The sequence below is a fragment of the Neltuma alba genome, unplaced genomic scaffold (assembly GCF_004799145.2).
Source record: "Neltuma alba isolate B1F8T4 unplaced genomic scaffold, ASM479914v2 tig00006310_pilon, whole genome shotgun sequence".
Classification (NCBI taxonomy): Eukaryota; Viridiplantae; Streptophyta; class Magnoliopsida; order Fabales; family Fabaceae; genus Neltuma; species Neltuma alba.
The window spans coordinates 1-66,539 of record NW_021634417.1 but is presented as its reverse complement, the minus strand read 5'-3'; the positions used below and the strand labels follow the sequence as shown (position 1 = coordinate 66,539).

Here is a 66,539-nt window from a genome sequence, read left to right as displayed (position 1 = left end):
AACTCCTACCAGGTCAATCTTATGCATAATAATAGAGCTGTTTCTTGCCTCCTGTTTTAGTTGCCTTATGTACAAAATGGAAAGCATGAATTTGTTAGCCTGTATGGATCTTAAACGGGAGTACGCTACATTTTCAAGATTCACCATATTTTATTCTGGAAGATTCCCCTAAGAATTTGCTTATACTCTTTTCTAAAACCATTTTTTTATGAAATCAATAGATCGTCAATCTGTCATTATGAAATCCTTGTCTTTTCTTTTACATGTAGCACATAATACGTCGTCTTGAATGGATCATATTTGAGATTCAATATGGATTGTTGTTAAAATTTCTGGGTTAGCCCTCAAGATTTCTTTCTCTCCTTCCTTGATCAAACAGTGCCGCACTGTGATTTCATATGTTCATTTTAGTTATATTCATATAATGTTGCTGCTTTGAATTTTTTAGGTGAATGCCAGACACAGATTCCTTTTCATTATGACATCTGATGACACACATGCACGTACCTTAGAACTCTTGGAATCAAATTCTTATTTTGGCATGCAATCCACACAAGTGAAACTTTTGAAGCAGGTATGACTTTTGATGCCCTAGGGGAAGTTCAATTTAGCTTTAAAATGCTTTCGTCAGCCTGTTAAATTTTGTACATATCAGGAAAAAGTCGCATGTTTGGATGATAATGATGCCAGGCTAGCAGTGGATCCACATAACAAATACAAAATTCAGGTATTGTGTAGCGAGTGACGGAGTTTATAATTGTATGGCTGACAATTTTACTTAGCAAAATTGAATCCAGAGAATTTCATTTCAATTTATGAAGTGCAATAACAATATCTCTTTTTACAGACAAAACCTCATGGACATGGTGATGTGCATGCACTTCTTTATTCCAGTGGTCTTCTGAAAGTATGGTACGGCTCACAGATTAGAAAGATTTTTCTGTTCATGATATTAATATAAACTTAAACAGATATGTCTTTGTCTTCTTTTATATTTTCCTGCTTCTAGTGTTATATTGATCATGTTCATATCAAAACTTTTAATTTACTTGTTAAAAATTAAAGGATATCGTATCTGAATGTCTTGGTAATTTTCAGAATCTTGTAAATATTAGGGCACATTATCGCCAAAATATATATACATATATAGATAGATATAAGGGCTGTAAGATTAGAAATCTTGGTTGACATAGTCTCTAGATTGATGGGTTTACATTCACAAATTACTAGAAATGGAAGGGAAAATGTGGGCACCTAGAATGGGTGTTAAAAAAAATGTTGATTTCCAGCGTCCCTAAAATTAATTGAATGGTGTTCCAGAGTTTTAGAAAACAATATCTAGACGATATTTCTTTCCTTTGATAAACGGTTTGATCATAGGTTCAATGCTATCTGCATTTGGCAGGCTTGTTGCTGGTTTGAAATGGGTGCTCTTTTTTCAAGATACAAATGGACTTCTATTCAGGGTCAGTTGTTTTCACATGTCATATCTCCTGTTACTATCTCTTGGACTGCTCATTCATGTAATGCAAATATTCATTGCCTAGTAATTTCGAGTGTACAGGCAGTTCCTGCAGCACTTGGTGTCAGTGCCACCAAACAGTACCATGTTAACTCTGTTGCTGTGCCTCGGAAAGCAAAAGAAGCTATAGGAGGGATTACCAGACTCACTCACTCTGATAGTAATTCCATCTGTTTCCCTAATAGACACAGAAAAGCATCTGTGATATGCAATCTCAATTGCTACCGTGTTTTAGTGGAGTTTGTTGACATCACTGTTTTGGTTCTGAAGTGGATAAGCAATAAATTGTACTCCTCCAATCCTTCATGTAATACTACTTCCAGTCTTAATTATAAGACTTCGTTTGTAGATTACAAACGAGTTTTTATAATTAGGACCGGAGGTGGTATCTATTTAACTAATATGATTAAATTAAGGAAGTTAGGTAAGTTAATTAATTATAAAAAATATGATATATTTTTCCTAAAACACCATAATCATCTTCCTTAGTATCCTTCCTCCCTCTCCTACTTGATTATGGTTGAGGAAGTATCAATAGGGATAATTTAGGAAAAATTGATAAATATGAGAAATAAGTCTTACATTTAGGACTAGTAGCAACTCAACAATTAGGTCCTATGTTAAGGATCGGAGCAGTATTTTTTATGCTTGATCTTTTAAGGATAGGTCCTGACCTAATATTATTCATATTGTTGGGCTCTGATAGGTAAATGTAATATAGATTTCCTGCTCATGCTACTGACCATCTAGCACTGGTTAAAATCTTAGTCACAGGACTACAAGTTGTGTTAAAATGGATGAAGTTCTATAGAAAAAAAATGTGAAGAAAGTATGAATGTTAGTTTACCTAATGAAAATCAAAGTATTAGTTCAAATTGTTTAAATGAATGTTAGTTTACCTAAAGAAAATCAAACTATTAGTTCAAAACGTTTAGCGTTGCTGACTAGCAACAGCTCATAAGACAACAGAACCAAAAATCAGTGTCCATCGGACCATCAATCCTTGCCAACCTGGGACAGAAAATGCTATGATATTTCTTGCTGCTTGATGGACTGCTGCTGCTGCTTCTCTCTGAGGTGAAGTACAAAGACTGAGTGGGATTATAGTTAGAGGTTCATTAATGTTCTGTCTGTAGTGACAAGAAGAAAATCTATTGTGCTGTCATGGATTGAGGACTGAAAATGCTACCTCATTCTGACTGGGGCCAATTATCTCCTTTGTTAAAAAGGGATTTAGTGAGTTTATAAGTTTGAAATCTTGTGGCAATGTTTGCCTCTGCTGAAACTAGCAAGTTTTTTGTTTGACCCCATTGATACCTTGGACTAAGAGGTTTAGAGATTTAACTCTAAAGCCCTATACGCATGCTATTTAACATGCTTGATTTTTCTCTTGACTTCATTATTTCAGTTCAATGAGTTTTGCAAATATGCTTGCGATTCAAATGGCATATTAATACCCTATTTCTATCATTTGAATATCTACCTGAAAGACAAATCATCCCAGGGAGGGCAATGGTGATAAATGTGGAATACAATCAACTAGATCCTCTCCTCAAGGCAACTGGACACCCTGAAGGTGATGCCAATTGTGAGACTGGCTACTCACCTTATCCAGGAAATATAAACCAAGTAATTGTGAATCTCAATATTCTGTTTATGCCCCTTCTTGGAATGAGCTTTTATTCAATTATTTATTATTGCTTTCAAATAGTGTTTCTTTATCTGTATTATTTACTTAACTTTTTGCATGAGCACTCTATTTATAATTTAAGAAGTAATCAATTCAGTTTTTCTTCCCTTCATGTGAACTCCATGGCATCTTTCCAATAATCATTCTTTGTGTCAGTGATGACCAATTGCAGGTTAATACTATTACACCATATAGTTGCTATGTATCCCAATAGTGATGTATTATTTGCACTTTTGTGCGTAGAAATTCTTTAGTGTGATATGTCTCCTGAGACTCTGCCTAGTGTTAGCTGTATCTCCAAATTATCAAACAAAGAGAGTGTCCTCACCTGCCACTCCCTTTATGGTTCTCGACCTCTTTATGTACTTAAAATCAAAGGCTGAAAATGATTTTGTTATAATGATTATTTTTATTTCGTAATAGCCATCTTCTGATTTAGTTGACCTGCTTCATCTTCACATCATATTTTTTAGTGACAAATATCTTATCTTTTATTTAACAGTTGATATTAGAACTTGGTCCTTACATTGAAGAGCTCACAAAAACAGGAGGTGCTATCCAGGAGTTTGTTAACCCGAAGTAATTTTAATTAATTGTGCTCATTATATTTGATTTCCCCCCATGCATCGCTATAGCATGCTTTAATTTTATTTAGTTGCTTTCACGATCATTTTGTTGATGCACTAGAAGCTTAAATATCCTTTAGTCTTTTCTCCGGATAGAAAAAGTTTGGTGGAAACTTGTTATAGAATTACCATTTTTGTTGGAATTCTTTTGTCGATAACAGAAGCTTGACAGCAGTATTTACTTGCTGCAGGTACAAAGATGCCAGTAAAACTTCATTTAAGTCCTCTACTCGACTTGAATGTATGATGCAAGACTATCCCAAAACATTGCCCGCATCTGCAAGGGTTGGATTCACGGTAAATTAGTATTTCAAGCAAAGAAATATGGATTTCTAGATAATGAAACATGACTGGGCCTTAGGGGCATTGGTCATTGCACTTGTTATTGAAGGTTGAAATTTTGCTGGGTCCTCTATTTGAATTCAACCAGAAACTGTCATGTGATTTTCTGCAGGAAAAATATTTTGACCAAATACTTCACTTATAATGTGCTATGTGACTGAATAATAAGCCAACAAACAGCCATCAAAGTTGATGCTACTAGCGGCTGCACCCATTGACATTACTTTGGTGAATTTTGGCCCACAATACATTCATGTTTTTAATTTATATGTATTTAAGCACTTTTCCATAAACTGATCCCATTTTCTGTTTTTCCTCTCTAGCTTTCCAATTTTTATCCTCCCAACTTCACCGTAGTTTGTGAAAATTAATAAATAAATAAAGTTTGACTTTACTCACATATCACTGATGAAGTCAATCTGTAATAAAACATGCCTTCCCGTGATTCTGCAACATTTTCTATTACAAAGAAACGTACTTGCTGTTTTCACTGTTATACTCAGTGCTTCCTCTCTCAATTTATGCAATTTTGTATTGTAGACCATGGATTCATGGCTTGCTTATGCACCTGTGAAGAACAACCCGGAAGATGCTGCTAAGGTACAACTAGAATGCATAGAGCATTGGCCTGTAAAGAATGCACATGGGCTTAGGGTGCTCTATGAAAACTTGCAAAAGAAAACGATGAATTTTTTGAATGTGGGCAGCCCTGTCTTGAGTGCTTGATTTCAAAATTTATCCCTATTAAAGGCGTAGATTCAAAAGATTTCATCGAACATTTAGGTGATGCTGATTTGATTTTAAATGCTTTGGATATGAGAAAAGGTTGAGCAATATTAAAACAAATCCCTCCGCATATATTACTAAAACGTTCAGGAAAAATATTTTAATATTATTTTTGTTATTTTAACTGAAGGTACCAAAAGGAAATCCATATCATAGTGCAACTTCTGGGGAAATGGCCATTTATCGATCAAACAGCCTCATTCTAAAAAAGGTAATGTATATTATTATTACTAGTCATGATTGCTTGGATGCGATATGGTTAATAATCTTCTCCATGCTAAGAACTGGAAGGTTAAAAAGGCTGTATGCCCCTTAGTTCCATCAACAAATCAATGTGATCTTACTGCTAAAGATTCCAGTTTCTAAACAAAGCGCCTAGAGATCTGCATTATTACAGTACCCCCAATCATAACACCTTGTGATTTTAACCAAAAACTGTTCTTCCATTTCTTTCGATCAGTCAGTTGTATGAATTCCTTTGTCTTCCATCCTCGTTCTTTCTCTGAGAGTCAGCCAAAAGTCACCAAAGTATTATCAACCGAATATTAGTAGATCTCTTTTTCTCAGCAAAGGCATGCATATTCTTTCACACAGATAAGAGAAACTGATGACGGATTGGACTTGATATTTAATTGGAAGAATTGCTATAGAGTCCCAAAAAAGGGACATAATTAATAGGAAGTCCCATTGACAGCAGAGCAATCAATAATGACAAGTTCCGATGTAAGAAATGATAACTTCTCACTTGTCATTAAGACTTTTGTTTGTTACTCCCTCCGTTCCTTATTATAAGAGACATTTGATGCTTATGGCATGTTCCTATATATAAGAGACACTTAAAAGTTGTCTATACTTTTTTGTGTTGATTTCCTATTTTACCCATATTTATTGTCTCCAACTCACACTCTCTCTCCATCCTACTTCTCTTTCTTTTAATAATTTAATTATTCTATCTCATGCTCTCTCTCCTTATTAATGAGGGCATTTTTGGAAAAAAATTATATTTTTTACACATTGATTGTTCTTAACTAATTTTAACTACTTTTTTTATCAACGTAATTCGGTTATTTGTCTCTTGTAATAAGGAACGGAGGGAGTATTTCTTTCCTTGGACCTCGTAATATTTTTTCCATTTAAAATTTTGGAAAATGGTGTGATCTATATTTTCATCTTGCATGGGCAACATTGGCGGATGGATGTGATACTTTCCTCTTTAATTTCCTTTTATCTATATGGGATTAAACTTTAGAGAATGTGTTAGTTTTAAAATATATTAACTGATTGAGGGTGTAATATTTTATATGAACGTAACTATTTCCTTGGACTTCTGGGAGCAGTGTGGCATTGTCGCTCACAACGTTGCTCAATTGATGGTGTATTTGTTTGTGGCAGGCAAGCATTACTGCCTAAATGCCAGTGAACTCAATTCCAAAGTTCCAAGTTCTGATCAATTTTCCCTGCAAACTTATTTCTACCAGGCTGGTGTCGAAGTAGCAGGTCCAGAATTGCAGGTTATTAGTGGGCAAGAGGTGGAAGTGTGGCCTCGTATCACATGGAAACCAAAATGGGGTCTGACCTTCTCTCAAATTAAGAAGAGAGTTAGTGGAAGTTGCTCCATTTCTCAAAGGTCTACACTGGTCATTAAGGGTAAAAAAGTCAACCTAAAGAACCTGTCCTTGGATGGGGCTCTTGTCGTTGATGCTGTTGACGATGCAGAGGTATGGCTAGTCAATGTGGCTGTATTTTATGTTATTGAAAGTTTTTCCAAGATACCATAGCGGCTGCTTCTAAAGAATATTTGCTCTAAGTTCAAAAATATGAATGCAGATGCTACGATCATCTTGTGCTTGATTGAGTGTAAGTAATTGAGGTGGTTTATTATTCATCTTCTTATAGGTGGACGTGGTTGGTTCTGTCAAAAACAAAGGGTGGACCCTCGAAACTGTGGACTACAAAAATACCGCGGAGCCCGAGGTAGAAAGGATTAGGGGTTTTAAATTCAACAAAATTGAACAACTGGAGGGGAAATATTCTGAGCCGGGTCAATTTACCTTGAAGTATTAAAGTTACATTTCATTCATGCATCATTCCTTATTCTTTCTCCTACTGCGTCGCAACTTTTCTTCACGGGCTGAGTGCGTAACATGCTCTAAGCAGAGATATATGAGAAGTTTTTTGAGATTTGAAATTTTGTATTCATTATACGGGAGTTCCTGACTCTTTCTCTTTGCATCGGTTGAGGAGAAATGACAATTGTATGCTTCATGTTCAAAGTTTAGCTTCAAGTGGAATAAAAGGATTTTGGGCTTATTTGGAACAGTTTTATAAGTACTCTTCCAGTCCTAAATATAAGACCTTATATAGTGTATATAAGGATCTTATATTTAAAACCAGAAGAGTAGCTTATAAATAGCTTTTTAATAGCAATTTACAGAATACAAGATAAGTATGTGAAAAGAGTTTTATCTCGGTTTACGTAAAATGTGTTTATAGGAGATTTTTTAAGCTCTCCCAAACAGGTCCTTCGCTGATTGTTTGACTGGCTATATATCAAATTGATCTACACTAGTCAGTTCATGTATCTTCGTTTGTGTAACATAAATGGTGGGCTTTTATTATGCATTCAAATGTTTAAAACTGAGGAGCAGAAAATTCACCGGCGAGATGAAAGAAAGTAATGAGCGATGGAATTTATTTTCAAAAAAAAAAACCCCTGACGGAAATAAAATGAGGTCTCAATTTCAGAGCCTCTCGTCTTGACACGTGTTCCTCATGATAAGACCAAAGGAACTCACCACCACTAAACTAAATTAAACTGATGACTTAACTGAACACTTGCTTGAAATCCTTGCATTACATCATTATTACAAAAGCACGCACACGGACACACTACTCTTATCCATAGCTGGAGGAACTCACCACCACTAAACAAAGCTGAATTTAAACTCTCTTGCTCTGCGATGCTACGATAGCATCTAGCCATGGCCACAAGTTTCTCCAGCGCGCTTTCAACCAAATTACCCATGATGGGTTTCACTGGTAGCAGAAGAGACTCGAGGAACCGGAAAGCATTTTCCATTTCGGCTCAACAGCAAGCAGAAGTTGAGAAGGAAGTGGAAGTACAGCAAGAGCAAGCACAAGTAGGCAGTGGAACTCAGAATATGAACCCCAAAGGAGTGAAACCAAGGCCTGTGGAACCACAAAGGAACGTGAAGAGCAAAAACATGAGTAGGGAATACGGAGGACAATGGCTTAGCTGCGCTACCCGCCATGTGAGAATCTATGCCGCATATATCGACCCTGTCACTTGGGAGTTTGATCAGACCCAGATGGATAAGCTCACTCTTATCCTTGATCCCACCGATGAGTTTGTGTGGAATCCCGATACTTGCAACAAGGTTTTCTCTTACTTCCAGGAGCTTGTCGATCATTACGAGGTAGTTGTTCCCATCTTCTCGTAATTAAACCTCTTACCATCGATTCCATATTCTTTGTGTGGCTTTTGGTGAGGTTTGTTGCCTGCGAGTTTGTTCTTTTATAATTTCGACAATTCTTTATTTGGTCAGCAACAACGTTCTTTAGTTTTAAATCATAATGAAGTCAGTAGTTCTGGACTGGTAGTCGTATTAATAAATATTTTTGAGGCGCGTGATGTACCGTGACTAAGCATTGAGACGAATTGAATGAGCAGGGTGCTCCCTTGACGGAATACACGCTTCGCCTGATTGGTTCAGACATAGAGCACTACATAAGGAAACTACTGTACGATGGGGAAATCAAGTACAACATGAACGCAAAGGTGCTTAATTTCAGCATGGGCAAGCCTCGCATTATGTTCAATAATAATGATCTTCCACCTCAGGAGGCACTTGAGTAATCGCTTGCATAATCCTCCAGTTTCGGGGGCGACAATCTTGTGGAACCCACTCCACTGCGAAGTGCAGCTCTGATTCCCAGGAGCATGATCTGGCCGCTTACTTGTTACTTCATGATTCATTTGTTTTGTATCTGTATTCTGATTTTTCCCTTTTATAAATAGAATTGAAATGATCACGATTTGGTCGACAACTTTGATCCTCTTCTGTAAATATTGTATGCATTCGCAGTGGCTGCTAAATTTTTACATGATTAACCAATTGGAGGTGAAGCAGGGTATATTAATACTGCACTTACATTCATATTATAGTAGGCTAGTCTCGTTTCCATATGCTTCTATTGGGCGGCTTCTTCAATTGAACGGAAGTAGAGCCTATCCGGAAGAACGAAAAATATCAGGAGCCGTCAAAAAATTCTCCTGAAATAGTTTGGAATCGCACCATTTCCAGATCTGACAAGCTCTATGAACTAACGTGAGGCTCCACGGCTTCAGTGCTGCAACCCAATGTGGTTTTTAGATCATTACGAAACCAGTGTTCTCACGATTGAGTGTTTGAGAATAATACAATCCCCTCGAAGCCTGCAACGAGTCTTGCCCAACCCTTGGCGTATCCCTTGCTGTTCAGGCTGTGTCCATTTGCTTCTTCTATAATTATTAATTGGTGAGTAGATTGCCGTGAAACCTGAGACGTGGAAAAGCTCTGATTCGCCCAGCACAATGAAGTCCCCAGGGGTTAGAAACAGCTTGATTCATTACTCCTATTCTAAAAGTATGTTTGGATGAAATCAAACTATGATTTGAAGAATAGCTTCTGGAGAATAAATTCTGGAAAAAATAGATTTTGTGAAGAATAGATTTTGTGAAAAAATGATTCTAATAAATGAGAGTGTTTGGATAGTTGTTATCAGAAGAACTTTTTATATGTACAAATTTTACTAAAAAATATATAAGTTAATATGATAATTACATAAAAGATAGATTTTATAATATATTTTAATTTGAAAAAATAAAATTGTTAATAATATTTTTTTTTGCCAACATAATTAATAATATATAAAATAATATAATTAATATGTATATATATTTATAAAATATAAGATTAAATATGTTTATAAAAAAAATAATTGAGGAATGTTAAAATCATATTATTGTTGAGATCTACTCTACAAGTACAATCATACTCTCCCATTTGAGCTAGAAGCAGAATGAATTCACTTCTTCTGAAACCATGGTTTTGAGCTCCAAACCATGGTTTTGATCCAAAACCATGGTTTCTGTTTTTTCCTAGGTGTTTGGCAAGTCTGAGACCCAAACCATGGTTTGGATCCCAAAACCATGGTTTATGTGTTATCCAAACAGGGCCTGAATATAAAATAGAATACCCATTTTACACTATAAAATGAGAAGAAGTATTAATTAATTAATTGATCAAAACTTAAACTTGGGGTCTGTTTGGGTATCTCAAAACCGTGGTTTCAGAAGCACTTTTTCGCAAAACGAGATAATCTCCTCCACATATTTATTTCGTAATCCGTAAAAGCACTTCTGAAACCATAGTTTGGTTTCTATCCAAACACATCCTTGAACCTTTTTACCGTGAAATTTGAAACCCTCTCCATTCATAACCGCCTCGCTTATGTCGCCAGTCCAAATAAAAGGTTGATATAAATTTGTCTGATTTTAAGCTCTCAAATTTTAAATTAGAGGTTTTTGTTTTTCAAATTTCTTTTGATTTAAAACATATAATTCAATAAAAACTCAGATCATTTTATTATTTGAGAGACCAATACTCATAATTTAAAACTTAAAAAACCAAAATCAAAATGAGATGAGGATAAATTTAATGAACAATAATACTCTTTCGGTCCTTAATATAAAACTCAATTCTTAAGTTGGTTTTGGTTATAAATATAAGATTCATTTTTCATATTTATCAATTTTCTCTAAATTATCCCTATAGATACTCCCTCAACTATAATCAAGTAGAAGAGGGAGAGAAGGTATTAAGAAAAATGATTATGGTGTTTTGGGAAAAATGTGTCACTTTTCTTATAATTAACTAACTTACCTAACTTCCTTAATCTAATCAAACTATTTAAATGGGTCTTATATTAAGGATCGGAGGAGTATTATATTAACCCTAAATAAAGTAAAAGCAATGATCGAGAGACACGTGTTAGAATGATATGAGGGATGGAGCCACACGCAGGGAACACGTATTTGAATGCTTTTGGAAGTCTTTCGCCGAAGTACTCACGCCGCCGTCCCAAAACAAATTGAGAATCGTCCTGAAAGTGACTTTAAGCTAACCAAAACAAATTCAAGCAGAGATTGCAATCTCATGCTGTGCGAAACTCCCCCACTCAATTTTATTGTGCTTGGATATGCTGCCTCGGTGCTTGCCTAAAATCTTTAACTGTATCAAACCTAGAATCATTAATTTATGAAGAGTCCATAGTCCATACCTATCATGCCGGTCTTTTTTAAATTAAAAAAAAAAACAAAGAAATCCTAGATTATATGGGAACAAATTGTTCAAATTGTAATTTAATAGTGGTAATTTGTCATTAAAAAAAAGGTGATTAGCATCAGTAATCTGAAATAGACGTGATCCTTGAGTCCAAAAAAAAAAGAAGTAGACGTGATCCCGGGGGTAAGTGGAAGGTTGAATTGAACATGAAGAAGGAAATGGGCAAATTGGAAGAAAGCAGGATGCGAAACTTCACGCAAGCTGCGTTGAAAGGGAACGTGGCCATTGTCGTCCACACGCTTCAGGGAATAATGGTCCCGACGCTCATTGTTCGTTTTCTATTCCTCACATCATATTCCGGCACCGCTCGCTGTACCTTTCCCGTACACAACACTATCACAATTCTTAATTAATTAAATTCCTCCCCCCAGACACGTGTTGTGTTCCTACGCACTCAATTTTTTATATTTCTCTATTTTTAAATTATCAATTTTTTTACCAGAATTAACTTTATTTTAATAATATGTGGAAGATATCTAGTCCGCATGCACCTCTGCAGCAAGTGGCCGCATATATATATATATGGCGCTCTTTCTCTCAGCAAGTGGCTTGAAGTTGTGTATGCAGTATCATCATAAGCCTCTTTCCTCAGCATATAATAATAAGCTTGTGGTTGCGTCAACCCCAAAGGGCGCCGAAACCGGCGACTCTGTGTAGTATCGTGTCGTATCAAAAATTTTGCAAGTGAATATGTCTCCCCTTACATCCCGTGACTTGCAGCGAATTTTTGAGAAGCTGGACATGAACGAGGATGGGTTGGTGAGCCTTGAAGAGCTGAAATGGCTGCTGGACAAGATAGGTTATTATGAGTTTAGCCCCGACGAGCTTGAATCCTTCGTCGGCAAAAAGAACCTGGACTTGAACGGGTTCTTGTTCTTCTGGGAGTCCATATCGAAGCAGAACGATGATAACAGAGGGCCGGGGGATGACGTGGAGAGTGACCTGGCGGAGGCCTTCAAGGTGTTTGACTTGGACGGAGATGGGTTCATCACCAGCCCAGAACTGGAGTGCGTGTTGAAGAAGCTCCACTTATGGGACGACCACTATGGCAGGGACTGCTCCGCCATGATTTGCGCCTACGACACCAACTCAGATGGTCGCCTTGATTTCCAGGAGTTCAAGAACATGATGCTCCTTGCCTCTTCTTCTTGATCCTTTCTCAAGAACATGAAGCTCCCCGCCTCTTCTTCTTGATCCTTTCTTATTGCTTGTCGTACTCCATGTTCTTCTCACACTCTAAGCTAAGGCAGCCTGCTTGATGGTTTTATTGATTTTTAATATGAAAGCCAAAGACGTACTAAATCTGTCATAATCTCTGTGTGTGTGTGTGTGTCTGCAGCTGGACACTTTTTGCTTTACATGATTGTTCATAGATGTATTTGCTAGCCATTATCGTTAGTTAAAGATTGAATTTCAAAAACATATGATAGACATGGCACCCGATTTGAAATAGCATCACCACTTCAGCAAATTTATAAACGGATTGTTAAAGCAAACAAGATGCTGTTCAATATTTTAATGTATTGTTACTGCGATGCTCTGTTTTAGTGTCACTCAATTAACTAAGACACAACTATAGAAATCAGATATGACAGTAGGCAGGAGCCTTGATCATGAATACTGTTATGCATTGGGTAAATTAAGATTATTAACCAACTAAAATCTATCTTCCATTCTCCCCTTGCTTTGACGTTATATTTCAAACTTCTAGAGTCTTCCCATGCATTGCTTAGATAGAGACGGGTAGAAAGATTTGTAATATTCGTGGAGAAAAATCTCCCGGCCCGTTGTATCCAGAAAAATCTAGTATGAGCCCGTTGTATCCCGAAAAATCTAGTTTGACTTTAATATATCGGAGAAGTCGCGATGGGCACTTAATTACAAGGGCTGGTTGACATTTCTGTTAAGATATTTTTGGCATCCTAAATTATCAGGCCGTGCAATTTAGGAAACCAGTTTTGGTAATTATCATCTTGATGAGCATCATAAGTTTATCGGATCTGAACTATTTATATCTAACTTAAATGGTTAAGATTTAAAATTTTTAATTAATTATTTTTAAATAAATAATTACTTTTTGAAAAAAAATAATTAAGATATTATTTTGATTTTAGATCCTATCTATATTGAAATAATTATTTTGAATAAATAAAAATAAAAAAACAAATTTGGATCAACCAAACTGAATTATGAATGATTCAAATCAGATGAGTTTAATGTGCTTATCAAAACGATAAATACCGAAACTGATTTTGTGTAATTTGAAACGTTAAATATTACCATGTAAACTTCTCAACCATTAGTTGATTACGGAAAAAATTATAACTGAAAAATTACAAAAAAAATACTATAAGAAAATTAATATAAATTAAATTTCAAAAATCAAATATCGATGTCAATGTGGCTAAAACACCAAAATGCCATTTTGACCAACCGATCAATATACTGTAACTAGCATAGCAATGATGATTTGATGATGATCACCCAATAAATAACAGATCAAGTGGTTGGTTAAAACAGTATTTTGAGTTTGTACATAAGTATAACATGATATCGGTGCAGTTATTTGTAATTTTTGGACTCAATTAGTATTATTTTTTTATAAGATACTTACTTACAATTTTCTAGAATCTTTTCCTAATTTTCAGGTCAACTAACTATTGTTTTTTTAGACAGCGGCAACATTCCAACATTTCTAATGTTTCAGGAGCGACATTGCATCGGTTAATAATTTAGGATACTTAGTGTGCTCTAAAAAAACAGTTTAAGGGCAAAACACTATGCCAGTGTAAATAAAATTCAGAGTTATGGGGAAAAGGTCTAGCATGTTCGAATGTGAAAATTGTGGAGGAGCAAAGCTGGGGAAGGAAGTAGACTGGTGATGCCGAAAGCGATGGGGAATCACATCACCATAAATTAATGTCACTGTGAGTTTTATTTTCTAGAAAAAATAATGATTGAGTAATTTGCTTTTATGAACAGTGGGCGGCGGGGTGCTGACCGCGGCAAACGTGATCGGGGAGCTGATGATAGAAGAAACACGCATCCGATTGGAACGAGTCCGCCTCCCCTGCTCACAGGATCGATGAGCACGCATAGCGTACTTGTGAAAACGCACCGTTTGGATTAGCGAAACATCTCAACGGTCCATCTGAAAAATCCAAAGCATCGACAGGCTGACAAGTGGACGGAGGGTGTTTGGCTCATCACAATTTCCCGACGAAAAGGAAATGGCAAGAACAAAGAAGCACAGGAGCAAGGATGGACGGGAGAAACCAAGAAAGAATCGAGGAAGGAGATGACAGAGAATACCTATTTATGATTATGAAGAATGATGACATGTCGATTCTGTTCCTTCTTCATGCATAGCTAACTAATTATGGACGGAACTACGCCTGGTTGAGGAGGAAGCTAGCTGCGGATGAAAATGCAACCTTTACGAACTACGCCCTTTAGTCCCTTCATGATCTGATAGATTAATGGCGATACCATTCCTAGATTAATGGCGATACCATTCCCTCTTATTCTCCGATGATCAGTAGAGTTCAATTAATCTGTCCTGCTCATGCTTCTGCGTCCTTTGATCCTCCTATAAGATAACTAGTTATGGACGGGACGGGACGGTAGATCACAGACAAATCTGCACTTGGAAACGGGTTGCCGGAGGAAATTGAAAACACGAGTCACTCCATGAAATCGTCACTGAATCTTCAAGCATCTTCTCTATTTAGGAAGTTCAGTTTGTCTCTTCTTTCTTTGCTTTTTTCTTCCCCACCCTTTTAACCTCGCTTCTTCGGAACAAGGACATAATCCACGCTGCATTGGGCTGATATGGACATCCTCCAATCGGCGACGGTTCTCTGTTTCGCCTCGCAACAGAAACCAATGACCACGGTCCAAGTGAGACGACCTCGTAATCTCCGGTGCTGCGGCGGTCCTTTTGTGGCGCCCAGAGGTCTGACCCGCCAATTGTTCGATGAAATACCTATTTGGGACACATTCGCTTGGAATAATCTTATTCAAACCCATCTCTCAAATGGAGATTTCGACAGTGTATTATCAACTTACGATCAAATGCTACTCCGCGGAGTTCATCCTGATAGACATACTCTTCCTCGCGTGGTTGCTGCTACTCGTCTATTGGGCGATTTATCCATTGGTAGGCAGGTTCATGGGCAAGCTCTGAAACTCGGATTCTCCTCTGACCAGTACGCTATTACCGCTTTGATTGAGATGTATGGGCATCTAGATAGCGTGGAAATGGCTAAGTTGATCTTCGACAAGTCTCCCCACCGGAATTTAGTGTCTTGGACGCTACTTGCTAGATTATACATTGATCAGGGAAAACCAAGTTCGACCCTTGATTTATTCCATCAGATGGTGGACCTCGGGGTGCCTATTGATCCAGTTGCCTTAGCAACAGCAACCAGTGCCTGTGGATTGCTAAAATCTCTGCAAAAAGGAAAACTTTTACACGAGATTGCCAAGAAGTTTGGGTTAGAGTTTGATGTTTTGGTAAGTAATTCGCTCGTGAAAATGTATATAGATTGCGGCAGTTTAAAAGATGCTCGGTTGATGTTTGATCAGATGACTTTCAAGGATGTTATATCATGGACTTTAGTGATTCGTTCGTATGTGAGGATAGGAGAATTCAACGAAGGTCTCAAATTATTTCGACGGATGAACTGGAATGGTTTGAAGCCTGATTCGCTTTCAGTCGCCAGCATTCTCCCGGCTTGTGGTAGAATCGCTTCCCATAAACACGGTAAAGAAATTCATGGCTATCTGCTTAGGAGCGGCATTCAATTAAACCTGAAGCTCAAGAATGCACTTATGGACATGTATGTGAAATCAGGAGCTATCGCATGTGCTTCGAATATTTTCGCTGAACTGAATGAAAAAGATGTGATTACATGGACCGTGATGATATTGGGCTATAGCCTACACGGTCAAGGAAAGCTTGGAGTTGATGTTTTCTGCCGGATGGAGAAAAATTCAAAGGCACACTTAGATAAAACCACCTATGCTGCTGTCCTTCATGCATGTAGCACCGCACGCTTGGTTGAGGAAGGCAAGTTTTACTTCAACCGCGTAAGGTCACCCACAGTGGCTCACTATGCTTTAATGGTTGCTCTGCTAGCCCGAGCTGGGCTTTTTAATGAGGCGATGGCCTTTATTAAGGAACACAATATTGGAAAGCATGCTGAGGTGCAGAGAAAATTGCTAGAAGGGTGCCGGATTCACCGACAACATACTCTAGGGAAGCGAGTGGTTGAGCAACTTTGTGATTTGGAACCTCTAAATGCTGATAATTACGTGCTACTTCTGAATTGGTATGCTGGGAATGCAAAGTGGCACATGGTAGATAAATTAAGGGAAACGATCAGAGATATGGGTTTGAAACCCAGAAAAGCCTATTCTTGGATCGTGTTCAGGAATAAAGTTCATGTCTTTGGAACGGGGGATGTATCGCACCCCAGATCAGCGGGAATATACTCGGAATTACAGCGTTTCGTGGAGGAGATGAGTATCCAAGGAATTGAGCCCGCTTGGGATTTCAACCTCCATGACGTCGATGAAGAGCGGGAGTGCATTCCGATTGGACACAGCGAACTATTGGCAATTTCCTTTGGACTTGTCAGTTCACGAGCAGGACCCATACGTGTTACCAAAAACCTCACGGTATGCCATGGGTGCCACGATTTTGCCAAGTTCGTTTCCAAGACCACCGGAAGAGAAATCATTCTCAAGGACCCAAACCTTTTTCATCATTTTAGGGACGGATTCTGTTCGTGTGGGGACCTTTGGTAAACAATATTTTAAGCGTAATTGCTCGACCAAAATTTTCTCTTCGCTTGACATTTTTATGATTCATGCTACTTTTACTTATTCGATAATTTTAAAAAAAAAATGACTTTTGTTATTTTTCTCAAAAATTTAGGAGAAATTTATCATAGCAAGGCAATCTTTAAAACTTTTTTCCGCATTCAGTTTTATGTTGGCGCAAAACAAGTCAATCATAAGTCACTATTAAAATGATATCCTTTTTAAAATAATCTTTTTTAAAAATCAAATTCGCTGAATCTTTCCTTTCTGTTGGTAATGAAAAATTTTGAAGCTTGGTTGATTTGTGAATTTATCAAATATCAATCGAACAAGACATTAATTCATCATTAAGCTAATACTGTTCAGCAGCTGCAAATTTTCCAATGCGATCTCTTCCATGAAGGCGTATGAATACGCAATGCAAGAAAAATCCAAACATCTGGGTTTATTAAGCACAGTGCTTAACTGCATCAGTTTTAGACTCAAAATTGTTTTATTTTACCGCGAACTAACGGCAGCTGGGATTGACATTACTAATTTATTTCCGGAAAAATTACAATAAAGTCCCAGGTAAGAAAAACAATTAAGAAACAAATCTCAGAGGTTATCATTCTCACTATAGGACTTGTTATTATAAACTTTTAAGGTTGTTATTCGGATCTTTCGGTAATTATTTCTCTTCTATTAGATTTAATTGTAATTTCCCCTTTACTTTCTTCCATTTACTACAGGATTACAGGCGGGAAAAGGGAAAGGAAAGGGTTAAACTAAACCAATCAACAATCATACTACAAATTAAGCACAAACTCCTCGTGTGATGCAGTCATTCCTGTGCTCATATTAAGCTCTAAAGATTATATACTTCTTCAATCCTAAATATAGGACCCTTTTCATAGTATAAATTACACTACGATTTTACACTATAAAAAGGGTCTTATATTTAGAACCGGAAGAGTATTAGCTATTGGAATTACCGACACAAAATTCGACCCTGAAAGGAGTTCTTCTTATAGAATTTTTATTTTATCCAGATTTCAAAGGAACTTCTGGTACTGAGGGTTGTGTACGGGTCGCGACGGGGAAAAACAATCAAAGGTTGAATATCCATAACGAAGTCGGGTCATCCGCAGGCAGGAAAATGACCCGACCCAAATCGGCAGCCAAAATCTTGCGTATTTTATTATGGATCATAAAAAAATTACAAAGAAAGCAAATGACCAGCGAAAGACGAAGGACGCTCCTGTTTCAAAAATTGGATGACTCGGATAAGACCCTTGCAGAGAACCAAGTCCACCCGCGCTCGCAAACTCAGATTTACTGGGATTTCGATTGCTAGGGCTTCAACTTCCGTAGCTGTAAGCCATGTTTTTCTCTAAGCTAATCACTGTGTTTGTATTTTCGTCTCGGTAGTTTTCTCTTTGGTTTCTGACAAACCGTTGGATGTGGAGAAGGGAACGTTTTGGAGTGTTTAGTGTTCTGTAAATTTAGTAAGTTTTGTCTCTGCGAAATATTGTGGCGCAGTGACGGTGTTGGCTCTGTTCAATTCTTCCCCCCCTTGAATTGCAAGTAACATTTCGCTTAGAGCTTTAAGCTGCATTTTTTGTCATCTTTTTGGTTTCTTGTGTTCTTACGGAACTCAGCGGCCTGTCTTAACTTCTAGTCCCTTACCTCTGCTTATTTGAGTTTTTCGTGCTATCACGTTGTAAAGATGTTGAGTAATAAATCTCGAGAGATTCGGATCTTTGAAGGCTTTGTTCGTTGTGAACCCTAATTTCTTGCTGCAAAGGTAAAGGAGTTGGGTTCTTTCGCGGTGGAAGGATGGAAACTGAGGATGGAACAAGCAACGGGGACAACACAGAATGTTCTGAAGCAGTTCAGTGCCTGAAGAGTGAAGCTGTAAATAATGGGGTTGCAGATAGCAATGATATTAAGAAAGGGATTCAGCGCTTTAATTGTGAAGCTGTGAATAATGGGGTGGTTATTGCAGACAGGAATGGTGCTGCTCAAGGGGACTGTGGCGTAGTTGAAAGCTTTCGAACTTACAAGAGACGTAAGCATGTAAAGTTGAATTCAGAAAGGAAAGCTCAAGAAGTTTGCAGAACATACTCAGAAGCTGCAAGTCACATAGCTGGCCAGGTTTTATTCCCCTGCTTTTCCAACTACATTGCATCGCTTAATGCCAATCTTTCTTAATCATTATTTTGGATAACGATGTGTTATCTTTTTGCATCTTGAGGAATAGTTGGAGATGTAACCTGCAAAACTTTTTATGTGATTTGGGGAGTCACACATTAACCTTGAACGATGATCCTTAGAATATGAAAATTAAGAGATATTAAACTTGCATTGATGTTAATGCTTTATCGGAAGAAGATAAAATGCTATTGACATGTCCATGTGTGTGTGCTTTTGTGTGTTGCTCTTAATTTTTAATGCTCTATGGAGTCACTTTTTATATTCGAAGTCAATATTATACTTAATTCATGTCTTGGAAACCGTAGGTTACTATTTAGCATTGTGATTTAAGGACATAAAGTTGCTGAGAACAGGCAAACATGAAAGGATCCTGATTCCGGATCATTTATTTGCTATCACTGGTCTTTGTAAAGGATAAACCCCACATGCGCTACTCTTCAGATAAAATTCATTCTGTGCATAAATAAGTTAGTTCATCTAAGGATTTTAGTTCATCGAAGGATCTGTGTACTTAGGTGTTCAAGCACCAGGAAAAAAGGATATACTAGATTTCTGAATCCAATCAGTGGAAGTCATTCATTGTAATTTTGACAGCAAGAGAATAAACTTCATTTGCATTGGGCATGGCTAAGATCTGATCTTTCTGCATAAGTAGTGTTGCAACAAACATTTATTCTACGTTCTTATGGAGTTGAGGTGTGATGATACTTAAAACACTGAGACAGTGGTCTACTTGGATACATTGATAATGGATTATGCTGAAACTTCCATGAGAGGGGGCTAATTTGCCTGGTTCAGTTCAGGCATGCCATGATTGTGGATGGTATTATTGCCAGTTGCATAACATCCTCTTTAATATGAAAAAGGTGCTATTGTTTTGTTAATTAAAATATTATACTTGAGATGATTTCGCCCATGGCACACAATCAACTCGAATCATTAGATATACAAATCTGTTGGTTCTTTCTGCAAAGCGGTGATTGGACTTTTCTTACTGCAGGCTGTAAAGAAACCATGTAATGTAGCCATAGGAAATACTTCGGATAAGCATTCACATGCACATTGGGGAAATGTTGTACTAATGCAGTTGTATCAGTCATTAGGCAATGATAAAGGTGGCATAGAAGAGTGCATGAGGGAAGCTCTCATGCGCTATGCTAAAATTAGTTGTGCCACTACCTTAAAGGTTTGGTTCTACAACAAGAACTGCATATATCCTGGGCTTTTATGACTCCCTTCTTAATGCATTATTCTATGTTGCATCTCATTTTGTTTCAGGAAACTTGTAGAATTGACAAAGTTGGACAAGATTACTCTCCACACTTAGAACTGACATCTCATAGATTACGGAAGAATCTTAATGGGCACGCAAATGTCTTTCGCAATGGATCTTGTAACGAGTCGGACGCTCCTGATGCAAATGAGATGTGCCAGCGTGTACTATGTAATGTCTTAGTCTCTGAGAAATTCAGTTCGTTATGTAAGGTGCTACTAGAAAATTTCAAAGGAATGAAGCCTGAAACTGTATTTGACTTCAGTGTCATAAACTCAAGGTTGAAAGAGCAAGCTTATGAACAGTCGCCCACACTTTTTTCGTCAGATATTCAACAGGTAATATTCTGCATTTGTAATTTCATCAACTTCTCTGTTTTATGTGACACCTTCTCTGTTTTTCTTCTCGGTTTGTGTTCCTTGCTTCTGTAATTGGGCTATGTATTGTATTGTTATTGTCTCCCTTCTTGTTTTGAAATTTCCATTTTATAGTCTGTTCATTTATTTTATCCAATTCATGATCTCCTCTATTGAGTAATTCTCCGCTGTATCACTGTTTACCCCCTCTGATTGACTTGTGTGTCATAAATTCATATTTGCCATGCCTATTTTTCTTTAGTTTTTGGCTCTTATTCTTGGAAAAGATGAATTATGTATGCCAGTATACCCTCAAAGTTATGATGTCAGACAGTTTATTGTGAATAACTGCCAGATCAATAACTCTACTTTGTAACACTTTTAGTAGCTTTTTCTTTTTAGTTACTTTATTCTTACTGTTGAACTTTGTGAAATTCCCAAACTAAAGCCGTCTATACTTTTCTTTTTTCTTTCCACTACTAGGATCTCAGAATGGACAGAAGTACTATCTTCATCCGTTAAGGTTGGGATGAGTTCCTACTTAGTAATTGAGGGATACAAATTGAAAGTTAGATGTGAAGTGCGTGGGCAGTAAGATATTTTTAATTTTCTTACAAATGACATTAGAAATGTTTTAAAAGCCAAATTAAAGCCTTTTTTTTTTTTGGGGGGGTGGGGAAAGGCTGTTACCTACCGGCTTACTCTATGTAAATAGAAAATGTTGGTGAAGTCGACAGTCATCTTAGGTGGCTTCTGTCCAGCCAAAAGTGAGGGTTACAACATGCTGCCTTTCTCCCCTTCTCTGCACTTTCACTGTTTATCTGTAGTATTGCCCATCATGGTCACCATCCGAGGAATAAAGCCTCAGTTTCAGAGGATTCCATCCTGATCTGGTTAAATAGGATGACCTCGTGTGGACAATGGCAGCTCCATTGCTTAGGTTTTTCTGTGAGATGATAACCTTAAAATCTGAAAGGAGAAGCAAAGCATTATTCTTGAAATAATGTTAATTTGATGGGGGAAAAAAAAACCTTTGCCCCCCTCCATCTTTGAGCACTGGCTAAAACATAAGAGAAAAACTAGTGTGCGTGTGTGTGTGTGTGTTTTTCCTAAAATTTGTTTGGCATGCTCAATGGCTCCACCGCAGAGTAAAGCTAAGTAGATAGCTTCTTAATAGTATAATTTCTGGTAATGATTTGGAAAACTTGAGAAATCAATCTTTTAAGAAAGATACTTCCTCCCAAATTGAGGAGGTACGAGGATTGTAATGGCAGGACCAATTTCTTGTATTCTTTGATCAAGGAGTTCCAAAATTGATGCCATTTGCATTAACAATCAACGGATTGCTATCATCTTGCTAATATTGATTGAGCATTGAATCTATTTTGACGATTTTACCCTGTTAAGTCTGTCAGGTGTTGGAGGTGTCGTATCAGTTTTTCTGCCTTTTACTGTCTCAATTTGTTACTAATTATATAAATTGTGTTGAACCAATTATTTTATTGTGTCTTGCTGCAAAGGGAGCTTGTACTTGGTTTACTAATATAACATAGGAGGGTCTCTCTTGGCTTGCTCCTTTTATATTAGTTTCTAGCTTGAGCATATAATTGAAGAATTTGATTGCTGGTGCTTATTTAATATGACTTAAAATGATGGATATTTTAAGGTTTGGCGAAAACTTCAAGACGCCGGTAATGAGATTGTTTCTCTTGCCAAGGGCCTTTCAAACATTTCGAGAACTTATTGTGAGCAGGTAAAGCAAATTCTTGTACTTCTGAAACACTGAAGTTTCATAATCCGCTTTTTGCTATACTAAACCATATTTTGTCCTTACCTTCAGGCTGGAGTTTCCGTGCATGGCGCATTCAAAGATGGAAAACTGGAGGTGAGAGTTTTTATTTACTGGCGTTTCATGAGATGATTTTATGGAGATAGGAACAGCTTAAAATCAATTATTTATTCAGCGGTTTTTCTCTCGGGTTGTATGGTATGAAGATGGGAAGAGATTCCCATTCTGTCCTTTTTTTTTTCTTTTTTTTTTTGGTAAGTTATAATTGTTATAATCACTTAGCAGTGTTTATTCCTTCTTACTTTCTCTAAATAGAGGTGCGAGAGTCATTTTCATCTATGAACTTTCCCCTCATTTTATTTACCTTTCCCTTCATTTTCATTAAGCATATCAAATGAGGCCTCAGATCACAACTATAGCAGCAGTTGGTGTTTTGTCTATCTAATCTGCAAAAAGTTTCACTGAATTCCCAACCTTGTCATACTTGAGCCACTATCCACTGCGTTTTACCTAATTTACTTCTTGTGCAAATCATTATGACTGTCAACTGTAGTTGCTACATGAACCGAAAAATTGATCACCTGCATTCCGGACACAATACTATAGGCATACCTCATAGTTCTCTGAGAAAGAAAGGAGTTGAAGAATGTAGATGTTGTTTTGCCTTTGACATCCAAGATTAAGCGGGTTTGGCTTGGGATCTTTCTGTCTGAAAGTCATTTCTGTTAACTTTCTGGGTTCTGTAGATTTTGTCGTCAATGATGCATATGATATGTTCATACCATAAAAGCGCTGCTCTTTGATCCTGTTGCACTTTCAGTAACGAATGCAATTATTTCATATGATGAGTTTTTGCACGAGAGAATTTCTAAAACGGTCTTTGAGATTATTTTGACCTTCTTGTGTCAAGCAGTTCTGTAACCAGGAATCTGATTCTCACATGAAACCGGAGCAGACAGAAGACTGTGGCGTGTATAAGATGTGCACTTGCAGGCATTGTGGAAACAGAGCAGATGGGAAAGACTGTTTGGTTTGTGATTCATGCGAGGAGATGTTCCATATCTCCTGCATTGAACCTCCTGTCAAAGAGATACCCCACAAGAGCTGGTACTGTGTCAAATGCACTGCCATTGGAATCGGATCTCCACATGAAAACTGTGTAGTATGTGAAAGGTTGAATGACTCCAAGACCCTGAACTTTGATGAAAACTCCCCTGTAAATGATGAAACAATTAATGAATTGGAAGAGAATTCAAATTGCACCTATGATGGGGCTCAAGCATCTAGAAGGGGGAAAATCGACATGATCTGCAAAGTTTGTAAAAATGAGGTGGATGGTGAAAGAATTAAAATCTGTGGTCACTCTGCCTGCGATGGTAAGTACTACCATGTAAGATGTTTGACAAGTAAACAGTTGACATCATATGGTCCCTGTTGGTACTGCCCTTCTTGCTTATGCCAAGTTTGTCTCACTGATAAAGATGATAATAAGATTGTTATCTGTGATGGCTGTGATGATGCATACCACATATATTGCATGAAACCTCCCCGAGCTGCTATTCCCAAAGGAAAATGGTTCTGCATAAAATGTCATACAGGGTTACGAGCAATACACCGGGCGAAAAAGGTATATGAGAGTAAAAAGCAGAGAAAAGCAAGTGAAGATGGTTCAAAACCAGTGGACAGATTTGAAAAAAATTGGAATGGTAAACACGGAAGAGATTTGGATAAAGGTGGAGGAATGGACATGCTTTTAACTGCAGCCAATACTTTGAATTTGGAAGAGGACTTGGCTGCATTTGGGATGTAGAGGAAGTTTTGTGCTTCCTAGTTATTTTAGTAATTGCTTTAATTTCTTTCAGGTTCGCGCTAGTAAAGTAATATCCAATTATTTCACACTGCATTGTTTGGATGACTGATATTTTGGTAGGCTGTATAACTGTTGTAGATTTTGCTGACTTCGATGTACATGACATGGAAAGACAGGATAATAGAGGGACTTTTGAAGGCAGCTAGCATCATCAGAAACTATGATGAGCGGAGTCCTAGTAAATGGAGGAGTTATCGATTGACAGATGCGATTGCTATTAAATGGCTGCTTACTTTGTTCCATGTGGATCATACCATTTTGGGTTGGGATGTTCCTTAGATCTGTAAAATCTAAATTCCTGTTAATTTGTAATCAAAAATTTAACAGTTACTTTGGACCTCAGGATTACCATTTTAATGCATACCTTATTCTCAGTTACTGCTCCTTGTTCGAGGTAAAATGCTTTTTGAACCTTTCCTCTACAGTCCAGCGCTTTAAAGACTGTTTCGCCCAATTTTTCCCCAACCGACCTGCCGAAACCTGGTATTGGTCGAGGCAGGATCAGACTTCAAGCGATGTGATACCCGACCCAGTTTGAGAACGTCCTTTTGTCTGTGAACCACCACTGATTTGGCCTTCAGCGAAATTGGTAGATTAGAAAACTATTTATCCGGTCATGAGATGCTATAGATTACAGTTATAAAATTAGGCTATAATTTTCCCTTACAATTTTTATAATTAGATTATTTTTATATACAAATGGATGAATGAAAAGAGAAAATGCAATTTTTTTCCCGAATGGATGAAAAGAATGAACAAAGGGCAGATTCTAATTTGTAATTTCAAAGCCATCGGTGTTGAGTGGGTCCCTGGCGGCGGATCCGTGAAGGACATATGCACTGAAGATATAATAAATGATGCTTTTATTGTGCTTATCTACTTCTCTTAAAACAATGGAGGTCTTCCACCCCATAAAAGCCTATGCAAATTGCAAAGTGACGCCCGACTGTAACGAAGACTGCTACCAATATAGGAGTAATTAAAGCTTTCCTTCCTCGTGTTATTGCGCGCAATGTAGCTTCATACCAGCAAACTGAGTTCCGGTATTTTACCCCCCCCCCCCAACAAAAAAAAAAAACTCAGTTCTGGTAATACTGGTATTGTCCACACTCGATTCGCAAGGGCAATTGGATTTCAAAAATATTAAAATTAAAATTGATCCGCCCTGGGAGTTATATCTTCTGTAAAACTTATGGATAAAATTTAGTGCGCGTTTCTTTGAAAAAAGAAAAATGACAACGTTATGGAATATTAGCGAGACTGAGGAGTTACAGTTACGTTCAAGCCATCTAAAGAAATTAGTCGAAAGGCTCCGAACACCGGATACACGCGCAAGAAAACAATATATATATATATTTCAAATTAAAAATTAGACGCAGATCTATGACATGATTTCGTTCAATTCACATCATTATGATTACATGATTACTCTTTATTTATTCATTATGAGTAATCAAATCAAACAAAAAAAATTAAAGAAAAGCCTTGAATTATATGTGATTAACCTGACAAATTGAGAAATACCATCGTTATTATTCAGAAGCAAACAAGCAGCAAGACGAGGCATGCATAAAACAGCGCACAAAAGGTTCATTGAATTAACTGACTGGAATCTGATTGCTCACTCACGCATACAGATTAAGAACCTAAATTAAAGCTAAAGCAGTCCAAACTCGGAAGTACAGATCGGGAAAGTCACGTTGATAGGTGAAATTGGAGGGGTTGGCGGTGCTGATGGCCAGAATGGTGGCTACACCGTCAAGATTTGAAAGCTCCGATGGCTGTGCCTCTCTCATATCCTTCAGATCAGCACGCAACAACAGTAAAGCTGTCAGCCTGTGACCCTTTTGAGTTTTGACCCAAGAACAACAAAGTTGGCTGTGAACCGATCGAACCGCGTGGGTTGCTCCGGGTTTAATATTGATGTTCAAGTTTGGACGCTCATTTGTGACTAGAGCCGGGAATTAGGGCCGGCCCGGCCCTCTAGGGCTGGCGGGTTTAAAAGGGCCGGCTTTTCAGGACTGGAATTTTAAAAATATCTTAATTTGTTAGACCCGGCTCTTAAGCTACAGGGCCAAGACCGGCCCGCGGGCTTTTGGCCCGTTTAAGAAAAAATACTATTTTTTTATATTTATCATATTTTTTTATAAAAATATAAAAATAAACCAATGAAATTATTAATAAAAGACATAAATATGAATAAAATTAAGTCACAAATATAAAATATCATCATATATAAATATTCATCAACATCTAAAACATTCATTAACAAGATAATAACATCTAAAAGTTTTATCTATAATGCAATTGTGCAATAAATAAACACTATCATTAATCTTTTGAAATTTCATCATCACTATAATTAATTACTTTTCTTCGTAAGTATGCTTTTCTTTCGTAACAAAAATACCAAGTTTTTCTTCTTTATAAGAATTTTATTTTTAAATTTTGCAATCTAACTATTATTTTACTTTAATGTGAGAAACATTGTTGTTGAAACTCATGAATTTCTAATTCAAATTATAGAATTACAAGTTATATAAGTATAAAAATATTCTATTATCAAATATATATATAATTTAAAAATATCAACGCATATAATATAAATCAAATCATTATTAAAGTCCAAATTAACCTATTTTTTAAAAATTTAATTGGATAAATTATTGTCTAAAACTAAATTTAATTTTAAAATGATAATAATAACTAAATATTTGAAATATTATTAACAATGTAAAAAATTAATAACATTAATATTATATAAATTTAAAAAATAAAAAATTATAAAAGGGCTTAAAAGGGCCGGAAGGGCCGGCCCTTTTAAGCCCTCGGCCCTCCAGGACCAGCCCTCCAGGGCTTATTTCTCATTTTAAGATAAAAAATCAAGCCCGATCCTCATAATTTCAAGGTTTAAACGGGCCGGCCCGATGGGCTCAGTCCGTTTTCCCGACCCTATTTGTGACATCAAGGCAATGAGAGCCCAAAACGCACAAGATTTATACCGTACACGTCTGAATAGTTGAGATTTAAATTTTCCAATTAATTATTTTTTAAAATAAAAAATCATTTTTAAAAATTAATAGGTGAGGGATTGTTTTTATTAAGTTATATACTTGTTAAAGTAATTATTGTTTAAAAAAATAAAAATGAATGAGATTTTGACCATCCAAACAGATCTGTTACTCATCCCTCTTAACATTTGAGCTCATACCTGTGGAGCTGTGGTTCACTTGATCCTTATGCTCCTTGCTCTCCAATGGGTCTCACCGTCACCACATCAATTATTTATTATAATCTTTTTTATTACGTTAATTATTTGTTACAATAAAAAAATTCGTTTTATATAATTTTAAAAAACCTAATCCTACACCTACTTATGCTTCACTGTTGTCGTGCAGGTCGTGGCTTTCTCCCTCTTCCCTAATCAATTTCGCGCCTCGTTTCTCCATTCATTAATAGTCAGTCACCTCTTTTAGTCCTTTTGTCTCGTTTAAATAGACATTGCTGTGGAAGCAGCAACAATGAGGAGTCGATTCTCATCATTTTTTCTTGAAACCAGTTTCGATACTCATCGTTTTAATAAACATCCTAAATTTATTATATATGGATGATTCATATCTTATTTAAATAGTCTAAATTTAATTTTTTTATTTCAAATACTTATTTTAATATGGACAGAATCTAATATAAAATTAATATCTTAACTATCATTTAAAAAAAATATTTTTTCTATTTAAAAATAATGAATTAAAGACTTTAAAAATAGCAGTTCAAATTAGATATAGACAGTTCAGATCTGATGAGTTTAGAGTGCTTATCAAAATGATGAGCACTGAAACAGGGTTCACAACCCAACCATCTATCTCTATTTTAAAATACATATATTAAAATAATTATTTTAAACAAATAAAAAGATTAAATCTGAACCACCTAAATAAAATATGAATAATCCTAATATGATGAGTTTAAAGTGCTCATCAAAGTCAAAACTGGTTCCTCAACTCTGCTGCCTAATTCACAGTTTCACTCTGCATTGAGTTCTCTACAACAGAACATTTATTGAATGGGGTCTATTCCAGCTAATATTTGTACCCGCAATTACCTTCCATGGCCATTAATAATTTATTATCTTCTTTCTTACGGTCTACTTTTCTCTGCATATCATCCCCACTACACTCTCATTCTCATTGGCTCATTATCCATGCCTTTGCCTTTCATATTCCCAGCTTACCCGCGTATGAAATTTCTCCCTCCATATCATATTACTTCTCTTATTTTTAACATCTTTTACTGAAATTAAAAAAAAAAAAAAGAATTCTTAAACTTATTACCCCTGTTTTAAAATTTAGCAACTTTAACCGTTTAGTGGTGACATACACACTTTCTAATAAAATAATAATTCACACAGTAATAAATAAAAAATAAAATCCTATAATAATGTAAATAATGTCAAGGAGTAACTTCCTTTTTGCATATTTATTTGTATTTTAAAATAACCATCACTCAGTTTTTTTTATTAAAAAAAAAAAAATTTTACTCCTTACTGGGATATACACTAAATTTGTGCAATTAACTCTCCATTTGCCAGAGATATTTAAAAGAAATAGTAGGAGAGAATAAATAGTGTTTAGTGTCGTCACAAAGAAGAAAAAAAAAAGGTTAGTTATTTTGTGTGTTTAAGTAACTACAAATTTTGGGCTCTAAAACAGCCCAATTCAGGACCATTACGTCGGCCCGTTTCATCCTAAATCGGCCGAGCGAGGATTCATTTTAGCTTCCTCGTGACGGTTTGAGCGAATTCTATAATCTTGTCTGCTTACTATAATAATGCAGCTTATTCAGTGTATTTATCTCACATGGAAAAGTCAAAACACGTATAAGTGTGCCTCGGAGCTGATCGGATTGTTGTCAAGTTTTAGTTTCGAGTGCATGAATTACGAATTCCATGGCTTAAGCAGGTGGGATTCCATGATGACCAAATTTATCCTGTGGGCTGGGTGACGAATTGACGATGACCTCAGCTTCACCCAGAAAGGCAGTCTCAAAAGACATGTCACCTTCTTGAATCGTTGAAAATGCAGTGAAATCCAACCCAAACCACGCACTTTAATCACTCGCATGACGTCTAAGGCGGTCTGTAAAATGCATATAATATTTGAAAGAGGGAATCAATCACTCCGGTTCAAGTTCACACCAGCCCACCCAGCCGACGGGACTGACCAAAATAGTATCAGGTTAGATTAGATGCATCATTTGGTGTTAATCTTTATCCGACAGCTACACAAGGCAGGAAAAAAAAAAAGGGTTATTTTATTCGGAGCATGTCACAATCAATGTGACCGGGCATAAATATACCACAGTTCGGGTAAAATTATGTTTTCTTTGAAAAAGGAAGAAAGGAAAGAACTGGAAAGGGGGGGGATTGCTGTATCTCTGTTCACACTAGTTTTATCAGAAGTGGGAGTGTTGGTGTTTAAGCTTCGGGGGCTCCGGGATGCTGCCAGCATTAAGAAGATTAAAAGAAATGATGAGAGTGAACAGTGTGGGAAATGAAAGTGGTGGTGGGGAACGAATCTTGTGGGCACATGATGAAAATGTGAAGAAAGGGTTTTTCAAGATTCCAAATTCAGAAGGAAAAAAGGTCGAGTGGAAATGGAGTGAAATGACCCGCAGGGAGTGGATGCCTATCCACTAAATGAAGTCTGAAGTCGGAGTCTTTTGAGGAAAGAGACGGCAAATAGAAGTGAGAAGGAAGAAGGGATTAAGAAAGTGGAAGGTTTGTTAATCCAGCTGGTTCCGTAATCGGATTTGGTTGCTCCCATTTAGCAGCGGAACTTGTGTTGGATTAGAATGTGTAATTTCCCAAATTAAAAGTCGTGGGGACCACCAATCCGATTTGAATATTTTAATGTAATCATCTAACGAAGCCGTCATAGAATGCAACACAACACTCACTTGGAATGGACTTTTGATGAAAGCAGTGCAGCCACTAGTCGCAGACCAGGCTGCGTAACGGGCAAGGGAAGTGAGGCACGTGAGCTGCCTTGCTGACTCAGATGGCGGATATGGTTTATAGCTTATTTTGCAATTTTTTAGCAAGTAGGACTCTTCACAGGACTAATACATACACTCATAGTATTAATTAATGCTACCGTGTTTAATAATGATAATTTCGGAACCAAAGCCTTGGTTCATAGCAACTATTCATGCTTGTTGTTTTAAGTGGCCCTTCCGGGATTTCTCAGAGAGAATCCCAGTTTGGCACGGGGAGTTACGTTGATCAAGAATTTCCTTTAATGGCCATGATGTTTAGTGGTAGTTTTTAATTTTGACTTACTGGCACAAATCATTAAATTTTTATGGGGTTATTTTTTCCTAACTAATGATAATGATGGCCATTTTTTTCCTATCCCGTGGGTAATTTTAATGGAAGAGCGCAAACGCCCGTATGGTGGCCAGTTCCATGTTCCATGACGCCTTTTGATTTCGTATTTTCCTTTAGTTCACACGTTCTTCTATTGAAAGCCTTTCGATTCTAGAACAGGAAGAGGGTCCTTTGAAGCTGGCTTTATGGTGAAGTCGTTGGAGTCGTCAACTGATCGCTCCAGTTGAGTGGCCATCGCTGTTTTAAAAATATAATAAATTATGTGAATTAAGTATGTGAGCCATCGTCAGATTTGGTCATTCCATTCTCGCATGAGCTCATTAATTAACTGATAGGGTACCATCAAACAAAAAGTCAACACTAGAGAGCAGATACGATTAAGATTTGTGCATTTTCATATACAATAACGAAAAGGGAAGAGGGAGAAATTGGATTTTTTTTTTTTCTGCGTTCACATTCAGCCAGCGCGCTTGAATTCTCCCTTCACCAAAAACCGCAGCGGATCTCCCCTCTTGGAATGCGGGGCTCGACTCGACCCTCGCCATTTGTTATTTTCAACCTTTTATTCTTTTTTAGAAATTAGCTGTAATTAATCATTACAGCCCCTTCTTTTTTTTTTGGCCCGGCTACTACTTGTGCTAATCCTACGCCCAAAAATCCAACACGCATCAATCACCCAAATCTATCCGTCCATGACAGAGAGCCCCGTTCACACACACAACCAGATCGGTGGCGTCGCATCATACGTGTCACCAGAACAAGGGCTTTCAATTTTCCGCAAATCTTTGTATTTCTCTCCTCTTCTTCAATATTGTGGGCCCCATCCAGGATCCAGCTCCACCGATATAGCATAGGGCCTTTGTCCCCGAAATCCAGTTTCGTCGGACAAAGACAGAGAGACAGAGGAAGAGCTGCGGGAAAAGAGGGTGACGAAGCTAAACTCTTAACTGCGACGATGGTGGTTTTAGCTGAGACGGATCAACAGAAGACCGTGACTGTGAAGAAGGAGGCACAGCTCAGGCGCCTCCGGAAGATCAATGCGACGGTGATTCCAGCACCGAGGAAATCAGTTAAGCGAATGATGTTTGAGACGGTGGTGAGATTTATCGCTGGCTGCATTTCATCTCAACGAAACCCAGAGGAACAGAATGATGCCTGCATCAAACCCGATTCGACGGTCGGCCTGCCCTGCACAACAAACATCAAGCACATATACCCGTACGAATCATTCTTCGATTAGTTGTAATTACGTAGTGGTTAAAAATGAGAGTCATTGTGTTCGGTTGGGCTTTCATTTAGTACGGAGCCCTTTTTAGATTCCTGATTTTCGTTCCACGTTGTATTTATCCATCTGCTGTTCGAATTAGATGCTCGCATTTGGTATTCTGATATTCTGGGTTTCAAGTTCTGATTGAATCCGAACCAATCCTTCTCGGTTGGGTTTACCAGTGACTCTGAATCGAAACCAGAGTCAGCGAAGCGAAAGATAGCGCCGTAAATATATTAATTACATCAACTGTTGTCTGTTTTTTGAAGGAGCAAAATATAGAAGAAAAACAGAGCACATGATGATTTCATTTCTTCAAAATCTTGGGGTGGGGGATGGGGGAATTGCGTCATTTACTTAATTCGTCTATGATAAGGCATCTAGTTTCTATCATTTAGGGAAAAGCGTGACTTGGATTTTCTGCTAAGTTTTTCGGCCTCTAGGTTGCTCTGGAGTTGATTCCGTTTGTGCGTGTCAGCAGTCCCGCCGGCACATCGGAAAACGAAGACAGCGACGGCGACGACGAAGAATAAAAATTAGTATTTTTTAAATTTAATTTAATTTAATTTTGGTGGGGTGGGGGAGGGAGCTGGAAAACTGTCTGAGAAAAGAGTATAGCAGCCAACCGCCGATATTGCGCTTGTCATCATCTTCCCGTACTTTCCTCGGTCCTCGGGATTCACACGCAAGGGAGTTTGTGTTTACAGGTTTTAACTGGTGACTTGCGCTTCCTTGCTTTCACGACCCATGGGAGTTGGGATTTGCATTCTCTTCATTAATATTGATTGATAATTAATATTATTCCTAGCAAGTGCCTACTTATGCTATCTTGATCCCTGATCGGTGAAGACACGTTTCCATAATCGTAATTTGTTCGAGGGGGCTGATGATCTTGAAAGTATCTCTACTTAGTTGGTTCATTTGTAATATAAATTACACTGCAGATTAATTTTTTATAGTTAAGATAGGAAGTAACCATACTATTGATAAATTTGCCTATTTTACTAAATTTTTAAAACTAATTGATGTCTTTAAAATTATTCATCTTTTTATATATCCTCTTTCTTAATTAACCAAAAACATCTAAATTTATGACTTCAATATCTTGTAAATTATAAATAGGGACACCCAAACCTTATCTATTTTATTTTGTTTTACAAAAATGGACGGAGGTAATATTATTTTCAAGTTAACATCTTGCTATTCAGAAACAATACTCTTATGGGAGCATTATGCACTCTACTTTTATTTTTCAAACTGCCCTGTCCAATTCAGGACCAGATAACAATACTTTGTCCCGATTGCTTTTCAATTCCCAAAAAAAAAAAAAAGAATAAGCCGGTGTATGAATGGGTTTAGGCTGGTTTATCTGTTTCCTGTTTGTTTCAATGTACTCTTCTTGCTTCTATTGTAAATAATTATATCCTTTCATTCAAAAAGAAAAAGAAAGAAAGATGCACTTCTGACCCAGTTTCACACCTGGGGCCGAATTGAGGGTGGTCCCGCGAGATTATACGTGGATCCTAACACACTCACATACATACATACATACATACATATATATATATATGAGACCAAGTTAAAGGAACTGTATGATACCGCTGGCATTAGTAATGCAGGGGACAAAATAATCTTCCTAGATTATTCTCAAAGAGATTTGGATGAAACTAAATCCGGAATGAATCCTCTTAGAATGTGACTTTCAGGTTGATGATTTCAACCGCATCCTCTATCGCAAATCCAATCATCACATCATTCACTTTCTTGACCTCCTTTTTTCTTAGCCCACTTCTTCTTATTGGACATTATCCATCGAATCAGCCCTTTAAAGCATGATCATGTGATAACCCACTACCCTAAATAGAACAACAAAGTTAACCGCAATGCGCTTGATGAGTGAAAAGTGAAAAGAGAAACCAGAACTTTGAAATTTTTATTCATTCCAATCATCACTCGTCAGTGCAAAGAATATTTTGAGTACTCATGTACATTACGAGTTAAAATTTACTGTAGATGAGCATATTAAACTACTGTAGAAGTTGAGGCAAATATGACGTCTTGGTTAATTTGAAGAATATCACAGAAAGGGAAAGAGAAATCCAGCGAGGCACCACCCCCACATTCACCTCACGTATCGGGGGCAAATAAAGCAGTATACGGGAATGAAGTCGATGTTGGACTGGGTGGACTGCACTTGACTGGAATATTCAAATTAGAAATAACAATGATGATAGAGCGAGGGAAGGTTAAGTGTGGAGTGTGAAAGCGAATAAAGTGAGGCAGAGAAGAGGACAGGGTTGAGCGGGTATAGCTAGCACTGAACATAAAAAGGAAGCCCTTATCCAGTGCAATGAACATGTACATATATGATTCTTTTTCAAACCATGTTTCTTTACCTGTTTACTCTTTGGTTGAAATTGTGTCTTGTGTGGAAAAAGAATTCCAGAGGCATATAATTCACCAGTTAATTGCAGGCTAAGCAAGCTCGAAGAACCACTGTGTTTTGTGATGAGATTAACCACGGAAGTGGTCTGGTCGGCAGCCATGTCATAGCCATTGGAAAACCGAGGGAATTAATGATGAGCTGGATTCATCATGCCCCTTGCCTCGCCAACTATGACGCTCGTGGGCCCCAAATCCAACGTCATCCATGTTTTTTGTTTTTTTGGTGATGCTGGCCAGTCATTTATTTATCCCGCCAATTGCTTGCTGTTTACGGTAACAAAAAATTTTCTTAATATAAGAATTAGTTTAATTTCTAATTTGACCATAAATATAAAACATCAATTTATTTTGTCTCTTATATCTATCTTTTTTTAAGATAGTTTTTGTATTAGTTGCACATATTAAAAGTTTTATCAGATAGTAATTTTAGTTAATACACATTATTAATAAGGGCATTTTAGAAAAAACATACATATTTATTACAGATAACTAACTTAACAAACTTTCTTAATCTACTTAAATTAGTTAATTAGTTTGTATATTAAGAGTTTTTTTTTACCAGCGGTTTGTATTTTAAGAGTTAAAAGAAATATATTAGATAACTCGACGTCAAGGTATGCAGTCCCTATTTTTCAACACTTGGCGATATATAGTAAAGATATTCCCGACAAATAATTAAAGGCGGCCAACGCCACATACAAAAAGAAAATACACATGAAAGCTAAGGCTTAACAAAAGCCTGGGCGTGAAATTAAAGCACATCCGAACAGACACCGCTTCCTTAATTTCCCATTACAATATGATGTCATGTACAATCTCATCGTAATCATATCTACGATGTGGGGTCCAGCTTGATTGGCTGCGTTCTAGTTGTTAATGGATAAGCAGGCACATGGTCTCCATAGCTCCGTACAACAAGTTTATTGGGAAAATTGTGTTGGAAAGGCCAGCGCGCTCACCTGCTTCTTTCCGTCTGTAATTAGAGTGCATCCGCATGTAAACCTGCCCTTCAGTGCTTCGACGCATTTATGGTTTTTGGTTAAGCTAACGTACGACGCCAGCTTCCAATAAGCTTGCTTTGTTGTGTCTTTTTGTCGATAATGATTCACGACAAGGGTTCGTCCTGTGATTATGAAACGGAGTTGCATCCCTCCCTTAACCATGCCTCCAGTGGAAGGTATCATTGTTATCAATCTCGATTGTGATATGACGATGCTGATTAAGAAGAGAGTGATAAATTTGTTTTTGGGGAAAAAAAGGTGAAGGCCTCCATCTCAATACCGTAACATCATAATCCGATATACAATTGACAATCTTCAATTGACACCCAATGGAGAGAGTCCAGGTTTTCATGAAACTCCTGGCTGGCCAAATTAAGTCATCATGTGGGGACACAAGAATGTCTTCGATTTGGTGAAATAATTGGAACAACATCATGAGCTTGATCTTCCAAGGAGGCAGCACAATCCGTTCAGAAAAGACTTCAAGAGGGGACCAAATCTACGAGCCATTTTCCCAATAACTTTGCGCCCGCCCCACTTATTAATTATCCAGTCAAATCCTCGCATAATTTCTCCAATAATATTTGGAATAATGCCTGTTCCAGAACCAGTTTCGGTACTTATCATTTTGATGTGTATCTTAAACTCACCAGATTTGGGCCGTCTATATCTCATTTGAATGGTTCAAATTTAAATTTTTTAATTAATTATTTTTAAATAGAAAAAACTATTTTTTTGAAAGAATGATAGTTAAGAGATTATCCCTATTCTAGATTATATAATATTAAAATAATTATTTTCAATAAATAAAAAATATTTAAATCTGAATCACCCAAATGAGATATAAGTGGTTAAAATCTGATGAGTTTAAGGTGCTCATCAAAATGATGAGCACTGAAATAATGATGGCGTCATGTAATGAGGCACAGCGAGTTAGAGGCACAATGAGTTAAGTGGTGGGTATCACAGAAATCACGATTTTAGTGGTAACTATACATATTATTGACATCGACAATGACCAGTAAAAAGAGTAATGGTGTAATTTATTAAATTTAATCCTAATTTTAACTTTTTATGACCCCTGACCTTATTTGTCAGGTGCATAAAACTGATTATTTTAGTGGTATAATTTTATGCATGTTTTTTTTTTCCTTATATGCAATTTTACTCCTCAAGATGTGAAAATTATACATAATTAAATATCAGAAGTGAAATTGCACTTAAAGATCATAAATGAAATTACATAATAAAAAATAATTATACATAAAATTACATAACTAAAAAGATCTTAGTATTAAATGCAGAAATACTATCAAGAGTTTACCCAATAAAAAATAATAATGGTATTTTTCCCCCCTAATTTTCGAGAGAGAGAAAGAGCTGGAAAACCGTGCGAGAAAAGAGCATAGCAGCAAGCCGCCGCCCGCCGACGTGCGATGCGCTTGTCATCATCCTAGCGTATTCTCCTTGGTCGTCGGGATTCACACGCAATGGAGTCTGTGTTTACAGGTTTTCACTTGTGACTTTCGCACTATGTGCTCATTTCATTTCATCACATGCCATGAAATTGGTTAATTAGCGGCAGGCAACCAAAATTCTTTGAAGGTTATCAGTGTAAAGTAGAAATGGAGTTGGCAGTGAAAAGATAAACGAGGCAAGTGAGTGAGTTCTGACATTTTCAGCCGTATTCCTATCCGGAGTCGCAATTACAGTTGGAGCAAATTCACTGTCCAATCTGGTGATGAACAGAGAAGAAAGTTTATTGTCCAATTTATGGCCAAAAAGACATTGTTTCGTCGAAAAAGAAAAAAGTGTGGATAGGCTATTAGCGTATGAATGGGTTGGAAATAAGAGAATGGCAGTTCTGCCCCAGTCTGGGTTTCACATTTGGTGCCAAATGGTGGGTGGTCCCTGCTAGATTATACATGGATCCTGTTTCGTAGACTAACAGGAAATGCATGATAGCGATGGGACCAGTGACGGGGGACAAAAAAAAATCTTACCGAAATATTGTGGAAGAGATTCGGATGAAACTAAATCCCGAATGAATCCGCTTGGAATGCGACTTCCAGGTTCATGTTTTTAACCGCATCCCCGATCGCAAATCGTCACATTCACTTTTAATTTGCGACCTCCTCTGTTTTGAATGTACAGATATGAAGAGAGGGACGACGTTGAAAGAGAAGGAAGAGATCACAATCATTCGTTATTGCGCGGTGGGTTTCGCTGATTTTTTTTTTTTTGTATTTGATTATTAAATGGTTTTGAAAACTATTCGATGGTGGTTTGCATAACAATCACGATTTTTTTTTCTTTGGGTCTCGCACTGTCTACTAACTGTCGAATGTTGTGTGTAATATGAAGTTAAATGGAGGCAAATGACAGAATGGGGGAAGAGGAACCATTTACGAGCGCACGTGACAGAAAAGAATGATGCGGGGATGAATACTGGATTCGGCAGCACTGATCAGCTGACATGACTTGACCGGAACGTTAAAACTAGAAATAAATGAGATAATACCAACAAAGTGAGAGCGAACGCAGTGGCCATATGACGAATAAAAAATGAATAAGACAGTGCATGAATGGGTTTAGGCCAATTTAACTGTTTCCTGTTTGTTTCAATGTACTCTTCTTGTTTCTGTTGTAAATAAATATCTCCTTTCATTCAAAAAGAAAAAGAAAGAAAGATGCACTTCTGACTCAGTCTCAGCTTCGCATCTGGCGCCGAATTGAGGGCGGTCCCCACGAGACTTTACATGGATCGTCACACACACACACGGACGCGCACACACATATATATAACCAAGTTAAAGGAAATGTATGATACTGCTGGCATTAGTAATGTAGGGGACAAAATAATCTTCCTGGATTATTCTCAAAGAGATCTGGATGAAACTAAATCCGGAATGAATCCTCTTAGAATGTGACTTTCAGGTTGATAATTCAAACCGCATCCTCTATCGCAAATCAAATCATCACGTCATTCATTTTCTTGACCTCCTTTTGACTTTAAGCTCCTTCTTCTTATTGGACATTATCCATCGATCCAGCCCTTCAGAGCCTGATCATGTGATAACCCACTACCCTAAATAGAACAACAAAGTTATTCGCAATTAATGCGCTTTATGATGATGAGTGAGAAAGGAAAAAAAGAAACTAGAACTTGGGAATTTTAATTCGTTCCGATCACCGCTCGTCAGTGCAAAGAAAATTTTGAATACTAATATACATTACGAGTTAAAATTCACTGTAGAAGTTGAGGCAAATATGATGTCTTGGTTAATTTGACGAATATCACAGGAAGGGAAAGAGAAATCCAGGGCGGCACACCCCCACACTCACCTCACGTATAAGGAGCAAATAAAGGAGCATAAGGGGAATGATGTAATGGGTGACGTCAATGTTGGACTGGTTGGACTGGAATATTAAAATTAGAAATAATAATAATGACGATGATAATGATAATAAATCGAGAGAAGGTTAAGTGTGGAGTGTGAAAGCATAAGTGTGGAAGAGCAGGGTTGAGCGGGGATAGCTAGCACTGACCATTAAAAAAGAAGCCCTTATCCAGTGCAATGAACCTGCACATATATGATCCGGATCTTCTTTTTCAAACCATGTTTCTTTACTTGTTTACTCTTTGGTTGAAACTGTGCCCTGAGTGGGAAAAGAATTCCGGAGGCATATAATTCACCAGTTAATTGCAGGCTAAGCAAGCTCGAAAGACCACTGTGTTTTGTGATGAGCTTAACCGCGCAAGTGGCCTGGTCGGCAGCCCCGTCACCGCCAGTGGAAAACCGGGGGAATTAATGATGATATGGATTCATCATGCCCCCTGCCTCGCCAACCATGACGTTCGTGGGCCCCCCATATCCAACGCCATCCATTTTTTTTTTTTGTGATACTGGCCAGTCATTTATTTATCCAGCCAATTGCTTGCTGTCTACGGCCGTAACAAAATACTACCTCTGGTCCTTAATATAAGACCCCGTTTGACTTTTTGTTTGTCCTAATTATAAGATCTCAATCCATTTTGTCTCTATATTTATACATTTTTTCCAAGATAGTCCTTCTAATAATAATAGTTCTTGCCAATACACTTAATTAGTAAGGATATTTTAGGAATGACAACACTTATTTATTACAAATAACTAACTTAACTTACTTCCTTAATCTCCTCAAATAAGTCAACTGGGTCTTATAATTAGGACCGGAGGTAGTATATGGTATTATTTTTTATTTTTTAAATTTGATTCTAAATTAAGATATTATTTATTAAAAGTAACAAATATTAGACAACTGATGTCAAGACACGCATATTCGGGGTAACTTGCTTTTAATTCCCTCGAGTGCACGGATCAGAGGAATTAATAGCCTGTTCCGTTGTTGCTGGGCGGCTTTAACTGATCAATGCCCAATCAATTCGACACAGCTCGAATGAAGGACAGCATTTGTCTTTCTTTCTTTTTTGGAGATAAAGGCAAAATGATACTGCTGTCAATAAAAAAACAGAGCCAGCACTAAACTGACTAATTTTAAAAGCAACTTCCTAGTTATTATAGGAAAAAAAAATACAGCTAACCGTGATAAAAGCCTATTAATGTGCTGTCGAGCAATACAGGGAAGCCTATTTTTCAACACTTGGGGATATATGGTAAAGATATTCCCGACAAATTAAAGGCGGCCAAGGCCACACACAAAAAGAAAAAACACATGAAAACTGAGGCTTAACAAAAGCCTGGGCGTGAAATTAAAGCACATCCGAACAGACAGTCGCACAGCTTCCTTAATTTCTCATTGCAATATGATGTCATGTATAATCTCATCATAATCATACCTGCGATGTGGGGTCCAGCGTGATTGGCTGCGTTCCTGGTTAGTAATGGATAAGCAGGCACATGGTCTCCATAGCTCCGTACAACAAATTTATTGAGAAAATTATGTTGGAAAGGCCAGCGCGCTCACCTGCTTCTTTCCGTCTGTAATTAGAGTGCATCCGCATGTAATCCTGCCCTTCAGTGCTTCGACGCATTTACGGTTTTTGGTTAAGCTAACGTACGACGCCAGCTTCCAATAAACTTGTTCTGTTGTGTCTTTTTGTCGATAATGATCCACGAAAAGGGTTCGTCCTGTGATTATGAAACGGACTTGCATCCCTCCCTTAATCATGCCTCCATTGGAAGGTGTCATTGTTGTCAATCTCTATTGTGATACGACGGTGTTAATTAAGAAGAGAGTGATAAATTTATTTTTGGGGAAAAAAAAGTGAAGGCCTCCATCTCAATACCGTAACATCATAATCTGATACACAATTGACAATCTTCAATTGACACCCAATGGGGAGAGTCCAGATTTTCATGGAACTCTGGCTGGCCAAATTAAGTCATCAAGTGGGGACATAAGAATGTCTTCGATTTGGTGAAATAATTGGAACAGCATCATGAGCTTGATCTTCTAAGGAGACCGCACAATCCGTTCAGAAAAGACTTCAAGAGGGGACCAAATTATACCTACGCGCCATTTTCCCACCCACTTTGCGCCCGCCCGACTTATTAATTATCCAGTCAAATCCTCGTATAATTTCTCCAATAATATTTGGAATACTGCCTGCTCCTCTACCTGACGGTGTCGTGCAGCGAGGCACAGCGAGTTGAGTGGTGGGTTTCACGGAAATCACGATTTCAGTGGTAAATATACATATCACTGACACCGACAATGACCAATAAAAAGAGAAACTGTGTGATTTATTAAATTTACTCCTAATTTTAATTTTTTATGACCCCTGGTCTTATGTATCAGGTGCACAAACCTAATCATTTTAACGGCACAATCTTGTGCATGGTCTTTTTTTTGTAAATGTGATTTTACTGCTCTATATGTGAAATTGTACCTAAAGATTAGCAATGAAATTGCACAATAAAAAAATCTTGCGTACATTTACATAACTAAAAAAATTAGAATACTAAGTGCACTTAAAAAATAAGATTAAGAGTTTTACCCAATAAAAATAACAACAGTAATTTTTTTTAAATCTTCGAGAGAGAGAGAGAGCTGGAAAACTGTGTGAGAAAAGAGCATAGCAGCAAGCGGCCGTCCGCCGATATGCGATGCGCTTGTCATCATCCTAGCGTATTTTCCTTGGTCGTCGGGATTCACACGCAATCGAGTCTGCGTTTGCAGGTTTTCACTTGTGAATTTCGCACTATGTGCTTATTTCATTTCGAAGATCACTGCTTTTTTTTGTACAGAATTTTTCATCACATGCCATGAAATTGATTAATTAGCGGCAGGCAACCAAAATTCTTTGAAGGTTATCGTTGTAAAGTAGAAATGGAGTTGGCAGTGAAAAGATAAACGAGGCAAGTGAGTGAGTTGTGACATTTTCAGCCGTATTCCTGTCCGGAATCGCAATTGCAGTTGGAGCAAATTCACTGTCCAATCTGGTGATGAACAGAGAAAAAAGTTTATTGTCCAATTTATGGCCAAAAAGACATTGTTTCGTCGAAAAAGAAAAAAAGTGTGGATAGGCTATTAGCGTATGAATGGGTTGGAAATAAGAGAATGGCAGTTCTGCCTCAGTCTGGGTTTCACATTTGGTGCCAAATGGTGGGTGGTCCCTGCTAGATTATACATGGATCCTGTTTCGTAGACTAACAGGAAATGTGTGATACCGATGGGACCAGTGACGGGGGACAAAAAAAATCTTACCGAAATATTGTGGAAGAGATTCGGATGAAACTAAATCCCGAATGAATCCGCTTGGAATGCGACTTCCAGGTTCATGTTTTTAACCGCATCCCCGATCGTAAATCGTCACATTCACTTTTAATTTGTGACCTCCTCTGTTTTGAATATACAAATTTGAAGAGAGGGACGACGTTGAAAGAGAAGGAAGAGATCACAATCATTCGTTATTGCGCGGTGGGTTTCGCTGATTTTTTTTTTTGTCTTTGATTATTAAATGGTTTTGTAAACTATTTGATGGTGGTTTGCATAACAATCACGATTTTTTTTTTTTGGGTCTCGCACTGTCTACTAACTGTCAAATGTTGTGTGTAATATGAAGTTAAATGGAGGCAAATGACAGAATGGGGGGAAGAGGAACCATTTACGCGCGCACGTGAAACAAAAGAATGATGCGGGGATAAATACTGGATTCGGCAGCACTGATCATCTGACATGACTTGACCGGAACGTTAAAATTAGAAATAAATGAGATAATACCAACAAAGTGAGAGCGAACGCAATGGCCACATGACGAGTAAAGAGAGACCGTATGCGGAGCACATGAGTTGACTGTGGGGCACTTTTTAAGACTTTTTAACTGTGACTGCCACACGTGTCACCCTTAACACTTAAGATTCCGGAACCAGACCACCTGTGGCCAGCTAGATTCCTTCGGCCCCCTCACCGAAAGGACCAACTGCCAAAGAAGCCATTCTCCAATTGCGCCTTCAGTTCATGGTATGGAAGAAAAATTCCAGAGCCAGAATTCCACAGACATATCCTATTACTAACTAACACAACTTAAGCATGCTTGGCCGAATAATATTGTCATGAGCTTAATTAAATCACGAAGTGGTCGGTGGCCTCCTCAAAAATGATTTGAAAACCAAGGGAATCACCATGAGGTGCCAGTCAGCTGGATTTGTCTCCCTTGCCTCACCAATGACGATCCCGACGACGCAACTCAAATAAAGGACAGTGTTTTTCATTTTCAACCCTTGGGGATATAGTAAAGATTTTCCCGGCAAATTAAAGGTGGCACAACAAGAAAATCAAAGTAACATATCCATCAGATTGAGTTACATAGGATGTCATGTAATCATGATCATATCAACAGGGTGGGGTCAGGGGTGATTAGGTGTGTTCCTAATTAGCTAGAAGGGGACACGCAGGCACAGTCTCTCCCTACACGTACCAAATTTATTGAGAAAATGATGTTGGGAAGGCCAGCTCGCTCACCCACCACTTCTTTACGTCTATAATCAGATTGCACCCGGATATAATCTTGCCCTCCAGTGATTCGCCTGGTTTAAGTTGCCTTGTGCCCTTTTTTTAAGGTTTGCTTTTGTCTGTATGTCTCGATGAGTATATATCCAGACGACCGGACGGCCTCGTTTAATTACAACCTTGTTCTTATGTCCTTTTGCAGATAATGTGATTCGCAAAGAGTTCCTCCTATGGTTATGAAATGGATTGGATCCCTCAGTGAAGGCTCCCTCCCTCAATTACCGCAGTTGAAATATATCAATCGTTGGATTGTGATATGATTTAATGGCGTTAAGCAGAGAGTGACAAATTTGTCTTTATTAAAGGGAAAAAATAAGAAAAGGCCTTTATGTCAATATCATAAGATCATAATCTGATATATCTGCACTGGAACTAATATTCTTCAATTGATACTCAATGGATGGAGAGATTGCATATTCTCAGGAATCCGGCTGGCCAGATTAAGTCATCACGTGGGGACGCAAGAATGTCTTCGACTTGGCTTATACTGGGACAACATCACGAGCCGGATCCTCTAAGGAGACAGCACAATCCCTTCAGAGAAGACTTTAAGTGGGAACCAAAATGTAGCAGCCATTTCCCCATAAACATTATCTGCGCCTGCCCAACCATGTCCTTGTTTAATCCCCTCCCACATTAATTCCTTATCCTAACTGATCTTCCTTGGACCTGGGATTATACTCTTGATATTTCCTTGTATTAGAATGACTTCAATCACAGCTTCTGAGCTCCAAACTTTGGTCATGATTAAAATTTTAGGTGTATCTTATTGGGAAAATCACAAATAAAGACCTCCGAATTAGTAAAATAACAGATAACACACCTGAATAAGCTTAATTACTTGGAAAAACCGGGTCTCAAATTGCAATTATGAAATCAAATAAAAAAGACAAAAATGACCTCCTTTCTTTCTCTTTTTTCTATCACCACATCTCCTTCTCTTTCCCATTCTCTTTTGATGTTTAGGAGCTTGCAAATATGGAAATCAAGCGAGTAATATTTCTAACTACACTTTTCTTCTATTCTTCCCTTTGAGACCTAGAAAAATGATTTTCTTCTTCATTTTGGTGAGCTATGTTGTGGGTGAGTGGGGTTATATGTTGGGAAAGAGTGGGAGTTGAAGTTGATAATAGGAGATGTTAGTTAGAAGAAGTTGTTATTAGTTTGAGGTGGAGTATTTTTGTTTATGGATGTCACATTGTTGACCTGTGATTTGCGTGGGATTGGTTGCGACAGAAAGAGGTTGGGAATGTTAGGAATGGAAGAATGTGAGAGGAAAAATGAAACAGGGTAATGGATGTGTGCTTGATGAGAGAACATTGATTGATTTGTATGATGATGGTAATATTTACAATATATTTAGATATAAAGACAGTAGCGTTTATTTGTATATAGCAGCCAAAAAGAATGATAAAAAACCCAAAACAGAAAATGACGCAGAAATATAAGTGTTTATGTTTTTGCAATAAGTTATTATTTGGTAATGAATTGTTACTAATTCACTTACTAGATTTATAATTTCCATATTCGAGGTTGTTATTTCTCTAACTACAGTTGTCACTGAATCTTGCAGAAACTGGTTGCTGTCAAAACACCTCTGGTTTTTTGTTATTTGACTTACTATTGTTGTAATTTTACTTAGTAGTGTTGTAACTATAGATTGGTTAGTTTGATTCCAACAACATGGCATGACAATATGAAAATGTTGGTATTTTGTTTATGGTAGAACAACGTTAACATTTAGTATTTATAGTTGTAAATGATATCAATGTAAATCCATTCAATGTTCTGAAATTCATCACAAACCCCCTTACAGACTTATAATTTCACTCACCATAGCTGTTATTTGGCTTTCTACTCTTGTCAATTGATTTTTATAGATTGTCATTCGTCTCACTCAACTTGTCATAAATTATTTATCAGAACTTGTCATCTGCTAAAAAAATCTGAAAATTCTGTCATTTGAAAAGAGAAAATTAAATTTTTATAAATTGCTTATTAGAAATTGTCATTCGCCTTACTAAACTTGTTATTCGTCTTACTCAACTTGTCATTCGCCAAAGAAATCTAGAAATAAATGAAGTTATAATTTGATATACTTAACTTGTCATATATTATACTTAAGTTGTGATTTTCTAAAGTAGAAAACAATCATCTTGTGATGATAGAAATGAAGCGACAGAAACACATAATTTGTTATGTTACATTCACGTTGGTGGACATTTTGAAGCAAGTGATGAAGGGGGAGTTAAATATATTGGAGGGATTATAACAATCACCATTGTTGTAATTTTGCTTGCTAGTATTATTAATGCAGACTTTTAACTATTATGACAACAATGCAGTGATAGAAACACATGACAATCTGATAATGATGGTCTTTTTATACTGTGCAGAGGAATGTTAACATTTTTTGTTAATTAGTTCTATATTGTAATAATGTAGAGCTATTTAATATTATCCACTTAATTAGAAATGTGGTGATAGAAATGCAGTGATAGAAATACAAAAATTTATCATTTGCCTCATTGAATTTGTCATCTACTAAAGAAATCTGAAAATTCTGTCATTTGAACAAAGAAAATTAAATTCCTATGAAATGCTTATAAGAAGTTGCCATTCGTCTTACTAAATTTGTCATAAATTGCTTATTAGAACTTGTCGTCTATTAAATAAAACTAAAATTGTTATTCTCCAAAGAATTGTGCAAATTGTCATTTTAATGTAGAATCTTAAATTTCTATGAGTTGCTTATCAGAAGTTGTCATACATCTTACTAAACATTCTTAGCGAATGACAAGTTGAGTAAGATGAATGACAAGTTAAGTAAGACGAATGACAACTTCTGATAAGCAATTCATAAAAATTTAATTTTTTCTTTTCAAATGACAGAATTTTCAGATTTTTTTAGCAGATGACAAGTTCTGGTAAGTAATTTATGACAAGTTGAATAAGACAAATGACAAGTTATAAAAAATAATTGACAAGAGTGAAAAGCCAAATAACAACTATGGTAAGTGAAATTATAAGTTTGTGAGGAGGTTTGTCATGAATTCAGAACATTAAATGGATCTACATTGATACCATTAACAACTATAAACACTAAATGTTAACATTACTCTGCCCATAAACAAAATACTAAAGTTTTCAGATTGTCATGTCATGTTGCTATGGTCAAACTAACCAATATATAGTTACAACATTACTTAGTAAAATTACAACAATAGTAAGTCAAATAACAAAAAACCAGAGGTGTTTTGATAGCAACTAGTTTCTGCAAGATTCAGTGACAAAGTGTATCTCAAATTAACTACAACATCTTCCAGCTAACATTTTCCATCATTAACTTCACGTTTCATTCTCTTCCACCGTATAACCCCATGACCACACTCCAACGCACCAAGTGATGCCATGCCAATCATGAAGTATATATACATGTAGTGTCTTGATTAGCTTGAATCTCATCCTCTCCAATATTGATTCTGTATACCATCTCCAAAACACTATTGTTGTCAACTTGAATCTGATGATTACTTCTGCCAACTAGCATTAACGATGGGTCACCACTTTTTTTGTAATAGAGATTGATGGGAATGGCCATAACCTTAATCATATTGATAAATACATAGGCAGGAGATGAATGTTTTTGAGAGGGAGAATAATAGAAGGAAGAAGAGAGAGAGAGGGAGATGAAGAGGGAGAGAAGGACAAAGACGGAGAGAGATAAGAAGGAAAGAGAAAGGATGGGGTGATGGAAAAAGAAAAAGAAGAAGGACATTTCTGTCTTTTTAGCCTGATTTCATAATTATAATTTAAAACCGGGTCCTTCTTGGTAAATTAGCTTATTCAGGTGACCTTCTTGTGATTTTGGTAATTTAAGAGTCTTTATTTGTCATTTTTCCTATCTTATTTTCAATTCTCTACCTAAATTTCCCTAGGCTTTCTCAGAAAACAATACAATTAGGCGTGCTTGGCAACGGGTGATGAAAATTTTCTAGATACCAAATAAAGCAACTCAAATTTATTGAAGTATGGGCATTGACCGGACATTATATTACAATATTTAAGGGTGAGTATTTAATTTTTGGGTTTAGTTTTCAGTGTTAATCGAATTAACCGAATAATCGAATAGAGCTAATTTTAAACACCGAACCGAAATCGATTAACCAAATTAACGAAAATCGAACTAACCAAAAATTTCGGTTTAGTTATTCAGTTAACCAAATATATAAATGTGTAAAGTGGTTTTAAATTAAAAAACATACATTTAAAGAGCTCACTTACACCCACATATATATTTATTATAATAATATTTATTAAATGAAAATATATTATATATTTATTTTGGTTTTTCGGTTTTAACCAAATTTTTTCCCAACAACAAAACTAAACACCGAAAACTAAATTGTTTAAAAATAAAAATTGAATATAACTGAAAATTGAAATAACTGAACTAAAAAACTAAAATTAATAATATTTAAGAATGGCATCAAATTGAACAACAATAAGTGCCGCAATGCGGTTAAGCATCACTAAATAGGTGTTTGAATAACATGAGAAGTGCTTTTAAAAAAGTACTTTTTCGCAAATCGAAATAAATTTTTTTATATATTTATTTTATATATTATAAAACTACTTCTAAAATTATGATTTAGTTTCTATCTAAATATTTTTAGTTACGAAGCCAAAAGGGTATTTTGTGGGTTCCCGGGGTTATAGTTGAAGCAAGAGAAGAGGCGCATCTGCCGATCGCGCTTTGTTGCCAGAGAAAAGAAGGAAGCGGGAAAGTGGGAATCCGCGGGCGCCTCGTTGTGCGGCATTGAAAAACAAAAATAGAAAGGAGCGAAGTGATATATATTTATGCTGCCAATTTTTTTTTTTTGGTCGTGGTGTTAAAGAGTTTATAAATAAATAAACAAAAGCCAATGGTGTTGACATGACGTGCGGATGACCACCAAGCAGTGACGCCATATGTTGGGATGGCATGAAATAAAAATGGATAATAGCTTGTTTGTATTAACTTACAATTAACTTTTCAAATATAATCTATGAAATGCGAGATAAGTATGTGAGTAGAGTTTGTCTCGATTTACATAAATTTACTGAAAAATCTGTTTTGAACAGAACTTTAAACAAGTTCTAAAAGACATCACGTTTTATAGTTTCAATAAATAAGAAATGAAATAAAAAAACAAATTGCTAGGTGAAGTAATAACAGTTTGATTTTTATAAAAAGCAAAAAGAGAATACAAATCTAAATATTGAGAAACATATTTGTTGAAAGGATTATTTTTTAACCGCTTGAAATTTGGAAAAAAAAGAAAAGAGAGAAAGGGATGAGACAAGGATGCGTTTTTTTTTTTTTTGGGTCAAAGACAAGGATGACGGTTCTGAATTCACCACGCCATCTCCCATGAGTTTTTTTATTTTATTTTATTTGCCTGGAAGGATGAGAGTCTGAGAGAGGGGCCCGGTGCCACGTGCCGTCCTTTTCTTTTCGAGTACTTTTTTTGTTTTTTTCGGTTGCTAAGTTATTAAAAGGAAGACAAGGGGACGGGGGGAGTGGCAGAAGAAGAAGGGAGCAAGGTGCGGAGAGAAGAAAGTGCAGGAAGCGAAGAGGATGAGTGAAAACAGAGGGGTTGAAGAATGGGCGGTGAATACCGCGGGACGATACGGTCGACCTCAAGCAAGTGAAGCTGCCGCCTCCAATCAAGCCGCTGCTGCAGCTAGGCCTAAACAGTCGCTTCCTCCCAAAAGAGGCTCTGTCATCAAGAAGATTGCTGCCGAAATTTGGACGCCTGCCTCCTCCTCCTCCACCACTTGATCTTTCTTTTTTGTCATCTTCTTTGTTAACTGCACTTCTATGTATGTGTGTGTATCCTTCTGTTTTACGTAATTGAAATGGAGATGCTTCTGTCTGGTTGATTTCTACAGTACACTCCCATCAGCCGCTTAAGCTATTCAATATCCGCGTTTCTGTTTCTGGTAGTTCCCCGATTTTACCTGCTCTTTTTATCTTTGCTTCAGTTGCAAATCGCCTGATCTATGCTACCCATAATTATAACATCAATCAACCTCCGCTCCTCTTATGTTCCTCATTCCTCAATTTACTCCCCCTACCCCTCTCACCCCGAAACCAAATTCCTTTGCTTCCTCCTTTCTTTGTTGGAACTCTATATATCTTTTTCTGAGGTTAAAAAAAAAAAATTGAGGCAAATGGCGGTAATTAAGGACGAGACCATGTTTTTTTGCTCGCACCAATGAACTCAAAAGAATGTGAAAACATGGAAGCAAGGGCGATGAGAATGGACTGCTAAAATATCCAGATAAAAATAATTATCCCAAACCCTTGATCTGCGGCGATCATCCTGTTTCCTCATCCTTATCCTATGTACGATAAACTAGCAAGCGCATCGCCCTTTACGCTTGGGCCTCGTGCATATTATTGAAAGGGCGTGACCGTCTGACCGGCCCATTGATATGGCCCAAAGTGAATACGGATCCTTCACTGGGCTGGAAGGGATCCACCTCCTCGTCTCCACTCTCCACGCGCTCGAAAGGTGTCATGATCACTATCGCCGCTGCCACTATGTGCGTAGCCGTTGGCCAACGGAACCCATCCCCGGGCAACCCAATTCAAACGTCTCGAGTCTGAACCCACATTCTTCAAAAGTGAAAACCCCATTTCACGCCCCCGCTTTCCCTTCTTTTAATTTCAAACACAACTTTTGACGCCATATAATGATACCCCATCTTCTTCTTCGTCTCCTTCCACGGCATCCCCTCCGTTTTAATTCCCTTCCCCCCCCTCCCCCCGGCGCGGGTTCTCAGCCCCTGTTCCTCACAATGGGTTGTTGTATTAGTAAATGCGGACCCGACCAGCATTCCCTTCCTCTACCCGCGTCCAATCACGTCGAAGACAAGCTTGTCACTTCAACTTCAAACAAAACCTCACCTTCTCCTCCTTCTCCCACTTCTTCTGCCTCTTCCTTCACTTGCCCTGCCTTTTCGAACTCCACCATCAGCTCCGCTTCTTCCTTGTCCAGTGCGTCTTCATCGTCCGCATTAACCTCTAAGGACAGGTCATTCTCCAATGACTTCTTGTGGTCCTGTTACAAGGATAACCCCCATATCGTTCGCATCAATTCACTCAAGGAAGCTTCTCTTTCCTTGGCTCCCACTAAATCTCAGATTAGCAAAACAAACCCATCAACAGCTGCGTCCACGTTGAAGCCGCCGCAGAAGAGTGTCGGACCCTCCGTGCCGCTGAAGAGAGTGCGGTCTAGCTCCCCGGTTAATCTGGCCAGACAGAAGAGTTTCCGGAAGGAACCAGAGAGGCCTAATTCTCCGTGCAATGTACCCAACAGAACACTGAGGTCACCCTCGCCGAGCCGTAGATTTGACGGAGGTAGCAATAATCTCTCGAAGCGAACGATGGGTCCAAAGGCTAATGGCGAAGCCCATTCTCAGTCAGTTACGTCGTTGATGCGGAGGGAGAATAGGCGAGCGGCGAGTCCAAACCAGAGTTTGCAGGGTTTGAGGCGGAGAGAGAATTGCGATTTCAAAATAGAGGAAAGAGTGGTGAAAGAGGTGGTGGAATCTAAGCATGAGATAGAGTCGGGGGCGGCCATGATGGAGGACATTCACAATCCTCTCATATCCTTGGACTGTTTCATCTTCTTGTAGATAACTCTGAGCATGTCGTGCCCCGCTGCTGCATATTTCATATATTCTTTTGATGTTCATACTTGAAATCTGAAAGCAACAATTTTTGGTTTTAGGGCTTGCTATTTTTCTTTTTAAAGCAGCAATTATTGGTTTTATGGATTAAATCGTGGAAGTTTGGAAGGTCGATGGAGTGTGGTCTTTGCAGCTATTATTATTACGATTGGATGCGTGCTTGTAGTGATGGTATACAGGGGATGTTTGTGGGGAAGAAAATAATATCAAGTGAAAGATATTTTTTAAAAGTGCTTTATAATATGATGACCGAAGCGCCTTTTTTTTTTTGGGGCCTGAAGGGCCCAATTGAGGTTAGCTGTGGTTTGGGCCTGGCCGTGGAATGCTAATCCATTGGAGCACCAGTGAGTTTGATTCGTGAGGCCCAACATAGTTAGACAATAAGTTGCGTACAACTAGAATATTGGGCCTTCTGTAACAAAAAACGAAGGCCTTCAAGCCCATGGGGTTCCATTAAACCCATTAATGTCCAATAACCAAAGCCCCAGCTGGAGATGCTTCTCGTTTCCATAGGATTTCCATCATATCAGAAACAGCAGTACAAACTAACGGGGGTTGAATCTGATTATAATAATAATAATAAATTCTTAAAACACGATGAATTAAGATTTAAATTTCTGTTAGGATACATGTAATACTTAGCAGTACTTCCAATATGCACCATGTATTTGAGCTGGAGTTGATTTTGGAAGAGTTATTTTTAAGCATACCACACAGGGTATCAAGTAATATTAGTCTCGTTTCCATCTCTATTGGCATTCTGATTCATGTTTTTACACCTTCGATATCCATTTCATCGTAAACCTCTTAATTAGATTGATTACCCGTAAAGCCGGCGTTGATACTGATTCAAATTAATCAGTTGAGGTTTGCTTCCATAAATCTATCGTCCAAACCTTTATGAATCTTTCTTCATATGCGCGGTATTAGTGTCGGGGTCATTCCAACGGGAATCAAACAAGAAGGAGAGATCGATCCGACCCATAATGTCATACTCCGTACGCACGTTTCAACCTTTGATTTACTCACAGCATACAAAGCAACAGCTGAAATGAACCTGTATGGCTTTGATTGTTCAATTGATTGTTAGTCCCGTACTGATTTCTTTCGATTAATTCTTCCAGTATACAGTGTAATTCAATGAATGGAATAGAATAGAAGGGCTAATGTAATGGAATAGAGTATAAATTTGTCTCTGAAATTATATTTTTACTCAAAAGCGTTGAACACTTTCAAAATTTTTTTGAGTATAAATTTATTTTGAAAGTTTACAATTATAGCAATGTAATGCTGCCCCCTATTATTAAAATGTTAACAGCATAAGATACTTTTTCTTCGATTTTAAATTTGAGGTAAATTTATATTCAGAAAAATTTTGAATGTCCGGTATGCTCGCGAGTGAAAATTTTTAAGATGAATTGATAACTTAACCCTAATATAATTAGCATTTGGAATCGGTTTGTGCGTAGAATCATGTATGTCGAAGACTACTGATAATTGAGGCCCCCTCATATTTCCCAGTGGGATATTCAAGGAAGTCAAGGTTGAATAATCGATAATGTCGCAAATCATGAGTGGATCTCCTAAAGTTACCCGCAGGGAAAATGACGTCACGGATCATTTTAGGAAGACAATAATGTCGAAGCACCTGGTCAAGTTTTAAACACGAAGGCCCAAAGTATCGTAATGATTAAAGAGAAATGTTGCTAGCTATGAACCAAAGATATATATATACTCCTCCGGTCCTTATTATAAGACCCAATTTGACTTTTTATTTGGTCATAATTATAAGACCCAATCCATTTTGTCTCTTATATTTATGCATTTTTTTCTAAGATAATCCTTCTAATAATGATAGTTTTAGCCAATATACTTAATTAGCAAGGATATTTTAGGAATGACAACACTTATTTATTATAAATAACTAACTTAACTTACTTCCTTAATCTCCTCAAATAAGTTAATTGGGTCTTATAATTAGGACCGGAGGAGTATATCTACTTGCTGGAAAAAATAACCATTCTTAAAATTTAGAAGCTCAATTGTGAATAATAGAAATTCGGTCATAAATTACTTGATCAATGTCAAAGCTCAATATAAATTATCTAGAACAACCAGACTTGGCATAGGAATCTGAAAATACGAATTCAGATAATGTACCATTGAGCTTCTAGTTTTCCGGAGTCATCATGTTTCCAATTGAGTATAGAGGCATTTATTAGTCGACAATCCTTTTTAATTGTGAGGAAAAAGGAATTTGATTTAATTGACATTTACAAAACTGGAGGTCGCTTCAATTCTTTATGTTGCTATCTCTCTAGAGTGGTCCAAAAACCATCATTTCACTAAATCATAATAAAGGGAATATCGTATAAAAAAATTTGAAGATAGGGAGATTGCTTTGATTGACGGTGATGAGCAATGAATTAGAATAACGTAAGGATGCGCGTGGAATCATAACTAACGCATTGAAAGGTTGGGTGCTTTATGGTTTGGCAAATGAACAAGAAATAGAGCTATGCCGATGAGGGAATTGAAGGAGGATTATTAGTAAGTGATGAGATTTGGATCGGATGTGAAATGAATCAAATGATGTTTTTGGATTCAGTGTTAGTGAGGAGATAGCACATGTGGAGGCATGTCGGCCAGTATCACTCCAGTGGTGATGCCCCCCATCCCATCAATCTCTTTACCGAATAGTTAATTAATTCATTCATGTTCCTTATTTATTTAGCAAATTACAAAGGAATTATATTGTTGGTTCATGATTTTGTTGAAGGTGTGAAAATAAATGTGTACATATGCCATACACATGGTTTAATTAAATGATTCATATTGCATAATACAGTGTACGGATTTGAAAAGGTACATGAAATCGTGTGGGGCAATAATATATGTAGCTCCGTTTGGTTTAAGTTGGGCGTGCATATATTGGCATTCTTGAATTGTCCATGAATGATTGTCTCGTAATATCATCATATAATTATGCGGAAAGCTTTTGATAGAAACATGCTAGCCATTGATCAGGTGATGCAAAGCTGTTGTGATCAACCAAACGCCTAAATTCTATCCACAGACGGCCTGCTTGTTTTCCTTCTCGGTTTCTTATTAAATATTCCCTCCATTTTTATTATAAGATTCATTAACAACGTTACATAATTAAGGAATTAAATTAAAATTCACATGATCGATATTTTAAATACTCGAAATTATCCTTAATGAAATTTATTAAGACAGAGAGTCTTATATTAAAATAACGAGAAGGGTCTTGAGACGAAGATAGCAACAAGTTGATAAATAGATAATGAGGATCCAATGTAGAAGATGACAGTGTCCCAAGATTTGGGAGTGAGGACGATATCGTGGGCTTCTAGATTCTGTTGTTTTGGTGATTTTTCACATTCTTAATTTCTTTCGTGTCCCCGTTCTTTTTTGCCAGATTTCGTGTCCTTATTCTCCATTCGATTTGAAATATCTTCTGCAGTTTTACGCACTATTGGCTCACGAGCACCAATCGCGGTGGAGAATATATTGACTATGTTATGGTTTTGTTTCTTAGTGCTTTGACAATTAATATAATTAATGTTAGGGTTATTATTAAATTACAGATTACAGATACGATTTGTAATACTCCTCCGGTCCTAATTATAAGACTCAATTGACTTATTTGAGGAGATTAAGGAAGTAAGTTAAATTGGTTATTTATAATAAATAAGTGTTGTCATTCCTAAAATATCCTTGCTAATTAAGTATATTGGCTAAAACTATCATTATTAGAAGGATTATCTTGGAAAAAAATACATAAATATAAGAGACAAAATGGATTGGGGTCTTATAATTAGGACCAAATAAAAAGTCAAATGGGGTCTTATAATAAGGACCGGAGGAGTATATTCTGGCCAAACTTTGCGTTCTCATAATGTGACTCTGGTTCTTACTTTCGATTCCCTTACCCAGACCACACTTGCTTCTGCACATGAAAGTGATGAAACTGAACATGCAAATTAAATGTTCATTACAGACATACTACCTCCGTTTTCTTAATGTAAAAACTATTTAATTAATTTAGACAAATTAAAACAGTTGAGTTAGTTATTTGTAATAAATACGAGTTTAATTTTTTTAAAATATTCTTTTAACTATGATTATCTGGAAAGTCTTTTAATATTTGTAATCAATAAGAATACTTAGAAAAAGAATTATAAGTTTAAAAGATAAAGTGGGTTGAGGTATTATGTCTAGTATTAAATCTAATAAATAACTAGATTTTATATTAAATATCGAAGATAGAATATGAAGAGCATATCTGGAGACTGCCTAATATTACGTAAAAGCACTTGATTTTAATTAAATCTCGAAATACTAGCTAGGTACCCCAGCGTCTGACCTCGTCATTGTGCCTGATGATATGAATTTGTCCTCCCTTTTTTCACTTGCGCTTCGCCTTTATTCTTACCTTATCTTTTCCCTCTGCATCTTATGCCAAAGATTGGAGAAAGAAACCCTCCTTTTTCTACAAAGTGAATGACGTGCACGTTCCCCCCCCCCCCCCCCCCCCCCCCCCGCCTCTTTTTTTACAGTAGGCTAAGCTCATGTCACATCGATCGCCAAGCTTTTTGGCGCAAAATCTCGGGACCTCTGGCCTTTGGGCCTCTGCATGAGTCGCGTCTAACAGCCGAAATATATAGTATCCATTCCTAAACACAGCGCAATTTAACCCTTCCTTTATAATATTAAAAATAGATAAAGAAATCTCTTATTTATTTGTGTTTGAAAACAAATGATTCCTTCAAAGATTTCCTTGTTTGCTTGTGGGCGATTATTTGGCATGCCCTCTATAAAGACATGCCATACCTTTTGGCGCTCTACCACACAACCAGTCCTCCCGTTTCTTGCTAGTTAAACTAGCGAGTGACATATATGGATTCGTGTGGTCTTAGTATCTTAGATCCGCCATCGCGGCTCGGGATGCAGTCCCATGTTTCAAGGAGTTTCATGTGGCCGAAGGAGTGTGTGGCGGAGGCGGAAGGAGAGCTGGAAGCGCCGCTAGTTGACCTGGATGGCTTCATCAGAGGCGACCAAGACTCCACCCGTCATGCCGCCGAGCTAGTAAGGCAGGCCTGCTCGAGGCACGGCTTCTTCCAGGTGATCAACCATGGAGTGGATTCGCGTCTCATCGATGAGGCCTATCAACAGCTGGACGCTTTCTTCAACCTCCCGCTTCAGAGGAAATTAAGCATTCCCAAGACTGCTGGGGCGATGTGGGGCTATTCTGGTGCTCACGCTCATCGTTTTTCCCGCAACCTGCCTTGGAAGGAGGCCCTCTCTTTCCCCTTCCACCGAACTGATGCCTCAGAGCCTGTGGTCTCTGACTTCTTCACTTCCAACATAGGACAAGATCTCCAACATGCTGGGTACGTAAGACCAACTCTAAACTTAGTAATCAGCCAAAAGTAGCGTGACTTTAATTTTGTATTAGAGCAGCCTTTATTTATATAAACAAATGGGGAAGAACAGGAAGGTATTTCAGGAGTACTGTGAAGGAGTGAAGGAGCTAGGGTTGAGGCTGATGGAGCTGCTGGGAATAAGCCTGGGGGTGGAGCGGCGGCATTACAGGGAGTTCTTTGAAGACGGAGAGTGTATAATGAGATGCAACTACTATCCGCCATGCCAGCAGCCGGGTCTGGTGCTTGGCACGGGACCGCATTGCGACCCAACTGCCTTAACAATACTTCATCAGGATCATGTCGGAGGCCTCGACGTTTTCGCAGATAACAAGTGGCAGAGGGTTCCTCCTCGTCCTCAAGCTTTCGTTGTCAATATTGGCGATACTTTTTCGGTAAATTCCTTCTTCCTCTTTCTTTCCCATTCTTCATACATTCAACCTCAGATTTGGAGTAGTGCCCACCGCTTCCCCTTAAATTTTTCCCACTTCTCAAATAATTTTTTTTGTTTCTTTTAATCATTAAATTTTAGAACAAAATAGTTGATATTTTATAAGTTAAAAAATGTGCAGTTTTCAATTTTTTTTATGATTTTTAAAAAATATTTTAAAATTGGCCTAATTTCGTTATAATTTAGATACAAACGCTTTTAAGAAGTTGGGAAAATTTAGGGTGTGTTTGGTGTGAGGGATTTGGAAGGGAGGGGGAAGGATTTTAATCATTTTCCCTCTCCTCCAAAATTGAAAGGATTTGAAAGGAAATGACAATATTTTACCATGTTGTGACTATTATACCTATATTTTGTCATATTGTGACCATTATGCCCATATCTTAAAAAAATAAGGGTAAAATTGTCCATGTGAAAATATTTTTCCCTCCCCTCCCCTCATGAACCAAACAAGATAATATTAAAACTTCTTCCCTCCCCTTTATTTTTATAAATTCCAATAAGGTAATATTAAAATCTTTTCACCCTCCTTCTCTCCCTTTTCCTCCATTAAAATTCCTTCCCTTCCTTTCCTTTCATTGAACCAAACAGACGCTTAGAGAATAGCAGGGTAGGGGCAACAAAAGCCCAAATCCTCCGACGTCTCCCTTTGTCTTGGTTCATCAGTCAAAGCATGGTTTTTTCTTGGTTTTTTTTCCTTCTCCATTTTTCGCGCGGTGTCTTGCGTACGACAGATTGAAAAATGAAAAGCAAAGTTTTACGGTATATTAAAACAAAAAGGATTTGAAGCTAATGTGTTAGACGTTGTACAAATATGTTATTTCGGAATTTGTGAATCTGCGTCGTACTCCTCTGATCCTAAATATAAAATCTATTTTATAATATATTTACATTACAAAATGGGTCTTATATTTAGAATCGGAAGAGTATGTAATTTCTACAGGCCCAACTATTTTTATGGAACACTAAAACATAATCACTTTAACATTTTCAGTGGAAGCTTTTGCTATTCTTTTTTTGTAGTATATTAATTAAAGAATTGCGTGTGCTTCAATCTGTCGTGCTAGATAGAAAGACCTGGGCTTATGCCATAAATTACACGGTTAAAAATATAATTGGTAGAAGTAAGCCGATCAGACGATCGTTTTAAAATTTTTAAACCCCTTTGTGCGAAACCTTTTCAGAATGTTTTGTTTTGATAGTATATCTTTTAAACATATTATCATTTCAAAATTTGTTTAAAGCCCATGTTTGAGGTTTTTAAAGTTAAATTGATATGCTACGTATATTTTTCATAATCCCGCAAAATTTTGTCAGGCCCTTTTTTTCAGGAAAAAAATGTGTCGATATTGTTTAATTTAGTCCTAATCATGAAATCTTCGTTGATATGCCATTCTTAGATCCTATTTGTTTACATTGATAATTTATGTATACCTAATACTGTTATTTTACCCTGATCACTTAATCTAATGAATGATGATATCACATTTGAATGACTCAGTTTACTCTATTACACACACACACACTCACACATGTATATTACTCCTCCGGTCCTAATTATAAAACCCAATTGACTTATTTGAGGAGATTAAGGAAGTAAGTTAAGTTGGTTATTTATAATAAATAAGTGTTGTTATTCCTAAAATATCCTTGCTAATTAAGTATATTGGTTAAAACTATCATTATTAGAAGGATTATCTTGGAAAAAAATACATAAATATAAGAGACAAAATGGATTGGTGTCTTATAATTAGGACCAAATAAAAAGTCAAATGGAGTCTTATAATAAGGACCGGAGGAGTATTTTCACAACATAAATCTGACACTTATTCAAAATGTCAAAACCGGCCAGACAAAATTAATCATGTTAATTAATGATGTAATTCAAAGTCAGATGGATTTAATAATTATATTTGAAACTAATTTAATAGTAGAATTAGTTAAGACACGAGAATCCACGGGGAATCTGACCTTTCATTTAAACACACACACACACACACACAAAAGGGAAACAGAATTAAGGAACCCACAAGAGTAAACCTCTTGCAATCATTTGTGGTCGCACCAGCTTATCCCCAACCTTTTCTACATCTCTGGCGCAGATTAATTTATTGTTTTGTGTCTAAATGTATATATATTTATAGAGAGAGAGAGAGAGTATAAGTGAAGTGGTTGTTGAATGATACTGAAATATTTTCAAACAGAAAGATGTACAGTGATTTGTAGAGTTGCTCATCAGTAGAGAAAAGCTAGGACGTGCATTATGGTGTGGGGGTCAAAATTTGAGAGTCATCAAGTATTCCAAAAGAAATGAGGAGAGGACAGTGAACAATTGATAGAATGGATTTGATGGAGAGGACATTTATAATGATTAATGGAGAAGGAAAAGGGGTTACTACATGCCATGCGTGTGTGTGAGTGTGTGTATGCGTGTGTGAAGTGAAGTGAAGTGAAGTTATTAATTATTAGCATTAGACGCATTAGAAGTTGTTGGTTGTGCAGGCACTATCAAACGGGAGATACAAGAGCTGCGTACACAGGGCTGTGGTGAAGAGGTACCGGGAGAGGAGGTCCATGGCATTTTTTGTGTGCCCCAAACCAGACAAAGTTGTGAGAGCCCCCAGGATTTGGTGCTCAGGGACGGCTCCAGGCTGTACCCTGACTTCACATGGTCCGATTACCTTCTCTTCACTCAGTCCTTCCACAGAGCCGACCACTCCACTCTCCACCACTTCATTCCCTGGCTCCTCTCCTCCAAACCCACCGCTTAGCCCTTCATTTAATTTCCTGCTTCCCCTCTTCTCTATGTTATGTCAGCTAGGAAGCATATATATATGCTTGTAATATTTGTTTTATTAGACCCGTATTAATATGAATCTTCATTCATCTTTGCGTCTGTCATGCTTGTTGATGAAACTATAATATCATCACGATGTTCATTTCAGCTTAAACGTGGAAGGCTTTGAAAATATGGCTTACCAGAATATTAAAAGGATGATACATAAGAGTAGAAAAGGATGAACAAGAAATTAAGGAACCATATTTCACAGTTCATATATAAAGCTTTCAATCCCTTTCAATCAGATTTTCACCCCATGTTGAGGGTCCCTGCGAGCGTGGATGGAATTGAGGAAAATTAGCCAAGACCAAGACAAAATATAAGTAAATATATAACAGCCCTGGCAAAAGGTTTGTCGTATGCTTGGGTGCAAGAAGGTGGGGAATGAGGACAAGGAAAAAGACGAAGAAACACAAACTGTTTCGCAAGCCACCAATTTTCATGAAAGTTAGATGGGGTGGGGTACTACCTCAAATGCACCAGAGTTGCATATATATATGAACTTCATTATGCATGCACCAGTGCTTTGTTTCACAGTTAAAATTAAAAAGAAGAGGCAGCTATAGAGGCATCGCCGATTTGATGAGGCTTTTCTGGCCTCGTCTGTGCAGCCCCTTCCGGGTGCCAATGGAGAGGACAAAGTTCTGTTTATCATGTGAACAATCAAGAATTTGGTAAGTAAAGCCTAAGGTATATGCAGCTCCCTTCCGTACACTGGAGATCCAAACAAAGGATCAGAAGTAGGGAAAACTTACACGAGAGGATAGGAAACTTGGATGGAAATGAAGGGCCGGGGTGGAGTCCTTATACAGGCCAAATTAACAGGGGGGCCATATTGAGCGATTGGAAAAGGTTGATGTTCTCTGTCTCTTGTTTGAGTGCCAAACAAATCTATTGGATCATGTGGTGGCCTTTAATTAGGTGAAAAGTATTGCTTTCATTCACCCATGCGAGTCCAGAGATCTGGACAAATTCCAATATTGGGCCCCTTCCACCAACATTTGCCAGTCTCTGCCTTAACTATTTTTCTTCCCCTTCTCATCAGGTTTTGGTTTCCCAGAAGATGAAAAATTGTCATATGGTATCCGAGAAAATGGCTGGGCCAAAATATCCAAAACGTACCCCATATTTCAATCAGCGCAGAGAACGCAGGCAGGATTTTAATTAGCCTGTCTTAGCTGCTATTTATTCACTAATCATACTGCATGACACCGTGTAAAGATGCTCTTCCCTGTTTTGCCGATTCACCTGGAGAACGAATAACTTCATTTTTATTGACCGTGCATTAATTATTCGGTCATCAATTTTCTCTGCCTTTTCCAGGCAAGGTCTTGTCATTTACTTATGCAAATTATTTTTTGCTGCCCCAGTTCTTCATATGCTCTCTCTTTTTCTTTTTTAAAATCTAAACTAAGTAGAAAATCTCTGTTTTCTATTCTCTTTTCTGTTTTCCTGCATGTGTAGTTCATTTTCACTGCCCTGATTGTCTCCGTTCTGATTTGATATATTTCTCTTTCACTTAAATTGTATGCCCTCTCTTGTCTCAGAGTTGAATTGTTTTCACTCCGGAAAAATACTCTCTTGGACCTGATTGAGGATGTTATATAATAAGATCCAAATTCAGTGATGGTCGAGCTATGAAAAGGTAATCAGGCCCAAACGATCCTTTGAGCTTATTAGTTTTTGCGGTCACCCTCTCCTTTTCAGAAAACTAACAGCGTTTTAAATTTTTCTATAAAAGCTTGATAAGCATTGCTCTTGATTGATGCAGAGACACAATTAATGCCATGCAGAGACAGTTATTTCCATGAATGGGATATATCATATCCCCCAAGGGAGAGTATATATTCTTTGTGGGGCTAATATTCTCATACACGAGACAATAAAGTAATATTTCTTCTAGTCTTTTATTACATTATTACAGGCTACTTTTGTTTTTTTTTCCTTCTTGGGTATTTTATTATAGGTTACTTTCAATTATGTTGCATTGATTAAGGAATGTAACAAAAAGTAATATATGTTTTAAATTTTTTTCCAAAAATTACTTGTATTATTTTTCAAGTTTTCCTTTTAATTAAAGTAAAAAAAAAATTGTCATGACCTTTCTTAAGGAGACAAAATCAGTTAAAAAAAAAAATCCAATGCAAGGACATTTGCCCCAAAATTAAAAAAAAAAAAAGGTTTAGCTCACTAGACAATTGGAAGTATGACTTGTAGTATAACCCTCTGACAAGGACAGGAGGCAATAGTAAAATACTCCCACTGAACAAAACGAGAAGGAGTATGAATAAAGGAGTGACTTTAAGAGATAGAAACGTTTATTACGTACTGTATTGCATTCTTTTCAATTTAAATCTTCGGTCATTGTGGTCTTAAGTTTAATGAGGTTTAAAATGCCACTAATAACTAGGTACACATTCTCATGTTCCCTCCTGCTTTTGGTTCCTAACTTGATTTCTGAAGAAATCCTTGGATCTGTGCCTAGGAATTTGAGCTTCAAAATACTAAAAACAGACTTCAAGGAACATTGGGATCAATGGGACATTGTTATTTTTCACGAGATGGGTGGGCCATCGATTTTAATAACCCGGAACACATGCACTCTCCATTAAATGGATATATTCCTATTTTAAGTTTTATATTTCTCATAATTTAAATAATACACCCCCACCACGAACTATCACTGTCATTAATCAGCAATGCCTTCTCTGCCACCTCTGCTATGCTTCTTTACGTTGTTTTGTTTTTACTGCAGTAACCCTAGGATGAACTTTTCTAAATTTTAGAAAGTTTTATATTAGAACCGCAAGAAAGTTTATACTATGTAGCAGTACTTTATAACCCAGATCCGGGCGAAAAATATAAATGAAAATAACAAGAACTAATTGACATTATTTACGGAAAAATTAAACACCGCATCTCCAACCTTCATTAAACTTGCTACTCTCGCTCTCTCTCCCCCTCTGAATTATCTCCTTCCTTTTTCCCTGTTAACCAACTATAATCTGGAAGCACAGTTCGTTCTGGCCCTGGATTATTTATAAGAATTTGATTCCAATCAAACTTGTGAAATGCACAATCTGGTCTTTCAGTATTTTAGCATTGTTTCTAGATGGATATCTAGTACATGACACTCCGTTGAGTTTACCTTGGCGTGATGAAAATATATCCTTAATCAAATTACAACTACTGGCACTTCATCAGGCGTGAGAAAAGTATATAAGCAACAGATTTAAGAGCAGAAAGTGGTGCAGATATGTGAGATTCTATTCGCATGTCTGTTAGGTCCAAAGCTGCTGGAATACGGGCGTTTCCTATTGTCAGGTATTTTTTTCCCTTAGGTGTCAAGCACTAATGTCAGAAGTGAGGTTGGCTATTATTTGGGCTTATGGCATTGCGTGTTCCTTTCCTTTGTTGGAAGGCTGGTGTGTCTCTGTGTGACTATATAATGAGTATATCCTTCCTTTGGCCATGCCGAAGCCAACGAACGTAGAGCTGCAACGTTAAGAGATGTCACGGACGAGATTTGAAGTATGATTAGTATTTAATGGGAGCCCAAAATGGGAACCCAGCCATTGGATCAGGCCCCTTTAAAGCGGAAACAACCCCTATGCAGTTTTGAAAATGGGGCAGCAAATTGAAGATATGTGATGTGAAATTCCATAAACATCATAGGGTAGGGAGAGCAGGGAAGTAAGTATGTGCGACAGAAACCCTAGTACGAAACCACAAGGTCGCTGTGTCACTCACGTGTGATTGGCAGAATATGAGAGGAGGGGACAAAGGGCATGTAATTAAGGAAGAAAGAGGAAGAGGTTAATTGACATGGGTGGGGTTTGAACTTGAAGGATGAATATATGGAAAAACGTGAAATGCCAAACTCCAAGAAACGAAGAATAGTCAAGGAGGATGGAAGAAGGTGATGGGTCAAGTCAGTGTCGCCCAATTCATTTCATACCCAATGGAATTAATCAGATATAAACAGATAGAAGAACAGGTACGTAGTGTTGGCACTGTCTAATAAATGCAAATACCCTTCCGAATTAAACATATAATAATAGTATGAGCTCAGAGGGATGGTGGAGTGGAGTGGGGCTCTTTCTCAGAGGGACAAATCCCCAATTAATGCTATCAATATTACTTTTCCTGATCTGCCTCCGTAAGGCGTGCCTTTGTGGAGATATCGCCAACCTTCTTCATCCCTTCTCTTTCTTATTTTCCTTCTCCCTCAAACTTTTCTTCCTGGCTTTTCTACAAAATTCAAACCCTCCTGCCTTTTCTCTTCCCCGTCAGTCCCGGTTATTTAAATTTGATTGAAACACGAGTATTTGAATTGAAAAAGAAAACAGAAAAAGAGGAAAAGGAAGGGGGGTATGAATTCGTGGTTGTGAATTGTGATCAGAGTTGATGAATAGGAGAGGGATACAGAGACAGCACTGTCAAACTCAATTAAAAGCAAAGCTATGATTGCACCAAGTACGTCATCATTGTCATGCAATTTGGCAATGTTTTGTTTCTTTTTCTCTTTTCCTTCAATTTTCATTTTGTTGTTTTGACTGCGTCTGAGAATTTGAAGGGGCAAGCAAAACTGCGCAATTGGGGTTGGGATCTCCAACACAAATCTCACGGTTGATATCGAAGCACTTGGTTTGCAATGGCCAATATGCTACATACAGTCACAGTGCCATCTATATGTACCAGTAAGCTGATGAGTGTTTTACAATATGAGGCCTCAGCTCCCTCCTTCCGATCTGTCCCGAGGGGGCTTGGTTTGTGTTCTCTTCTGTGCATCGGATTCTGGGTCCATTAAATGCCCATTTTGACAATTCCTGTGCAAACGGCCTTACTTTGTGTGGCAGAAGCGGAAGGGGTTGAGTGTATCTCATATCATATCATCACTTAAATTCTCACCCACCGCTCTCTCGCACTGTCCTTTTTGTCTTTTCCCACTGTCTTCTTCCTTCTCCCTCGCCTTTACTCACTACTCTCTCGGACGTTCAAACTCAAGTCTGCTCATGCACTCATTATTTTATGCAAACTCACCCGCAAACTTTATGCTCCATCATCGTCTAAAGTATAATCACCTTCCTGTGCCACACCCCTAATATCTTGAGCTATGCAGGCTCTGAGATTGCGCAATCAGATGTCCTTTGAATGCTTGAGTCAAACTTGTGAGGCAACCCTATACTAAGCTCCCTGCTAGACTTCTTAATGCCCCTAATAGCTAGGGACACTACCCCACCTGATCATCACTAACCACCTCCATCTTGACAATATAATTTCAATCATGACCTTCTTATAAAAAAAAATCATCACAGCAGTAATTTTTGCTTAGTACTGGGGTGCTGACTAAATGCTTTCATGTAATAAACTGCGGGATATAGTACGCGCCTACTCCTTTAATGTTTATTTATTAGATGATTTTTAAAGCCCAAAAAAACAAAAAAAAATCTCGTAGAAGACATTCTAAACTTTTTTTTCAACCCTTTTGCTTGGAACATGCAAGCTGCTTCTAACTTCCTTCACTAGACATAGACACAGACAGGTCCCCATAATCCGCTACGCTCCTGTCCTCGTAAAGGTGTTAAGAACATGGTTGCTTCAAGAGTTGGCAGTGGATCGGAGAAGTGAAGGTGATGGCTGTGGAGAGAGACCTATTCATTTTCAACGTCAATTTAAACAATCAAGATCAGATCAAGTTGTCATGTTAATTTTGTATGTTGACCATTTTAACTGGAATTAGGTCTCGACATGATATTACTGCTTTTCCTTTTTAATGTTATTAGTACAATACTGTTAGTGCGGGCCGAGTTAAAATTTTGACCCTCTATATGTAACGTTCTTGTTAGAAAAAATCAAAACAATGATATAATTTCATGCCGACCAACTATTTAAGCTTCGCAGAACTATATTATATGAAGTACATTAATCTTCGCAGAGCCACATCGTATAGAGTACAATGAATGCAGGGATTTCGTAATGTAGTTATTCATTGACATTGACTTTGTAGGATGTTCTCAGGAGCAATTCAAGGAACTAAGAAAAAGGAAAAGTTTATGTATCTAATACTAGCTATACTAGTTTTTTATTTTATGGTCGCACACATTCCCAATCTTTCCTCATAGGTATTATTAGGAAGGGCCAAAGTTAGCTTGGGATGAACAGTTATTGCTTGGTATCTGTAACAAAGGACCGATAATTTTATATACAATGCTAAATCTAACTGAGTGATGAGAAGCGGCGTGGCCCATTGCATTTAGCTGAATGGCAT

General features: G+C 37.4%; 7 protein-coding genes across 10 annotated transcripts; all 7 read left to right on the top strand.

Annotated features, from left to right (window-relative positions):
* Nucleotides 1-448: 448 nt before the first annotated feature.
* LOC114750068 (UDP-sugar pyrophosphorylase 1-like) lies at nucleotides 449-7,264 on the top strand (the record flags this gene model as incomplete). Its single annotated transcript, XM_028938613.1, is given in 13 exon segments — nucleotides 449-473; nucleotides 475-574; nucleotides 656-727; nucleotides 848-912; nucleotides 1,406-1,466; nucleotides 1,565-1,682; nucleotides 3,027-3,151; nucleotides 3,715-3,791; nucleotides 4,030-4,135; nucleotides 4,721-4,780; nucleotides 5,097-5,177; nucleotides 6,445-6,684; nucleotides 6,863-7,264. Coding segments are annotated over 13 exon segments (1,298 nt in total), but the record flags the coding sequence as incomplete, so codon positions are not given.
* Nucleotides 622-9,092, top strand: LOC114750072 (NAD(P)H-quinone oxidoreductase subunit M, chloroplastic). Of its 2 annotated transcripts, XM_028938616.1 has the most exons (3): nucleotides 622-626; nucleotides 7,946-8,403; nucleotides 8,658-9,031. In XM_028938616.1, exons 2-3 carry the CDS (start codon nucleotides 7,948-7,950, stop codon nucleotides 8,841-8,843), a joined length of 642 nt encoding a protein of 213 aa, XP_028794449.1. In that variant the 5' UTR covers nucleotides 622-626; nucleotides 7,946-7,947; the 3' UTR covers nucleotides 8,844-9,031. The 2 variants fall into 2 exon arrangements, with proteins under 2 accessions (XP_028794449.1, XP_028794450.1); XM_028938617.1 differs by lacking the exon at nucleotides 622-626 and having other exon boundaries at nucleotides 7,834-8,403; nucleotides 8,658-9,092.
* Nucleotides 9,093-11,928: 2,836 nt separating this feature from the next.
* Nucleotides 11,929-12,881, top strand: LOC114750069 (probable calcium-binding protein CML44). The gene has a single exon (XM_028938614.1). The coding sequence runs from the start codon at nucleotides 12,064-12,066 to the stop codon at nucleotides 12,523-12,525; it is 462 nt and encodes a 153-aa protein (XP_028794447.1). The 5' UTR covers nucleotides 11,929-12,063; the 3' UTR covers nucleotides 12,526-12,881.
* A 1,368-nt stretch (nucleotides 12,882-14,249) lies between these two features.
* Nucleotides 14,250-17,202, top strand: LOC114750065 (pentatricopeptide repeat-containing protein DOT4, chloroplastic-like). Its single transcript, XM_028938607.1, has one exon. The coding sequence runs from the start codon at nucleotides 15,205-15,207 to the stop codon at nucleotides 17,182-17,184; it is 1,980 nt and encodes a 659-aa protein (XP_028794440.1). The 5' UTR covers nucleotides 14,250-15,204; the 3' UTR covers nucleotides 17,185-17,202.
* A 964-nt stretch (nucleotides 17,203-18,166) lies between these two features.
* Nucleotides 18,167-25,083, top strand: LOC114750067 (PHD finger protein EHD3). Of its 3 annotated transcripts, none has more exons than XM_028938612.1 (7): nucleotides 18,167-19,335; nucleotides 20,396-20,581; nucleotides 20,674-21,006; nucleotides 22,691-22,777; nucleotides 22,865-22,909; nucleotides 23,727-24,189; nucleotides 24,800-25,083. In XM_028938612.1, the coding sequence occupies exons 1-7, from the start codon at nucleotides 19,018-19,020 to the stop codon at nucleotides 24,802-24,804; spliced, it is 1,437 nt and encodes a 478-aa protein (XP_028794445.1). In that variant the 5' UTR covers nucleotides 18,167-19,017; the 3' UTR covers nucleotides 24,805-25,083. The 3 variants fall into 3 exon arrangements, with proteins under 3 accessions (XP_028794445.1, XP_028794443.1, XP_028794444.1); XM_028938610.1 differs by having other exon boundaries at nucleotides 18,169-18,554; nucleotides 18,948-19,335; nucleotides 23,727-25,083; XM_028938611.1 differs by having other exon boundaries at nucleotides 18,169-18,554; nucleotides 18,908-19,335; nucleotides 23,727-25,083.
* A 25,545-nt stretch (nucleotides 25,084-50,628) lies between these two features.
* Nucleotides 50,629-51,758, top strand: LOC114750070 (uncharacterized). Its single transcript, XM_028938615.1, has one exon. The coding sequence runs from the start codon at nucleotides 50,644-50,646 to the stop codon at nucleotides 51,481-51,483; it is 840 nt and encodes a 279-aa protein (XP_028794448.1). The 5' UTR covers nucleotides 50,629-50,643; the 3' UTR covers nucleotides 51,484-51,758.
* Nucleotides 51,759-56,457: 4,699 nt separating this feature from the next.
* LOC114750066 (gibberellin 20 oxidase 2-like) lies at nucleotides 56,458-60,200 on the top strand. The gene is given in 4 exon segments (XM_028938609.1): nucleotides 56,458-56,951; nucleotides 57,055-57,376; nucleotides 59,932-60,043; nucleotides 60,046-60,200. Coding segments are annotated over 4 exon segments (1,083 nt in total).
* The last annotated feature ends 6,339 nt before the right edge of the window (nucleotides 60,201-66,539 follow it).

Excerpts from the sequence above, each read along its gene's own strand:
- LOC114750072 (XM_028938617.1), top strand. The coding sequence starts at position 7,948 with ATGGCCACAAGTTTCTCCAGCGCGCTTTCAACCAAATTACCCATGATG. Across the intron at positions 8,404-8,657 it reads AGCTTGTCGATCATTACGAG|GGTGCTCCCTTGACGGAATA; the intron begins GTAGTTGTTCCC and ends TTGAATGAGCAG.
- LOC114750069 (XM_028938614.1), top strand. The coding sequence starts at position 12,064 with ATGTCTCCCCTTACATCCCGTGACTTGCAGCGAATTTTTGAGAAGCTG.
- LOC114750065 (XM_028938607.1), top strand. The coding sequence starts at position 15,205 with ATGGACATCCTCCAATCGGCGACGGTTCTCTGTTTCGCCTCGCAACAG.
- LOC114750067 (XM_028938610.1), top strand. The coding sequence starts at position 19,018 with ATGGAAACTGAGGATGGAACAAGCAACGGGGACAACACAGAATGTTCT. Across the intron at positions 19,336-20,395 it reads CAAGTCACATAGCTGGCCAG|GCTGTAAAGAAACCATGTAA; the intron begins GTTTTATTCCCC and ends TTCTTACTGCAG. Across the intron at positions 22,910-23,726 it reads TCAAAGATGGAAAACTGGAG|TTCTGTAACCAGGAATCTGA; the intron begins GTGAGAGTTTTT and ends TGTGTCAAGCAG.
- LOC114750070 (XM_028938615.1), top strand. The coding sequence starts at position 50,644 with ATGGGTTGTTGTATTAGTAAATGCGGACCCGACCAGCATTCCCTTCCT.